The 72,089-nt window shown below is 45.2% G+C and overlaps 8 non-coding genes and 3 pseudogenes across 8 annotated transcripts; 2 read left to right on the top strand and 9 right to left on the bottom strand.

Annotated features, from left to right (window-relative positions):
* Positions 1 to 45,121: 45,121 nt before the first annotated feature.
* LOC134950957 (U1 spliceosomal RNA) lies at positions 45,122 to 45,285 on the top strand. Its single transcript, XR_010183784.1, has one exon. It is a non-coding gene; the product is annotated as a U1 spliceosomal RNA (small nuclear RNA).
* Positions 45,286 to 45,437: 152 nt separating this feature from the next.
* On the top strand, positions 45,438 to 45,600 carry LOC134952021 (U1 spliceosomal RNA). Its single transcript, XR_010184645.1, has one exon. It is a non-coding gene; the product is annotated as a U1 spliceosomal RNA (small nuclear RNA).
* Positions 45,601 to 47,631: 2,031 nt separating this feature from the next.
* LOC134950903 (U1 spliceosomal RNA) lies at positions 47,632 to 47,795 on the bottom strand. Its single transcript, XR_010183739.1, has one exon. It is a non-coding gene; the product is annotated as a U1 spliceosomal RNA (small nuclear RNA).
* Positions 47,796 to 48,466: 671 nt separating this feature from the next.
* On the bottom strand, positions 48,467 to 48,628 carry LOC134952092 (U1 spliceosomal RNA). The gene has a single exon (XR_010184703.1). It is a non-coding gene; the product is annotated as a U1 spliceosomal RNA (small nuclear RNA).
* Positions 48,629 to 48,780: 152 nt separating this feature from the next.
* Positions 48,781 to 48,944, bottom strand: LOC134951376 (U1 spliceosomal RNA). The gene has a single exon (XR_010184127.1). It is a non-coding gene; the product is annotated as a U1 spliceosomal RNA (small nuclear RNA).
* A 695-nt stretch (positions 48,945 to 49,639) lies between these two features.
* On the bottom strand, positions 49,640 to 49,781 carry LOC134953413 (U1 spliceosomal RNA; annotated as a pseudogene).
* Positions 49,782 to 49,926: 145 nt separating this feature from the next.
* Positions 49,927 to 50,081, bottom strand: LOC134952152 (U1 spliceosomal RNA; annotated as a pseudogene).
* A 692-nt stretch (positions 50,082 to 50,773) lies between these two features.
* LOC134952714 (U1 spliceosomal RNA) lies at positions 50,774 to 50,915 on the bottom strand (annotated as a pseudogene).
* A 152-nt stretch (positions 50,916 to 51,067) lies between these two features.
* LOC134951148 (U1 spliceosomal RNA) lies at positions 51,068 to 51,231 on the bottom strand. Its single transcript, XR_010183941.1, has one exon. It is a non-coding gene; the product is annotated as a U1 spliceosomal RNA (small nuclear RNA).
* A 673-nt stretch (positions 51,232 to 51,904) lies between these two features.
* LOC134952215 (U1 spliceosomal RNA) lies at positions 51,905 to 52,067 on the bottom strand. Its single transcript, XR_010184787.1, has one exon. It is a non-coding gene; the product is annotated as a U1 spliceosomal RNA (small nuclear RNA).
* A 152-nt stretch (positions 52,068 to 52,219) lies between these two features.
* On the bottom strand, positions 52,220 to 52,383 carry LOC134950518 (U1 spliceosomal RNA). Its single transcript, XR_010183423.1, has one exon. It is a non-coding gene; the product is annotated as a U1 spliceosomal RNA (small nuclear RNA).
* Between the last annotated feature and the right edge of the window lie 19,706 nt (positions 52,384 to 72,089).

Here is a 72,089-nt window from a genome sequence, read left to right as displayed (position 1 = left end):
TCTTACACTCCAAATACTTTTCTGCATCCACTTTATCTACGCTTTTGACTCATTTCATACTAAATCTACACCCCTTGAGCCTACACTGCTTTTCTCACCTGCATTTCTGCAATTCTTCTGCTCGGATTGCCTTACAGTCTCCTCTCCTACTTCCACTTTCCCTCAACCTATTTACCTACTTAACACTATGTCAATGTTTTCTTATACTCCCCACATCACTCAGTGTTTACCTAATAATGTATCTTTAGCCTTCCCCCCTAGTCTCCTCCACCTCCTCCTCTCTCCCCTCCTCTGTCTCCCCTCCATCCCTCTGTTTCCTTCCCCCACCTTTCCTGTTACCCCACTTTCATTCACCTCTGCCCCATGGTCCTGCTACCCCACAACTCAGCCCTGCTCCCTCTCTCCCTTCCCTGTCACCTCCCCACACTCCCATCCACATCACACTGACCTCCCTCCCTGCCCACCTCCTGCAGTTTCCCCTCCTAGCTCAGGCACCCGTACCATCACTACTCTCTCATCATCCCTGCCCTCAAACTTAATCCCACCTCATCGCTACAGCAACCCTGAAAATCTAATTCACATCTCTCCCACAAACTCATACCCCCTATCCTGTGCCCTCTGGAATGCCAGATCTGTTTATAACAAACTGGTCCCCACTCATGACCTTTTCATTTCCAACTCCCTACACCTACTAGCCATTACTGAAACTTGGATTACGCCCTCTGACACTACTTCTGCTGCTGCTCTCTCTGCTGGGGGCCTTACATTCACACACACACCCCGACCTGGGGGTCGCCATGGGGGTGGTGTTGGGGTCCTTTTACCTTCTAGTTACTCCTACCAACTCATACCACCAGAACCATCCCTTATATTCTCTACAGTTGAGGTCCACGCCATATGCCTCTTCCAACCAGTCCATCTTAGAGTAGCTGTCATTTACCGCCCCCCCTGGCACTGCTTCCAAATTAATCGACAACTTTGCTTCCTGGCTTCCTCACTTCCTCTCTTCTGACATTCCCACCATTATCCTAGGCGATTTCAACATCCCTATTGACATCCCCACACAATCCCCTGCCTCTAAACTCCTTAACCTCACCTCTTCACTTGGTCTCTCCCAGTGGACCTCCTCACCCTCCCATGCGAATGGGAGCTCACTGGATCTGGTCTTCACTCACCGCTGTGATATTTCTGATTTTTCCAACTCCCCATTTCCCCTCTCTGACCACCACCTGCTCTCCTTCAACCTATCTCTCTCGACTTCCCCATCTCTACCTCCTAAGGCTACCATCACTAAGCGTAACATTGAAGCTATTGACACCACATTCCTTTCCTCCCTGTTTGACTCACTTCTCTCTCCTATTCTCTCTCTCTCATGCCCTGAACAAGCCACTTCCACATACAATGCTTCCCTTACTTCTGCTCTTGACTCTGTTGCTCCACCAACCACTATTCACCCTCACAAATTAACACCTCAACCCTGGCACACCAAATGCACCAGATATCTGCAAAAATGCTCACGTACGGCTGAGCGACACTGGAGGAAATCACGCTCTAAGGCAGACTTCCTCCATTTCAAACTTATGCTCTCATCCTTCAGTGCTGCCCTTTCTCTTGCTAAACAGTCATACTTCAAGAACCTCATCTCCTCCCAGTCTTCCAACCCCCGGCGCCTCTTTGCCACTCTCAACTCACTCCTCTGCCCACCTCCACCTCGTCTCCCTTCCTCACTCTCTGCTCTTGACTTTGCCACTTACTTCACATCCAAAATTGACTCCATACGTCAGGACATCACATCACACCAGACTATCAGTAACCAGCCTTCTCCCAACCCTTACCAACCCTCCCCATCCCTCGCACCAACTCTGTCATCTTTCTCCCATGCATCTGGAGAGGAAGTCATGGCCCTCATTCGTTCCTGTCCCCTCACCACCTCCCCACTTGACCCAATCCCCTCCAGCCTCCTTTGCCACCTCTCTTCTTCTGCTTTTTCCCATCTTTCCCACCTTCTCAATCTCTCCCTCTCATCAGGCACTGTCCCCTCTGCCTTCAAGCACGCTCTCATCTCTCCTATTCTTAAAAAACCTACCCTTGATCCAAACACTCTCTCCAACTACCGACCCATCTCTCTCCTCCCTTTTGCCTCCAAACTCCTTGAGCGTATTGTCTACAACCGCCTTACTTCCTTTCTTTCCTCACACTCACTGCTTGACCCATTCCAGTCTGGCTTCCGTCCTCTCCACTCCACTGAAACTGCCCTTACAAAAGTATGCAATGACCTCCATGCTGCTAAATCTAAGGGACACTACTCTCTACTTATTCTACTTGATCTCTCTGCTGCTTTTGACACTGTGGACCATCCTCTCCTACTGCAAATCCTTCACTTCATTGGTCTGCGTAACACAGCCCTCTCTTGGTTGTCGTCCTACCTTTCGGACCGTTCATTCTCTGTCTCCTCTCATGACTCCACCTCCCCCTCACTTCCACTAACTGTAGGGGTACCCCAAGGTTCTGTCCTTGGTCCTCTTCTCTTCTCTCTCTATACGTCCTCACTAAGTAAGCTCATTAGTTCTTTTGGTTTCCAATATCATCTCTATGCTGATGACACTCAAATCTATCTTTCCTCTCCAGACCTCTCCCCTACTCTCCTCACTCGTATCTCCAACTGTCTCTCTGCTATCTCTTCCTGGATGTCCCAGCTCTTTCTTAAACTTAACATGTCTAAGACCAAGCTGATCATCTTCCCTCCCTCCCGCATAACCTCACCTCCTACAATCTCATTATCTATTGATGGCACTACTATCTCCTCTACCCCCCAAGTGCGCTGTCTTGGAGTAATCCTTGACTCCTCCCTCTCCTTCAAACCACACATTCAGCACCTCTCACAAACCTGCCGTTTTCATCTAAAAAATATTTCCAGGATCAGACCCTTTCTGACCCAGGATGCTACTAAGACTCTTATCCACTCACTGGTCATCTCCAGACTGGACTGCTGTAATCTCTTCCTGACTGGCATTCCTGACAAATACCTCTCTCCACTCCAATCTATCCTCAATGCTGCTTCCCGGCTCATTTTCCTCACCAAACGCACTACGTCCACCTCTCCTCTCTTACTAGTCCTTCACTGGCTCCCCTTCCCTTTCAGAATCCATTTCAAGCTTCTCACACTTGCTTACAAAGCCCTCCAAGGTTCTCCAAGTACCAGCAAGCGGGGGAGGCTTGCTGGGCCTTGTAGTTCCACAACAAAAAAAACAATATTCTTTTTTTACACACATGGCTATCAGCCCGGCACCCACCACCCAGGGGTGCTGGGGACAGCCTCGGGCTTCACCTCTGGCCCTTGGGTGCCTCGAGGGGAGGAACCTCTTGATTTAAGGGGTCCCCACTCCTCCAGGGAACCCCGGCCAGGGGTGACTAGTTGGAGGGGTAATGCCAGGGCCGCAGGGACCTACATAAAAGTGTCCCCCGGCTGTGGCATTATCTCTCTGGCTAGTGGAGCCCGGTGCTGGTTTTAAAAATATGGGGGACCCCTACATCTTTTGTCCCACGTATTTTTGGAACCTGGACCGTTCTAAGAGCCCGGTGCTGGTTGTCTAAATACGGGGAACCCCTGTCCAATTTTTCCCCCAGTATTTAAATAACCAGGACCGGCTCAAAGAGCCCGAGGCTGGTTATACTAAGGAGGGGGGACCTCACGCATTTTTTTTTAACCCATTCAGACCCTTCTCCTTTAAGTTAATGGAAGCCCTGGACAACAAAATTGCATTCATGTCCTCCTCCCTCACCCTTCCCAGTCCCAAACACTCATTTTTTTTTCTTTAAAAATGTATAATATATAACAAGAACAATGAGCAGGCAGGCAGCGGGCATTGGCGGCATCGGACTGAGATAGAAATTAGTGGTGGAGGGCTGGGTCAGTTGATTGTGGGAGAGTTTGTAAGCCATTGGCGGTGGCAGCGGGTATCGGCTCAGAGGCAGTAGCGGGCATTGGCTAAGGGTCATCGGCAGGATTCGGCGGAAATTATGGCTGTAGTGCCTCACTAGCCACTGACCTCACCGCACGCCACTGTGGGACAGATGTAACATGCAGAGAGAGGTAGATTTGGGAGGGGGAATGTCCTAGCATAACTGTTAATTGCAGTGTAATACTGTAATTCAGCTGTGCAGCATTTGTGGCTAAATGTCAACGAAGCCAGTATTTACCCTGCATGCAAAACAATAAATGTATTTGAACATACCTCCCAACTATACCAATTTTTGCAGGACAGTCACTTTTTTTGGGAATGTCCAGCTAACCCAAACAACCCCCCCCCCCCTGTGGGGGCCGCAGTGTCCCATAGTCATGGGGAAGGGGGGGGGGGTGGAAGGCTCCCTGTAGCTTGTTGCTCTGCAAATATGCACATTGTGGGTAATTCAGACCTGATCGCTAGGGTGTGTTTTTTGCATCCCTGTAATCAGGTAGTTGCCGCCTACAGCGGAAGGGAAAATTTGCTGTGCAGGTGTGTGATCACATGTGCACAAGAGCTGCACAGCTCAGCACTTACTCAGCCATTGAGGTGACGTCACAAATCCTCCCACAAAACGCCGGGTCCCTCCAGTGTTTTTCCGGACACTCCCTAGAAACATTCAGTTGCCACCCACACAAACACCCTCTTCTTGTCAATCTTCTTGTGATCTCCGGACCGTCGCACTTACGCATTGTGGCGCATACGCATGTGCAGTGCAGACCTGATTGCCCGCTGGGTGAAAATAAATTGAAGCGATCTGGTCTGAATAAGCCTCAATGTCTATTCACGGGAGACAGAGGGGCTGGGGCATGGCCAGCAGCTCACAGAGCACCTATAATGACAAAAATGGGAGACATGGCTCATGATCGCGATATACCTGCGAAGGTACGCCCTCTACTGATTGACAGGCAGAGGCATTCGCATTTTCTGCGGGGCACCCGGAGAAAATGTAGGCACACGCACAGGATGGACCCTGCGTATATGCCCCCATCCTCTTCATAGTTTTTGCGGTTGTAACGCGTATTACGATCCAAACTATGTCTTATATACACGAGCAGTGTGAAAATGGGGGTAATTCGATGGGGTAATTCCAAGTTGATCACAGCAGGAATTTTGTTTGCAGTTGGGCAAAACCATGTGTACTACAGGGGAGGCAGATATAACATGTGCAGAAAGAGTTAGATTTGGGTGAGTTATTTTGTTTCTGTGCAGGGTAAATACTGACTGCTTTATTTTTACACTGCAAATTAGATTGCAGATTGAACACACCACACCCAAATCTAACTCTCTCTGCACATGTTAAATCTGCCTTCCCTGCAGTGCACATAGGTGGTCATTCCGAGTTGTTCGCTCGGTAATTTTCTTCGCATCGCAGCGATTTTCCGCTTAATGCGCATGTGCAATGTTCGCACTGCGACTGCGCCAAGTAAATTTGCTATGCAGTTAGGAATATTACTCACGGTTTTTTCATCGTTCTGGTAAACGTAATGTGATTGACAGGAAGTGGGTGTTTCTGGGCGGAAACAGACCGTTTTAGGGGCGTGTGGGAAAAAATGCTACCGTTTCTGGGAAAAACGCGGTAATGGCTGGAGAAACGGAGGAGTGTCTGGGCGAACGCTGGGTGTGTTTGTGACGTCAAACCAGGAACGACAAGCACTGAACTGATCGCACTGGCAGAGTAAAGGGCCCTACACACTCGGCGATGCGCCGCCGAGGTGCCCGACGGCCGATAAGGCCGACGAGCAACCCGGCGGCGGGGGGGCAGTGACGGGGGGAGTGAAGTTTCTTCACTCCCCCCGTCACCCGGCTGCATTGAAGTGCAGGCAAATATGGACGAGATCGTCCATATTGGCCTGCATGCACAGCCGACGGGAGACCAGCGATGAACGAGCGCGGGGACGCGCATCGTTCATCGCTTAAGTCTCCACACTGAAAGATATGAACGAGTTCTCGTTCATTTATGATCGAGATCGTTCATATCTTTCAGAATATCGCCAAGTGTGTAGGGCCTATAAGTCTCGAGCTACTCAGAAACTGCACAGAGATGTCTTATCGCAATATTGCAAATCTTTCGTTCGCAATTTTAAGATGCTAAGATTCACTCCCAGTAGGCGGCGGCTTAGCGTGTGCAATGCTGCTAAAAGCAGCTTGCGAGCGAACAACTCGGAATGAGGGCCATGGGGGGTAATTCTGAGTTGATCGCAGCAGGATTTTTGTTAGCAGTTGGGCAAAACCATGTGCACTGCATTTACGAACAGATGATTTTTTATATAAATTTTAAAATGTTAGTAAATGTGTGTTTTTTTTTCAACCTGGAAGCCCAACATCGATTAAGATCGATCTTAAATAGACCCCTGAGTTTTAAGGATAACCATGGTTGAGTCCAATGGTTAATTCACATTGACCGAAGTTCTAATTAAGTCACCTGTGCTCAAGCATGATATCCTTAAAATCTGGATTGCAATGACAGCATTTGGGAACTATGCCTAAGGGTTTAATTTTTACATTTATCCACTGACAATAAATCTACCTACAATATCCCTGTAACTGTTATGATTACAGTATTTCACTAAATAATTTAATTTGCTGAACCTTCTGTAAAAAGAAATATTAAGATGCTGTAATTCCCAGATGCAGCAAATTTGTTAGCTAGTGGGCAAAACCATGTGCACTGCATGGATGGGGGGGGGGGGGCAGATATAACATTTGCAGAGAGATTTAGGTGGGTTATATTGTTTGTGTGCAGGGTAAATACTGGCTGTTTTGTTTTTACACTGCAATTTAGATTTCAGTTTGAACACACCGCACCAAAATCTAACTCTCTCTGCACATATTATACACCCCCCCCCCCCCCTGCAGTGTACATGGTTTTAGCTAATAAATTTGCTGCTGTGATCAGATCTGAGTTAAGCCCTATGTATTTGGCACTGGCAAAGGGTTAGAGGCCTTGCTGTAGAGCTCACACCTTTCTTATCATGCATTGTAATATTTCCTATGTCCTGATGTTGTGCTCTCTGCTCCATCCAAGTAAACAGCAATGTAGCGTGGCTATCAAAGAGCGTGAAGATTGCAGATTTCCTGGGATTAATGCTAAAGAATGCTATTATAGAGGCTGCTGCTTTAATTCAAGTGTCACTGGGGTTAAATGGTGTTTTTACCTTAAAAACACAGGTAGAGTATACAGTACAGTGGTAGAGTGGGAGCATGTAGTGCTATTGATTACAGATTTGATGGAGCTTAAACATGGATAAGGTCCATAGCTATAAGAGTTTATCTTGTGTATCCTTTATTCTTAGTCATGGTCAGATAAGATTAGAAAATACCATTTAAGTGGAAATTTCCTGTTAGCTGTTTTAGCTAAATTGTACCAGTTAAAAAAAAAAAAAAAAAAACTAAGCTGCTGTAATTCCTGGATGTTTCCTTACTGCATCAACAGGAAGTGACAAGAAACAATGTAATGTGGAACCGTACAGCAGAAGGGATTGCGGCTACCCCACAATAAGTGCAGCGGAATGTAAGAAGAGGAATTGTTGCTTTGACTGCAGCATTCCCGGGGTTAACTGGTGTTTCTTCAAGTCACAAGGTATGGAGCTGCTGTATAGTTACTCGCAAGTCAGTAGTTGTATGATGCTCACACCTGTTAAGCTGGATACACACACAATGCCCTACACAGGGGGTGAAATGAGCGCCCCCCCACCCCCCGTACGCTCAGTACACATCACGCTGTGCTGAGCGGGGGGAGAGATGTGTGCTGAGCAGTTCGCTCAGCACACATCTCCCCAAAATCGGGCCGTGAATACGGACCTTTAAACTGGATCCACACTTAGATTATCTGTCCAATTTTTTTTTTCTAGTTGAAACAAAATTATGCTAATATGTGGCAGCAAATGACAATTGACCATTTGCTCACAAACACTGGAAAACATCCAAAAATGGTCATTTAGATAAATTGGTTAAATCCATTTCATTTAGCTAATTTATCCAAACTACCTTTATTGTATCTTTGTGGGTGAATGATGTGTGGGTCAGTGTTGAGGGTGGTGGAGGAGATGGGTAATAGGCACAGCAGGGTGTGGACAGTCAAATAGTGTGCTTAGAGGTTCAGAGTCATTGTATGAGACTCTGGCAACAGTGACTTGATGAGTCTGGTGTCCATAGGGTGGGACGCACTAACCTTTTTATGCTATTGAAATAGTTCTCCTCCTGACCGACGCAGTTCCTTGCTCCGAGGTTGGTGTATTGTCCTGTTGCAGCGCCTCTCCACTGTGGTCACAGTGAGCTGTGTGGTGTTGCTGGCGCATGCCAATCTCCCCCCAACCTCCCTCTGGCATTTCAGACCTACGTACGCATGATGGGATCTTGTATGATATGCGCGTGTGCTGTAGAGATGAAAGTGGCGGTGAGGAGGCAGATCGTGAGATGGGGAAACTTTGTGGACTGTTAGCGAAGGGGAGCACTGGGCAATCTGAGTTGCAAAGAGGGCAGCAGAAGAGGTTATTGCATGTGCACTGGTGACAGGTCCATCCTTGGTGGCTAGCCTCAGTGGTAAAGGGGTACATGAGCTAGTGTCCCTTGGTCAGCCATGTACCATGGCCACCTCCCTACCTCCTATATATTCTCCCTAATCTGTCACTTTGTTACGGTCTGCTGCTGGCACTGGTGTATCGTCCTGCAGATGCCGTCTCCGCCCATTGATGTGACTTCCCCCAGAGTTAGCCACACAGAGTGACAGATCTGGGAAAATATATAGGAGATCATTACTTTCACTTGCAGCCTACCTTATTTTTTGCAGCCTAGCATGCTCCTGACCCCTTCTCTCACTAATACTTTTACAACATTCATGAACTCATCTTAAGGTTTCTTTATTATTCAGTCACACTGTCTTGGATCCAAACCATTTCCTGTGGCATTGCAGTCAAACAATTGAGCTATTTACCCTTGCATAGAAAGGTATAATCTAAGCTAGAGAATTCTATTTGGAGCTCACCTTGTACTTTGTGAAGAAATAATCAGCATTGTGGCTGAGCAGATATATGGAGTGTGTGGCTGCACACTGCATTGATCTGCTGAGTTGCAATGCTAATAATATTTTTTTGCAAAGTACCAATAGCTTCATATAATGTTCACAATTTTTATGCAGGATCAAGTAGCTCAATGGGTAGGGTGTTTGATTAGAATTCAACAGGTTATAGGTTTGAATCCTGGGTATGGTAGTTTGAGGTGTTATTTAATAAAGTGTGTTTATATATTAGTCACACATGGCTTACTTGTACAAATGGCATGTCACCAGTTAGTGCTGACTGCTGATATGCCATTTGCACAAGCAAGCCATGTGTGACTGTATATGCATTTAAGGAGGGCCCCCCGGCAATACCACAAACCATTGAGTGTCAAGTATACTAGATATATCTTCATATCTCATGTGCTTTCTCTGAGACCAATCTTGTTATGCCCCTTCCCCACGAGGCATGCGCCTTTTGTCCATATTGCAAAAATAGTGGGGGGGGGGGGCATATAATTCTCTGTCACAGGGCACTAAAAAGTCTAGTTATGGCTCTGGTATGCATTATGTAATCTGGCAGACCATCTCTCCAACACTGGCTGATTGGAATAGAAATCCGGTTATTTATGTGAGCAAATGACCATCAACGATTTACTCTCAAACACTAGAAAATGGACAAAAATGGTCCCCTAAACAAATTGGTTAAATTTTGGGTTTAACCAATTTGTGTAATGACCATTTTTGACCACTTTTCTAGTGTTTGGGAGCAAATGGTTAATCGACATTTGCTCCTATACATTACCAGATTTTTATTCCATCCATCCAGACTGGATAGATAGCCTGACAGATAATTGTGTAGTGTACGCCCAGGATAACTGTCAGTTATGCTTTATTTTATGATGGAACACAAATAGGTGGGCAGATCCAGGGCAAGCACTGCCCACTCATGCATAGTTGTCAACTGATGTGAAGTTCCAGGGGGCAATCTCAGTTATAAATAATAGTATCTGGAAATTGTCCCTAGTTTAATAAAAAAAAAAAAAAATTGATCAACTCCATTTATTTAGTATGATATCCCAGGTGATAGGATGCCGGCAGTCAGAATAACATGCTTTATTAAATAACACATCTCAAACTACAATACCCAGGATTCAAACCTATAACCTGTTGAATTCTAATCAAACACCCTACCCATTGAGCTATTTGATCCTGCATAAAAATTGTGAACATTATATGAAGCTATTGGTACTTTGAAAAAAAAAAGTATCAGCATTGCAACGCAGCAGATCCATGCAGTTTGCAGCCACACACTACATGTATCTGCTCAGCCACAATGCTGATTATTTCTTCACAAAGTACAAGGTGAGCTCCAAATAGAATTCTCTATCTTAGAATTATACCTTTCTATGCCAAACCTAGAAGTCGGGCCCCCCACCCTGGGATCCCCCAGAGGGAGGCCCGCCCCGTCATGCGGCAGGCTTGTCCGTTTTGGAAGCAGGCTGACGGGCAGCACAGGCTTGCTTCAGTCTGGGCTTGGCAGGTCTGGAAGCATGAGCTTGCTTTGGGTATGCCTGACCATGGGTACGCTTTACCTGGAGGATGAAAGGGCCAAGGAAAAGTACTTTTAGCCTTCTGCGTGGTAGGAGTCATACTAGGTAGGCAAGTTGTTTTAGCAGTAGCCAGATCAGCTACAATCTTATTGAGGTCTTCTCCAAAGAGAGTGTCTCCCTTGAAAGGAAGCACCTCCAGGGTTTTCTTGGAATCCATATCCACCGACCAGGATCTCAACCAGCTGTATAAAGTATTACCTTGGAACTGGCTCTCCACTCCCCATTATCTGGTTATCATGACTTCCTCCGCCAGTTTCCAGACTCGCTTGCTGAAGCTCGGCCACTTCTTCCTAGCAGCAGGCTCCTGGATCACTGGGCAGCAGAGGTGCTTGGGAGCCGGATGGGGGAGGAGCAATAAGGCAGGCAGCCTTTGGCACCCACACACACCCACACACACCAAAAAAGAACATATCCCAGTTTAACATAACGCTATGTGGTGCAAGGTATGGAGCTGGTCACTTGTATCAGACCTCTGACATTTGCCTTTTCACCCATATTGCATACTTTTTCTTGCAGGTTGTGTCTTAATTCAAGAAGTGTTCTAAGTACTTCAGCTTAGTATCTTTACTGACCCCTCTTTACCCCACACTACATAACTGACCCCTCTATACCCTACACTACATCACTGACCTTTCTATAACCATCACTGCATTACTGACCCCTCTTTACAGTACACTGACCTCTATATACCTGCTAGTACATCCCTGACGCCTCTATTCCCTACGCCACATCCCTGACGCCTCTATTCCCTACGCCACATCCCTGACGCCTCTATTCCCTACGCCACATCCCTGACGCCTCTATTCCCTACGCCACATCCCTGACGCCTCTATTCCCTACGCCACATCCCTGACGCCTCTATTCCCTACGCCACATCCCTGACGCCTCTATTCCCTACGCCACATCCCTGACGCCTCTATTCCCTACGCCACATCCCTGACGCCTCTATTCCCTACGCCACATCCCTGACGCCTCTATTCCCTACGCCACATCCCTGACGCCTCTATACAGTACAATGCATTACTGATCCCTCTAGACCATACATCCTCATTACATCAGAGAGTTAGTGAAACACTGGAAAAAATAAGGGTATAAGTGGACTACAGAAACTGATGCTCTAAACAAAGGAGAGAGAGAGTAAAGCACAAGGGAAAGTGGGCAATTGGAACACCATAGAGAGAGGAGAGATAGAAATGCCTGAAAAAGTAAAGGGGGTTGGGTATGGCATCCGGCGCTCGGGATTCCAGAGGTCACATGATCCCCAATCCTAATACTAACCCTCTGGGGGGGTGGCGGATAGGGCTAACCCTCAGGGGGTGGCAGCTAGGGCTACCCCCCCCTCCCCTCCTAGTGCCTTCCCTTATACCACCTCCCCTGGTCCGACTCCTAACCCTCCCTCCAATACTCACCTTCGGGATGTTGGCTGTCTGTGTGCCGGCACCAGTCTCCCAAGTGGTGTCAGGATTCCAACATCGGTCAAATGACCGCCGGTATACCGTCTGCCAGGATGGTAAATGTATCCTGAGGACAGGTAGTGAGTGTGGAGGGATAGGTGGTTCAGTAAAATGTAACGGCTCAAACTGCGATCATTCACTGATAAATTGATTTATAGCTCTCCCTTTTTAACCATTGCAATTATAAAAGCAATGTTTTTTTTTAAACTTTTAAATAAAGTTTGTTAGCATCCCCAGCACACTGTATATGCTGGGAGATGTAGTTCTCAATATGAAAACATTTAATTACTGTATGAACTCTAATCCCCCAACTGAAACCTGGATGGTGCTCCTGGCAAGTGACATCCTGGCCAAGGGGTAGATACGCCCCAGAGGGTCAGGGCCAGCAACAGAAATCTTGGGCCCCAGTACACTGATATCTCTGGGGCCCCCTTAAGCCCCCCTTAACTTGGCAGAGGGATCTTTAAAAAAAAAATGGAGCCTTTGACTCGGACCGTCAGTGAGGCCGGCAGGTGGTTTTCATACTGGGCTATCCAGCTCTTCGGTGGCGGTGGCAGGGACATTGAGAAAAGGGCCAGCACAGCAACATGCATAATAATGGCAATACAGTATGGACCACAGGGACTGGACAAAGTGATGGGGTAAAAGGAGGGGGGAGGGTTTAGTTGGCCTGTTGACACTGCAGCATACTTACGACTGCAAGGGATATAGGACTCTTGAGTTCACGGGCCAATTTCATGGCAGTCTCGGATAGGAGGGCATTGTGGATTCACCAAGGGAATGCTGATGCTGACTCCAAGAAGAAAGGGAGTCTCTTCCCTATGAAGGTGAAGCCTTGTTTGGCGACGGCCTAGTTAATTTGATCTCGGCAGCTCCCGCAGGTAAGTCAACCTTCTTGCCCTATGTTCCCTCTCAACGGATGAAGATGCATCATTATCTACCGCAGTCATTTTGGCCCAATAGATATGCAAGAAGTTAAGATTCCCCTTTCTTTGCAGGTAGAGGAAGGAGAAGGAAGAGGTCTGTAGCCTCTTCAAGATCGCAGGAGCAGAGATTGTCCTCTGCTTCTGCCAAATCCACTGCATGACGCTGGGGCTTTCTTGCAGGAGCCCACACCAGTGGGGGCACGTCTAAAACTCTTCAGTCAGTTCTGGATTCATTCGGACCTGGACTCGTGGGTTTTACAAATAGTGTCCCAAGGGTACAAACTGGGTTTTCAAGACGTTCCCCCTCACCGATTGTTCAAATTGGCCTTAGTCAGCAGGGAGAAGGTTTTTATTCAAGCCTCTTCGTGGTCCCGAAGCCGGACGGCTCAGTCAGACCAATCTAAAATCTGAAATCCCTCAATTTCTTCCTAAAGAAATTCAATTTCAAGATGGAATCTCTCAGGGTAGTGATCTCCAGTCCGGAGGAAAGAGATTTCATGGTTTTGGTAGACATAAAGGATGCCTACTTACATGTTCCCATTTAGCCACTGCATCAAGCTACCTAAGGTTTGCAATTCAGGATTGTCATTACCAATTTCAGACATTGCCGTTTGGTCTGTCCACGGCTCCGAGGATTTTTACCAGGGTGATGGCGGAAATGATGGTTCTCCTTCGCAAGCAAGGAGTCACAATTATCCCGTACTTGGATGATCTCCTGATAAAGGCGAGATCCAGGGACCAGTTGGTGCAAAACATTGCACTCTCCCTGACAGTTCTTCAACAACATGGTTGGCTCCTACACTTGCCAAAATCGCAGTTGGTCCCAATGACGCGGTAGTTGTTTTTGGGAGTCATGCTGGACACAGAAGAGGTTTTCTTCCAGGGGAAAGGCTATGGAGATCCAGAGTCTGGTCAAACAAATTCTGAAACCAGCAAGAGTGTTAATCCATCAATGCATTCGGTTGCTGGGGAAGATGGTTGTGGCCTACGAGGCCATTCAGTTTGGCAGGTTCCATGCCAGAGTGTTCCAGTGGGACCTGTTGGACAAGTGGTCCGGATCCCACCTACACATGCACCGGAGGATAATCCTGTCTTCCAAGACCAGAATCTCACTCCATTGGTGGCTGCACAGTTCTCACCTCCTAGAGGGGCGATGGTTTGGGATCCAGCACTGGATTCTAGGGACCACAGATGCAACCCTCCGAGGCTGGGGAGCAGTCACACAGGGGGAAAACGTCCAAGGAAGATGGTCAAGTCAGGAAAGTTGTCTCCACATAAATGTTCTGGAGTTAAGGGCCATTTAATAACTGCAGACACAGTACACACTGGGACGGGTGCCCAGCATCCTCTACAGACTAGGAGAAAAGGATTTACCGGTAGGTATTAAAATCCTAGTTTCTCTAACGTCCTAGAGGATGCTGGGGACTCCGTAAGGACCATGGGGATAGACGGGCTCCGCAGAGTTCATGATCTTCACTGAGGTAACGCACAGCACTGCAGCTGTGCGCCATTGCTCCCATACACCTCACATACTCCGGTCACTGTAAGGGTGCAGGGCGCAGGGGGGGCACCCTGGGCAGCAATATAAACCTCTTTTTGGCAAAAATATAACATATATACAGCTGGGCACTGTATATATGTATGAGCCCCCGCCAATTTTACAGTTTAAGCGGGACAGAAGCCCGCCGCCGAGGGGGCAGGGCTTCTCCCTCAGCACTCACCAGCGCCATTTTTTCTCCACAGCACCGCTGAGAGGAAGCTCCCCGGACTCTCCCCTGCTTATACCACGGTAGAGAAGATGGTTGAAAAGAGGGGGGGGGGGGCACAAAATTCGGCACAAATTACATACAGCAGCGCTACTGGACAAACATTAAGATACTGTGTTATTCCTGGGTTATATAGCGCTGGGGTGTGTGCTGGCATACTCTCTCTCTGTCTCTCCAAAGGGCCTTGTGGGGAAACTGTCTCCAGAAAAAGCATTCCCTGTGTGTGTGGTGTGTCGGTACACGTGTGTCGACATGTCTGAGGAAGAAGGCTATATTAGAGAGGATTGGGAGCAAATGAATGTGGTGTCCTCGCTGACACCTGATTGGATGGATATGTGGAATGCTTTAAATGCTAGTGTAAACTCATTGTACAAAAGATTAGACAAGGCTGAAGCTTTGGGACAGTCATGGTCTCAACCCATGCCTGATCCTATGTTGCAGGGACTGTCAGGGTCTCATAAGCGCCCACTATCCCAGATTGTTGACACAGATACCGACATGGATTCTGACTCCAGTGTCGATTACGATGATGCAAAGTTACAGCCAAAATTGGCAAAATCCATTCGATATATGATTATGGCAATAAAAGATGTTTTGCACATCACAGAGGAACCCCCTGTCCCTGACAAGAGGGTACATATGTACAAGGGAAAGAAGCCTGAGGTAACCTTTGAGGGGGTCACACGAGCTGAACGAGTTATGTGAAAAAGCTTGGGAATCTCCAGATAAAAGACTGCAGATTTCCAAAAGGATTCTTATGGCGTATCCTTTTCCATCAACGGATAGGTTACGATGGAAATCCTCCCCTAGGATGGACAAAGCATTAACACGCACAGCTACAGTTGAAAAACCAAATTTTTACCTTATGTTCCCTCACAGCATAAGAAAGCTCCGCATTATCAAATGCAGTCCTTTCGGTCACAAAGAAACAAGAAAGTGCGAGGTGCGTCCTTTCTTGCCAGAGGTAGGGGCAGAGGAATAAAGCTGCACAACACAGCTAGTTCCCAGGAACAGAAGTCCTCCCCGGCCTCTACAAAATCTACCTCATGACGCTGGGGCTCCACTGGCAGAGTCCGGCCCATGTGATGTCATGCAGCTGCTCTGACCACACCTCCTGTTTCTCCGTTGCCGACCCCATTTTGAAACCGTGCCCCCGCACCGCTCCATCTCCGACTTGGAAATGGAGTGTTGTTGACCCCCCTCCCCCCCCCCCCCCCTTCACCGATTCACAGGCAGAGGCGATCGTATTATCTGCGGGGTGCCGCAGAAAATGCAGGCGGATGCGTATGCTCTTAGCAGTTTTTGCAGTTGGATTGCGATCCAACCTGAATCAGGCCCCATTACCTATCACAATGCACTGTGGGTAGTACAAAATGGGGTTAATATAGGAGAAAAAACCCCAGAGCTGTGCTCCTTAACTGTCCCTGGTGGCTAGTGGAGCGGCTGCCCAGTAATCAGTGTCCATGCCAGTGCGCACACGGCCCGCCCCCATCAGCGGCCTCGTGATCCCGGAGGGTGGTGTGTGTGTGACTGACCTTAGGAAGAAACCGGAGCCTCCGCTGCAGTGACCCAGCAACCGGGGCACGGGAGTATACTGCGCCACTGGGAGTGATGGAGCTGCAGTAAAGAAGTCTATTAGACCTAGCCTGCTGCAGCCCTTGTAGATTCTTATGAAAAAAGTTCTTCTTTTCTTGCCAAAATTAATAGCTTAGAATAGGCTGCCTGAGGCAGCCCCCTGTTAAGTGGCCTGCTACTAAAGGCACCAACTACAAACTGAGCTCCCTGTTCATGGAAGCGAGGTTATAGAGGAGGGGGCGCTGAGCATCTTGGGAACAGTCAAAAGCTTTGAGCCTGTTGGTGCCTCAGATCAAGATCCTACTCTACACCCCAATGTGAATCCTTGTGGAGTCCACTGTACCCCACAGAAGAAATTAATGTGTCACACCCATTGGCAGCAACATTAGAATAGCTGCTGATGGGCACAATTGAGAAAGGAAGGGGGGAAAACATTTGAATCCAGCACATATATGTAATTTGAATATGTAATTTGTACCTTCCTACTTTAAAATGTAATGGATGAACCTCACCCTTTGAGAACTATCTTCATGATCAAAAGATCTCATATGCAAGATAAGTATGTGTTGGGATAGGGCTGTGGAGGGCGGCTGCTCGGGCACACCCCTGTCAAGTTAAGGAGATTCAACTGAGGCAGCACAAGGGAACTCTCATCTGGGGACAACAACTGCAGGGAGAACACATTTTCAGACGAATGTGGGAGGGCAGAAGGCTGCCTAATACTGAAGCACCCCCAAACAACAAACCAAATGCAACAACTAGTGCAAGCATTCCTGGGGGAAGGCCTGCAGCAGATGGATTTGCATATGGTGATGTCATCCAAGCAGTGGACATAGTTGGCTGCAACCCTCGTCTGCATATGAAAAGAGAAAGGGGTCACGCAGGGCATGGCGGCCTTTGTGGGGTTGCGCTTGGATGACACCTAAATCGCTTTATACACCCCCACCCCCCATCAGTGTGGGCTCATGTTGGCCATGCCCCAGCCCCTGAAGCATTCAAGCTGATTTCTTGCAGCAGCTGGACCCAGTAACAGCTCCAGAGTTGCTCTACAAGACAAGTAAAAGGGTGTGAGCCCTGCAGCACCACCTGTAGTTTGCATACACACATATATAGGACAGCATCTCTTATATGCCCCAGGGTCAATAAAATAGTATCCTTATCTATGGTATCCATCCCCTCAGATAAGGTAACCGTCCATGCCGCTACAGCACTACACACCCAGGCCGACGCAATTGCCGGTCTGAGTAAGGTACCTGAATGTGTATAAATGGACTTCAGGGTAATCTCCTGTTTGCGGTCAGCAGACTCTTTGAGGGTAGCCGTATACTGGGACGGGAGGGCTACCTTCTTGGATAAGCGTGTTAATGCTTTGTCCACCCTAGGGGAGGATTCCCCTCGTAACCTATCCATTGATGGGAAAGGATACGCCATAAGAATCCTTTTGGAAATCTGCAGTCTTTTATCTGGAGATTCCCAAGCTTTTTCACATAACTCGTTCAGCTCGTGTGACCCCCTCAAAGGTTACCTCAGGCTTTTTTCCCTTGTACATATGTACCCTCTTGTCAGGGACAGGGGGTTCCTCTCTGATGTGCAAAACATCTTTTATTGCCATAATCCTATATCGAATGGATTTTGCCAATTTTGGCTGTAACTTTGCATCATCGTAATCGACACTGGAGTCAGAATCCGTGTCAGTATCTGTGTCAACAATCTGGGATAGTGGGCACTTATGAGACGCTGACAGTCCCTGCGACATAGGATCAGGCATGGGTTGAGACCCTGACTGTCCCAAAGCTTCAGCCTTGTCTAATCTTTTGTGCAATGAGTTTACACTAGCATTTAAAACATTCCACATATCCATCCAATCAGGTGTCGGCGGAGACACCACATTCATTTGCTCCCGCTCCTCTCTAATATAGCCTTCTTCCTCAGACATGTCGACACACGTGTACCGACACACCACAAACACAGGGAATGCTTTTTCTGAAGACCGTTTCCCCACAAGGCCCATTGGAGAGACAGAGAGAGAGAGTATGCCAGCACACACCCCAGCGCTATATAACCCAGGAATAACACAGTAACTTAATGTTTGTCCAGTAGCGCTGCTGTATGTCATTTGCGCCGAATTATGTGCCCCCCCTCTCTTTTCAACCCTCTTGTCTACCATGGTATAAGCAGGGGAGAGTCCGGGCAGCTTCCTCTCAGCGGTGCTGTGGAGAAAAAATGGCGCTGGTGAGTGCTGAGGGAGAAGCCCCGCCCCCTCGGCGGCGGGCTTCTGTCCCGCTTAAACTGTAAAATTGGCAGAGGCTCATACATATACAGTGCCCAGCTTCACTGAAGTAACGCACAGCACTGCAGCTGTGCGCCATTGCTCCCATACACCTCACATACTCTGGTCACTGTAAGGGTGCAGGGCGCCCTGGGCAGCAATATAAACCTCTTTTTGCCAAAAATATAACATATATATACAGCTGAGCACTGTATATATGTATGAGCCCCCGCCAATTTTACAGTTTAAGCGGGACAGAAGCCCGCCGCCGAGGGTGCGGGGCTTCTCCCTCAGCACTCACCAGCGCCATTTTTTCTTCACAGCACCGCTGAGAGGAAGCTCCCCGGACTCTCCCCTGCTTATACCATAGTAGACAAGAGAGTTGAAAAGAGGGGGGGGGGGGGCACATAATTCGGCGCAAATTACATACAGCAGTACTACTGGGCAAACATTAAGTTACTGTGTATTCCTGGGTTATATAGCGCTGGGGTGTGTGCTGGCATACTCTCTCTCTGTCTCTCCAAAGGGCCTTGTGGGGAAACTATCTTCACACATTCCCTGTGTTTGTGGTGTGTCGGTACACGTGTGTCGACATGTCTGACATGTCTGAGGAAGAAGGCTATATTAGAGAGGAGCAGGAGCAAATGAATGTGGTGTCTCCACCGACAGCTGATTGGATGGATATGTGGAATGTTTTAAATGCTAGTGTAAACTCATTGCACAAAAGATTGGACAAGGCTGAAGCTTTGGGACAGTCAGGGTCTCAACCCATGCCTGATCCTATGTTGCAGGGACTGTCAGGGTCTCATAAGCGCCCACTATCCCAGATTGTTGACACAGATACCGACATGGATTCTGACTCCAGTGTCGATTACGATGATGCAAAGTTACAGCCAAAATTGGCAAAATCCATTCGATATATGATTATGGCAATAAAAGATGTTTTGCACATCACAGAGGAACCCCCTGTCCCTGACAAGAGGGTACATATGTACAAGGGAAAGAAGCCTGAGGTAACCTTTCTCCCCTCACACGAGCTGAACGAGTTATGTGAAAAAGCTTGGAAATCTCCAGATAAAAGACTGCAGATTTCCAAAAGGATTCTTATGGCGTATCCTTTCCCATCAACGGATAGGTTACGATGGGAATCCTCCCCTTGGGTGGACAAAGCATTAACACGCTTATCCAAGAAGGTAGCCCTCCCGTCCCAGTATACGGCTACCCTCAAAGAGTCTGCTGACCGCAAACAGGAGATTACCCTGAAGTCCATTTATACACATTCAGGTACCTTACTCAGACCGGCAATTGCGTCGGCCTGGGTGTGTAGTGCTGTAGCGGCATGGACGGTTACCTTATCTGAGGGGATGGATACCATAGATAAGGATACTATTTTATTGACCCTGGGGCATATAAGAGATGCTGTCCTATATATGTGTGTATGCAAACTACAGGTGGTGCTGCAGGGCTCACACCCTTTTACTTGTCTTGTAGAGCAACTCTGGAGCTGTTACTGGGTCCAGCTGCTGCAAGAAATCAGCTTGAATGCTTCAGGGGCTGGGGCATGGCCAACATGAGCCCACACTGATGGGGGGTGGGGGTGTATAAAGCGATTTAGGTGTCATCCAAGCGCAACCCCACAAAGGCCGCCATGCCCTGCGTGACCCTTTTCTCTTTTCATATGCAGACGAGGGTTGCAGCCAACTATGCCCACTGCTTGGATGACATCACCATATGCAAATCCATCTGCTGCAGGCCTTCCCCCAGGAATGCTTGCACTAGTTGTTGCATTTGGTTTGTTGTTTGGGGGTGCTTCAGTATTAGGCAGCCTTCTGCCCTCCCACATTCGTCTGAAAATGTGTTCTCCCTGCAGTTGTTGTCCCCAGATGAGAGTTCCCTTGTGCTGCCTCAGTTGAATCTCCTTAACTTGACAGGGGTGTGCCCGAGCAGCCGCCCTCCACAGCCCTATCCCAACACATACTTATGTTGCATATGAGATCTCTTGATCATGAAGATAGTTCTCACAGGGTGAGGTTCATCCATTACATTTTAAAGTAGGAAGGTACAAATTACATATATGTGCTGGATTCAAATGTTTTCCCCCCTTCCTTTCTCAATTGTGCCCATCAGCAGCTATTCTAATGTTGCTGCCAATGGGTGTGACACATTAATTTCTTCTGTGGGGTACACTGGACTCCACAAGGATTCACATTGGGGTGTAGAGTAGGATCTTGATCTGAGGCACCAACAGGCTCAAAGCTTTTGACTGTTCCCAAGATGCTCAGCGCCCCCTCCTCTATAACCTCGCTTCCATGAACAGGGAGCTCAGTTTGTAGTTGGTGCCTTCAGTAGCAGGCCACTTAGGTAGCCTATTCTTAGCTATTAATTTTGGCAAGAAAAGAAGAACTTTTTTTATAAGAATCTACAAGGGCTGCAGCAGGCTAGGTCTAATAGACTTCTTTACTGCAGCTCCATCACTCCCAGAGGCGCAGTATAATCCCGTGCCCCGGTTGCTGGGTCACTGCAGCGGAGGCTCCGGTTTCTTCCTAAGGTCAGTCACACACACACCACCCTCCGGGATCACGAGGCCGCTGATGGGGGTGGGCCGTGTGCGCACTGGCGTGGACACTGATTACTGGGCAGCCGCTCCACTAGCCACCAGGGACAGTTAAGGAGCACAGCTCTGGGGTTTTTTCTCCTATATTAACCCCATTTTGTACTACCCGCAGTGCATTGTGATAGGTAATGGGGCCTGATTCAGGTTGGATCGCAATCCAACTGCAAAAACTGCTAAGAGCATACGCATCCGCCTGCATTTTCTGCGGTACCCCGCAGATAATGCGATCGCCTCTGCCTGTGAATCGGTGAAGGGGGGAGGGGGGTCAACAACATTCCATTTCCAAGTCGGAGATGGAGCGGTGCGGGGGCACGGTTTCAAAATGGGGTCGGCAACGGAGAAACAGGAGGTGTGGTCAGAGCAGCTGCATGACATCACATGGGCCGGACTCTGCCAGTGGAGCCCCAGCGTCATGAGGTAGATTTTGTAGAGGCCGGGGAGGACTTCTGTTCCTGGGAACTAGCTGTGTTGTGCAGCTTTATTCCTCTGCCCCTACCTCTGGCAAGAAAGGACGCACCTCGCACTTTCTTGTTTCTTTGTGACCGAAAGGACTGCATTTGATAATGCGGAGCTTTCTTATGCTGTGAGGGAACATAAGGTAAAAATTTGATTTTCCAACTGTAGCTGTGCGTGTTAATGCTTTGTCCATCCTAGGGGAGGATTTCCATCGTAACCTATCCGTTGATGGAAAAGGATACGCCATAAGAATCCTTTTGGAAATCTGCAGTCTTTTATCTGGAGATTCCCAAGCTTTTTCACATAACTCGTTCAGCTCGTGTGACCCCCTCAAAGGTTACCTCAGGCTTCTTTCCCTTGTACATATGTACCCTCTTGTCAGGGACAGGGGGTTCCTCTGTGATGTGCAAAACATCTTTTATTGCCATAATCATATATCGAATGGATTTTGCCAATTTTGGCTGTAACTTTGCATCATCGTAATCGACACTGGAGTCAGAATCCATGTCGGTATCTGTGTCAACAATCTGGGATAGTGGGCGCTTATGAGACCCTGACAGTCCCTGCAACATAGGATCAGGCATGGGTTGAGACCCTGACTGTCCCAAAGCTTCAGCCTTGTCTAATCTTTTGTACAATGAGTTTACACTAGCATTTAAAGCATTCCACATATCCATCCAATCAGGTGTCAGCGAGGACACCACATTCATTTGCTCCCGCTCCTCTCTAATATAGCCTTCTTCCTCAGACATGTCGACACACGTGTACCGACACCACACACACAGGGAATGCTTTTTCTGAAGACAGTTTCCCCACAAGGCCCTTTGGAGAGACAGAGAGAGAGTATGCCAGCACACACCCCAGCGCTATATAACCCAGGAATAACACAGTAACTTAATGTTTGTCCAGTAGCGCTGCTGTATGTAATTTGCGACAAATTTTGTGCCCCCCCCCCCCCTCTTTTCAACCATCTTCTCTACCGTGGTATAAGCAGGGGAGAGTCCGGGGAGCTTCCTCTCAGCGGTGCTGTGGAGAAAAAATGGCGCTGGTGAGTGCTGAGGGAGAAGCCCCGCCCCCTCGGCGGCGGGCTTCTGTCCCGCTTAAACTGTAAAATTGGCGGGGGCTCATACATATATACAGTGCCCAGCTGTATATATGTTATATTTTTGCCAATAAGAGGTTTATATTGCAGCCCAGGGTGCCCCCCCTGCGCCCTGCACCCTTACAGTGACCGGAGTATGTGAGGTGTATGGGAGCAATGGCGCACAGCTGCAGTGCTGTGCGTTACCTCAGTGAAGATCATGAACTCTGCGGAGCCCGTCTATCCCCATGGTCCTTACGGAGTCCCCAGCATCCTCTAGGACGTTAGAGAAACTAGGATTTTAATACCTACCGGTAAATCCTTTTCTCTTAGTCTGTAGAGGATGCTGGGCACCCGTCCCAGTGTGTACTGTGTCTGCAGTTATTAAATGGCCCTTAACTCCAGAACATTTATGTGGAGACAACTTTCCTGACTTGACCATCTTCCTTGGACGTTTTCCCCCTGTGTGACTGCTCCCCAGCCTCGGAGGGTTGCATCTGTGGTCCCTAGGATCCAGTGCTGGATCCCGAACCATCGCCCCTCTAGGAGGTGAGAACTGTGCAGCCACCAATGGAGTGAGATTCTGGTCTTGGAAGACAGGATTATCCTCCGGTGCATGTGTAGGTGGGATCCGGACCACTTGTCCAACAGGTCCCACTGGAACACTCTGGCATGGAACCTGCCAAACTGAATGGCCTCGTAGGCCACAACCATCTTCCCCAGCAACCGAATGCATTGATGGATTAACACTCTTGCTGGTTTCAGAATTTGTTTGACCAGACTCTGGATCTCCATAGCCTTTCCCCTGGAAGAAAACCTCTTCTGTGTCCAGTATGACTCCCAAAAACAACTACCGCGTCATTGGGACCAACTGCGATTTTGGCAAGTGTAGGAGCCAACCATGTTGTTGAAGAACTGTCAGGGAGAGTGCAATGTTTTGCACCAACTGGTCCCTGGATCTCGCCTTTATCAGGAGATCATCCAAGTACGGGATAATTGTGACTCCTTGCTTGCGAAGGAGAACCATCATTTCCGCCATCACCCTGGTGAAAATCCTCGGAGCCGTGGACAGACCAAACGGCAATGTCTGAAATTGGTAATGACGATCCTGAATTGCAAACCTTAGGTAGCTTGATGCAGTGGCTAAATGGGAACATGTAAGTAGGCATCCTTTATGTCTACCAAAACCATGTAATCTCTTTCCTCCGGACTGGAGATCACTACCCTGAGAGATTCCATCTTGAAATTGAATTTTTTTAGGAAGAAATTGAGGGATTTCAGATTTTAGATTGGTCTGACTGAGCCGTCTTGCTTCGGGACCACGAAGAGGCTTGAATAAAAACCTTCTCCCTGCTGACTAAGGCCAATTTGAACAATCGGTGAGGGGGAACGTCCTGAAAACCCAGTTTGTACCCTTGGGACACTATTTGTAAAACCCACGAGTCCAGGTCCGAATGAATCCAGAACTGACTGAAGAGTTTTAGACGTGCCCCCACTGGTGTGGGCTCCTGCAAGAAAGCCCCAGCGTCATGCAGTGGATTTGGCAGAAGCAGAGGACAATCTCTGCTCCTGCGATCTTGAAGAGGCTACAGACCTCTTCCTTCTCCTTCCTTCTCCTTCCTCTACCTGCAAAGAAAGGGGAATCTTAACTTCTTGCATATCTATTGGGCCAAAATGACTGCGGTAGATAATGATGCATCTTCATCCGTTGAGAGGGAACATAGGGCAAGAAGGTTGACTTACCTGCGGGAGCTGCCGAGATCAAATTAACTAGGCCGTCGCCAAACAAGGCTTCACCTTCATAGGGAAGAGACTCCCTTTCTTCTTGGAGTCAGTATCAGCATTCCCTTGGTGAATCCACAATGCCCTCCTATCCGAGACTGCCATGAAATTGGCCCGTGAACTCAAGAGTCCTATATCCCTTGCAGTCGTAAGTATGCTGCAGTGTCAACAGGCCAACTAAACCCTCCCCCCTCCTTTTACCCCATCACTTTGTCCAGTCCCTGTGGTCCATACTGTATTGCCATTATTATGCATGTTGCTGTGCTGGCCCTTTTCTGAATGTCCCTGCCACCGCCACCGAAGAGCTGGATAGCCCAGTATGAAAACCACCTGCCGGCCTCACTGACGGTCCGAGTCAAAGGCTCCATTTTTTTTTTAAAGATCCCTCTGCCAAGTTAAGGGGGGCTTAAGGGGGCCCCAGAGATATCAGTGTACTGGGGCCCAAGATTTCTGTTGCTGGCCCTGACCCTCAGGGGCGTATCTACCCCTTGGCCAGGATGTCACTTGCCAGGAGCACCATCCAGGTTTCAGTTGGGGGATTAGAGTTCATACAGTAATTAAATGTTTTCATATTGAGAACTACATCTCCCAGCATATACAGTGTGCTGGGGATGCTAACAAGCTTTATTTAAAAGTTTAAAAAACATTGCTTTTATAATTGCAATGGTTAAATTGATTTATAGCTCTCCCTTTTTATCAGTGAATGATCGCAGTTTGAGCCGTTACATTTTACTGAACCACCTATCCCTCCACACTCCCTACCTGTCCTCAGGATACATTTACCATCCTGGCAGACTGTATACCGGCGGTCATTTGACCGATGTTGGAATCCTGACACCACTTGGGAGACTGGTGCCGGCACACAGACAGCCAACATCCCGAAGGTGAATATTGGAGGGAGGGTTAGGAGTCGGACCAGGGGATGTGGTGTAAGGGAAGGCACTAGGAGGGGGAAGGGGGTAGCCCTAGCTGCCACCCCCTGAGGGTTAGCCCTATCCGCCACCCCCCCAGAGGGTTAGTATTAGGATTGGGGATCATGTGACCTCTGGAATCCCGAGCGCCGATGCCATACCCAACCCCCTCTACTTTTTCAGGCATTTCTATCTCTCCTCTCTCTATGGTGTTCTAATTGCCCACTTTCCCTTGTGCTTTACTCTCTCTCTCCTTTGTTTAGAGCATCAGTTTCTGTAGTCCACTTATACCCTTATTTTTTCCAGTGTTTCACTAACTCTCTGATGTAATGAGGATGTATGGTCTAGAGGGATCAGTAATGCATTGTACTGTATAGAGGCGTCAGGGATGTAGCGTAAGGAATAGAGGCGTCAGGGATGTGGCGTAGGGAATAGAGGCGTCAGGGATGTGGCGTAGGGAATAGAGGCGTCAGGGATGTGGCGTAGGGAATAGAGGCGTCATGGATGTGGCGTAGGAAATAAAGGCATCAGGGATGTGGCGTAGGGAATAGAGGCGTCAGGGATGTGGCGTAGGGAATAGAGGCGTCAGGGATGTGGCGTAGGGAATAGAGGCGTCAGGGATGTGGCGTAGGGAATAGAGGCGTCAGGGATGTGGCGTAGGGAATAGAGGCGTCAGGGATGTGGCGTAGGGAATATAGGCATCAGGGATGTACTAGCAGGTATATAGAGGTCAGTGTACTGTAAAGAGGGGTCAGTAATGCAGTGATGGTTATAGAAAGGTCAGTGATGTAGTGTAGGGTATAGAGGGGTCAGTTATGTAGTGTGGGGTAAAGAGGGGTCAGTAAAGATACTAAGCTGAAGTACTTAGAACACTTCTTGAATTAAGACACAACCTGCAAGAAAAAGTATGCAATATGGGTGAAAAGGCAAATGTCAGAGGTCTGATACAAGTGACCAGCTCCATACCTTGCACCACATAGCGTTATGTTAAACTGGGATATGTTCTTTTTTGGTGTGTGTGTGTGTGTGTGTGTGTGTGTGTGTGTGTGTGTGTGTGTGTGTGTGTGTGTGTGTGTGTGTGCCAAAGGCTGCCTGCCTTATTGCTCCTCCCCCATCCGGCTCCCAAGCACCTCTGCTGCCCAGTGATCCAGGAGCCTGCTGCTAGGAAGAAGTGGCCGAGCTTCAGCAAGCGAGTCTGGAAACTGGCGGAGGAAGTCATGATAACCAGATAATGGGGAGTGGAGAGCCAGTTCCAAGGTAATACTTTATACAGCTGGTTGAGATCCTGGTCGGTGGATATGGATTCCAAGATAACCCTGGAGGTGCTTCCTTTCAAGGGAGACACTCTCTTTGGAGAAGACCTCAATAAGATTGTAGCTGATCTGGCTACTGCTAAAACAACTTGCCTACCTAGTATGACTCCTACCACGCAGAAGGCTAAAAGTACTTTTCCTGGGCCCTTTCATCCTCCAGGTAAAGCGTACCCATGGTCAGGCATACCCAAAGCAAGCTCATGCTTCCAGACCTGCCAAGCCCAGACTGAAGCAAGCCTGGGCTGCCCGTCAGCCTGCTTCCAAAACGGACAAGCCTGCCGCATGACGGGGCGGGCCTCCCTCTGGGGGATCCCAGGGTGGGGGGCCCGACTTCTAGGTTTGGCATAGAAAGGTATAATTCTAAGATAGAGAATTCTATTTGGAGCTCACCTTGTACTTTGTGAAGAAATAATCAGCATTGTGGCTGAGCAGATACATGTAGTGTGTGGCTGCAAACTGCATGGATCTGCTGCGTTGCAATGCTGATACTTTTTTTTTTCAAAGTACCAATAGCTTCATATAATGTTCACAATTTTTATGCAGGATCAAATAGCTCAATGGGTAGGGTGTTTGATTAGAATTCAACAGGTTATAGGTTTGAATCCTGGGTATTGTAGTTTGAGATGTGTTATTTAATAAAGCATGTTATTCTGACTGCCGGCATCCTATCACCTGGGATATCATACTAAATAAATGGAGTTGATCAATTTTTTTTTTTTTTTTTATTAAACTAGGGACAATTTCCAGATACTTTTATTTATAACTGAGATTGCCCCCTGGAACTTCACATCAGTTGACAACTATGCATGAGTGGGCAGTGCTTGCCCTGGATCTGCCCACCCATTTGTGTGCCATCATAAAAAAGCATAACTGACAGTTATCCTGGGCGTACACTACACAATTATCTGTCAGGCTATCTATCCAGTCTGGATGGATGGAATAAAAATCTGGTAATGTATAGGAGCAAATGTCGATTAACCATTTGCTCCCAAACACTAGAAAAGTGGTCAAAAATGGTCATTACACAAATTGGTTAAACCCAAAATTTAACCAATTTGTTTAGGGGACCATTTTTGTCCATTTTCTAGTGTTTGAGAGTAAATCGTTGATGGTCATTAGCTCACATAGATAACCGGATTTCTATTCCAATCAGCCAGTGTTGGAGAGATGGTCTGCCAGATTACATAATGCATACCAGAGCCATAACTAGACTTTTTAGTGCCCTGTGACAGAGAATTATATGCCCCCCCCCCCCCCACTATTTTTGCAATATGGACAAAAGGCGCATGCCTCGTGGGGAAGGGGCATAACAAGATTGGTCTCAGAGAAAGCACATGAGATATGAAGATATATCTAGTATACTTGACACTCAATGGTTTGTGGTATTGCCGGGGGGCCCTCCTTAAATGCATATACAGTCACACATGGCTTGCTTGTGCAAATGGCATATCAGCAGTCAGCACTAACTGGTGACATGCCATTTGTACAAGTAAGCCATGTGTGACTAATATATAAACACACTTTATTAAATAACACCTCAAACTACCATACCCAGGATTCAAACCTATAACCTGTTGAATTCTAATCAAACACCCTACCCATTGAGCTACTTGATCCTGCATAAAAATTGTGAACATTATATGAAGCTATTGGTACTTTGCAAAAAAATATTATTAGCATTACAACTGACTACAACCACCAATATATTCTGCTGCACTATATCTATATTTGCAAAGCTAATTCTGCTGGGTAATTACAATTGACTACAACCACCAATATATTCTGCTGCACTATATCTATATATGCAAAGCTAATTCTGCTGAGTAATTACAATTGACTACAACCACCAATATATTCTGCTGCACTATATCTATATATGCAAAGCTAATTCTGCTGGGTTATGCAAATTGAAACATTATTGCATAGTATGTGATTTTGAAGTACTTTTTTTAAAGTTTTGAATGATATAGACCCAGTTTAATCTTTGTGGAATGCCTGGTTGTTGTTTTTACGGTAATTTATTGCCTGGCATTTGAGGGGGTGGGGTGTGGTTACAGATTTCAATTATTGGTTTCACTTGTAATAGTCTTCTACTTAAGTCCAATGGTGTAGGCTGTGCAAAGCCATTTGGCTGTGCATTTATTGATCTAAGCGTGCAGTTTTATCAAAGCGTGATAAAATTGACACATAACAGCAGTGTTCAATTAGCGTTCAATCGAAGTGAAAAAGAAGGAAAACAGAAGCACACCAATCTAACAAAACAAAGAAAACTGAAGAACTAATAACAAATGTGAGTCACTTACTCCTCAGATCACTCACCTCCTGATTGTTGCATCTGATTACATAGCACAGAACTACCTTACTTGGACATTTCATAAACCATCCATTTCACCTACAAATGCCTGTATCTGTATTATTGTAATTTTGTTTTTTAAGCACAGCTGCACCAATGCAATTTTACCTGCAAACACTTAAAACATCTAACATAATTACCATTGCTTCTTAAACCTCTCACAATCCTTTCATTTCTTACACTCCAAATACTTTTCTGCACCCACTTTATCTACGCTTTTGACTCATTTCATACTAAATCTACACCCCTTGAGCCTACACTGCTTTTCTCACCTGCATTTCTGCAATTCTTCTGCTCGGATTGCCTTACAGTCTCCTCTCCTACTTCCACTTTCCCTCAACCTATTTACCTACTTAACACTATGTCAAGGTTTTCTTATACTCCCCACATCACTCAGTGTCTACCTAATAATGTATCTTTAGCCTTCCCCCCTAGTCTCCTCCACCTCCTCCTCTCTCCCCTCCTCTGTCTCCCCTCCATCCCTCTGTTTCCTTCCCCCACCTTTCCTGTTACCCCACTTTCATTCACCTCTGCCCCATGGTCCTGCTACCCCACAACTCAGCCCTGCTCCCTCTCTCCCTTCCCTGTCACCTCCCCACACCCCCATCCACATCACACTGACCTCCCTCCCTGCCCACCTCCTGCAGTTTCCCATCCTAGCTCAGGCACCCGTACCATCACTACTCTCTCATCATCCCTGCCCTCAAAGTTAATCCCACCTCATCGCTACAGCAACCCTGAAAATCTAATTCACATCTCTCCCACAAACTCATACCCCCTATCCTGTGCCCTCTGGAATGCCAGATCTGTTTATAACAAACTGGTCCCCACTCATGACCTTTTCATTTCCAACTCCCTACACCTACTAGCCATTACTGAAACTTGGATTACGCCCTCTGACACTACTTCTGCTGCTGCTCTCTCTGCTGGGGGCCTTACATTCACACACACACCCCGACCTGGGGGTCGCCATGGGGGTGGTGTTGGGGTCCTTTTACCTTCTAGTTACTCCTACCAACTCATACCACCAGAACCATCCCTTATATTCTCTACATTTGAGGTCCACGCCATATGCCTCTTCCAACCAGTCCATCTTAGAGTAGCTGTCATTTACCGCCCCCCCTGGCACTGCTTCCAAATTCATCGACAACTTTGCTTCCTGGCTTCCTCACTTCCTCTCTTCTGACATTCCCACCATTATCCTAGGCGATTTCAACATCCCTATTGACATCCCCACACAATCCCCTGCCTCTAAACTCCTTAACCTCACCTCTTCACTTGGTCTCTCCCAGTGGACCTCCTCACCCTCCCATGTGAATGGGAGCTCACTGGATCTGGTCTTCACTCACCGCTGTGATATTTCTGATTTTTCCAACTCCCCATTTCCCCTCTCTGACCACCACCTGCTCTCCTTCAACCTATCTCTCTCGACTTCCCCATCTCTACCTCCTAAGGCTACCATCACTAAGCGTAACATTGAAGCTATTGACACCACATTCCTTTCCTCCCTGTTTGACTCACTTCTCTCTCCTAGTCTCTCTCTCTCATGCCCTGAACAAGCCACTTCCACATACAATGCTTCCCTTACTTCTGCTCTTGACTCTGTTGCTCCACCAACCACTATTCACCCTCACAAATTAACACCTCAACCCTGGCACACCAAATGCACCAGATATCTGCAAAAATGCTCACGTACGGCTGAGCGACACTGGAGGAAATCACGCTCTAATGCAGACTTCCTCCATTTCAAACTTATGCTCTCATCCTTCAGTGCTGCCCTTTCTCTTGCTAAACAGTCATACTTCAAGAACCTCATCTCCTCCCAGTCTTCCAACCCCCGGCGCCTCTTTGCCACTCTCAACTCACTCCTCTGCCCACCTCCACCTCGTCTCCCTTCCTCACTCTCTGCTCTTGACTTTGCCACTTACTTCACATCCAAAATTGACTCCATACGTCAGGACATCACATCACACCAGACTATCAGTAACCAGCCTTCTCCCAACCCTTACGAACCCTCCCCATCCCTCGCACCAACTCTGTCATCTTTCTCCCATGCATCTGGAGAGGAAGTCATGGCCCTCATTCGTTCCTGTCCCCTCACCACCTCCCCACTTGACCCAATCCCCTCCTGCCTCCTTTGCCACCTCTCTTCTTCTGCTTTTTCCCATCTTTCCCACCTTCTCAATCTCTCCCTCTCATCAGGCACTGTCCCCTCTGCCTTCAAGCACGCTCTCATCTCTCCTATTCTTAAAAAACCTACCCTTGATCCAAACACTCTCTCCAACTACCGACCCATCTCTCTCCTCCCTTTTGCCTCCAAACTCCTTGAGCGTATTGTCTACAACCGCCTTACTTCCTTTCTTTCCTCACACTCACTGCTTGACCCATTCCAGTCTGGCTTCCGTCCTCTCCACTCCACTGAAACTGCCCTTACAAAAGTATGCAATGACCTCCATGCTGCTAAATCTAAGGGACACTACTCTCTACTTATTCTACTTGATCTCTCTGCTGCTTTTGACACTGTGGACCATCCTCTCCTACTGCAAATCCTTCACTCCATTGGTCTGCGTAACACAGCCCTCTCTTGGTTGTCGTCCTACCTTTCTGACCGTTCATTCTCTGTCTCCTCTCATGACTCCACCTCCCCCTCACTTCCACTAACTGTAGGGGTACCCCAAGGTTCTGTCCTTGGTCCTCTTCTCTTCTCTCTCTAAACGTCCTCACTAAGTAAGCTCATTAGTTCTTTTGGTTTCCAATATCATCTCTGTGCTGATGACACTCAAATCTATCTTTCCTCTCCAGACCTCTCCCCTACTCTCCTCACTCGTATCTCCAACTGTCTCTCTGCTATCTCTTCCTGGATGTCCCAGCTCTTTCTTAAACTTAACATGTCTAAGACCGATCTGATCATCTTCCCTCCCTCCCGCATAACCTCACCTCCTACAATCTCATTATCTATTGATGGCACTACTATCTCCTCTACCCCCCCAAGTGCGCTGTCTTGGAGTAATCCTTGACTCCTCCCTCTCCTTCAAACCACACATTCAGCACCTCTCACAAACCTGCCGTTTTCATCTAAAAAATATTTCCAGGATCAGACCCTTTCTGACCCAGGATGCTACTAAGACTCTTATCCACTCACTGGTCATCTCCAGACTGGACTGCTGTAATCTCTTCCTGACTGGCATTCCTGACAAATACCTCTCTCCACTCCAATCTATCCTCAATGCTGCTTCCCGGCTCATTTTCCTCACCAAACGCACTACGTCCACCTCTCCTCTCTTACTAGTCCTTCACTGGCTCCCCTTCCCTTTCAGAATCCATTTCAAGCTTCTCACACTTGCTTACAAAGCCCTCACCCACTCCTCTCCCATCTACATCTCTGATCTTATCTCGCTTTACACTCCCATCCGTCCTCTTCGCTCTGCTAATGCACACCGACTCCTGCCTACGGATTACTTCCTCCCACTCCTACCTCCAAGATTTTTCACGTGCTGCACCACTTCTCTGGAATTCCCTACCTCTCCCCCTCAGACTCTCCACCTCTCTACAAAACTTCAAACGGGCTCTCAAGACCCACTTCTTCACCAAACCCAGCCAAATCTCATCCTAAACCTCTGTTCCACGCTCTCTATGTACCCCATCTGTCTCACCCCTGTCTGTCTACCCCTCCCTTTTAGAATGTAAGCTCTCACGAGCAGGGCCCTCTTCCCTCATGTGCTTACTCTTTTCTTACTTTAATAATCTTCAGCTGCACCAAATCCAGCAGTCTTCTGCCACCTGATACTTATTCCAGTGTCATCTGCTGATGTAGCTATGTTTATTTACCCTGTACTTGTCCTATATTGTCGTCAACTGTAAGTTGCTGTTTTCCTGTTTGATTATTTGTTTATGTACTCTGTAGTTGGGCACTGCGGAACCCTTGTGGCGCCATATAAATAAAGGATAATAATAATAATAAATAATATAATATATAGCAGTACGGTACAGTAGGCCACTGCTCTACCTACCTCTGTGTCGTCAAGTATACTATCCATCCATACCTGTGGTGCATTTTAGAAAAAAACATGTCTCGGCAGAGCAATCTATAAATCCATAATTTTTCAGACAGCAACAGTGGGTATTGTAATAGTCACCCAATCCATCACTTTTATAGGGTTACATGCACCAACATGCTACAGCCTGTCTCAATAATTTTACTGTCACGCTATGTGTGTTTGCGTTTTTATTTGGGTATTTTTTGTTGTTGTAGAACTACAGGTACCAGCAAGCCTGTTATTTCCCCGCCTGCTGGTACTTGAGGTTCTCCAAGTACCAGCAAGCGGGGGAGGCTTGCTGGGCCTTGTAGTTCCACAACAAAAAAAACAATATTCTTTTTTTACACACATGGCTATCAGCCCGGCACCCACCACCCAGGGGTGCTGGGGACAGCCTCGGGCTTCACCTCTGGCCCTTGGGTGCCTCGAGGGGAGGAACCTCTTGATTTAAGGGGTCCCCACTCCTCCAGGGAACCCCGGCCAGGGGTGACTAGTTGGAGGGGTAATGCCAGGGCCGCAGGGACCTACATAAAAGTGTCCCCCGGCTGTGGCATTATCTCTCTGGCTAGTGGAGCCCGGTGCTGGTTTTAAAAATATGGGGGACCCCTACATCTTTTGTCCCACGTATTTTTGGAACCTGGACCGTTCTAAGAGCCCGGTGCTGGTTGTCTAAATACGGGGAACCCCTGTCCAATTTTTCCCCCAGTATTTAAATAACCAGGACCGGCTCAAAGAGCCCGAGGCTGGTTATACTAAGGAGGGGGGACCTCACGCATTTTTTTTTAACCCATTCAGACCCTTCTCCTTTAAGTTAATGGAAGCCCTGGACAACAAAATTGCATTCATGTCCTCCTCCCTCACCCTTCCCAGTCCCAAACACTCATTTTTTTTTTCTTTAAAAATGTATAATATATAACAAGAACAATGAGCAGGCAGGCAGCGGGCATTGGCGGCATCGGACTGAGATAGAAATTAGTGGTGGAGGGCTGGGTCAGTTGATTGTGGGAGAGTTTGTAAGCCATTGGCGGTGGCAGCGGGTATCGGCTCAGAGGCAGTAGTGGGCATTGGCTAAGGGTCATCGGCAGGATTCGGCGGAAATTATGGCTGTAGTGCCTCACTAGCCACTGACCTCACCGCACGCCACTGTGGGACAGATGTAACATGCAGAGAGAGGTAGATTTGGGAGGGGGAATGTCCTAGCATAACTGTTAATTGCAGTGTAATACTGTAATTCAGCTGTGCAGCATTTGTGGCTAAATGTCAAAGAAGCCAGTATTTACCCTGCATGCAAAACAATAAATGTATTTGAACATACCTCCCAACTATACCAATTTTTGCAGGACAGTCACTTTTTTTGGGAATGTCCAGCTAACCCAAACAACCCCCCCCCCCCCCTGTGGGAGCCGCAGTGTCCCATAGTCATGGGGAAGGGGGGGGTGGAAGGCTCCCTGTAGCTTGTTGCTCTGCAAATATGCACATTGTGACGTCACAAATCCTCCCACAAAACGCCGGGTCCCTCCAGTGTTTTTCCGGACACTCCCTAGAAACATTCAGTTGCCACCCACACAAACACCCTCTTCTTGTCAATCTTCTTGTGATCTCCGGACCGTCGCACTTACGCATTGTGGCGCATACGCATGTGCAGTGCAGACCTGATTGCCCGCTGGGTGAAAATAAATTGAAGCGATCTGGTCTGAATAAGCCTCAATGTCTATTCACGGGAGACAGAGGGGCTGGGGCATGGCCAGCAGCTCACAGAGCACCTATAATGACAAAAATGGGAGACATGGCTCATGATCGCGATATACCTGCGAAGGTACGCCCTCTACTGATTGACAGGCAGAGGCATTCGCATTTTCTGCGGGGCACCCGGAGAAAATGTAGGCACACGCACAGGATGGACCCTGCGTATATGCCCCCATCCTCTTCATAGTTTTTGCGGTTGGAACGCGTATTACGATCCAAACTGAATTAGGCCCTATGTCTTATATACACGAGCAGTGTGAAAATGGGGGTAATTCGATGGGGGTAATTCCAAGTTGATCACAGCAGGAATTTTGTTTGCAGTTGGGCAAAACCATGTGTATTGCAGGGGAGGCAGATATAACATGTGCAGAAAGAGTTAGATTTGGGTGAGTTATTTTGTTTCTGTGCAGGGTAAATACTGACTGCTTTATTTTTACACTGCAAATTAGATTGCAGATTGAACACACCACACCCAAATCTAACTCTCTCTGCACATGTTAAATCTGCCTTCCCTGCAGTGCACATAGGTGGTCATTCCGAGTTGTTCGCTCTGTAATTTTCTTCGCATCGCAGCGATTTTCCGCTTAATGCGCATGCGCAATGTTCGCACTGCGACTGCGCCAAGTAAATTTGCTATGCAGTTAGGAATATTACTCACGGTTTTTTCATCGTTCTGGTGATCGTAATGTGATTGACAGGAAGTGGGTGTTTCTGGGCGGAAACAGACCGTTTTAGGGGCGTGTGGGAAAAAATGCTACCGTTTCTGGGAAAAACGCGGTAATGGCTGGAGAAACGGAGGAGTGTCTGGGCGAACGCTGGGTGTGTTTGTGACGTCAAACCAGGAACGACAAGCACTGAACTGATCGCACTGGCAGAGTAAGTCTCGAGCTACTCAGAAACTGCACAGAGATGTCTTATCGCAATATTGCAAATCTTTCGTTCGCAATTTTAAGATGCTAAGATTCACTCCCAGTAGGCGGCGGCTTAGCGTGTGCAATGCTGCTAAAAGCAGCTTGCGAGCGAACAACTCGGAATGAGGGCCATGGGGGGTAATTCTGAGTTGATCGCAGCAGGATTTTTGTTAGCAGTTGGGCAAAACCATGTGCACTGCATTTACGAACAGATGATTTTTTATATAAATTTTAAAATGTTAGTAAATGTTGGGCTTCCAGGTTGAAAAAAAAACACACATCGATTAAGATCGATCTTAAATAGACCCCTGGGTTTTAAGGATAACCATGGTTGAGTCCAATGGTTAATTCACATTGACCGAAGTTCTAATTAAGTCACCTGTGCTCAAGCATGTTATCCTTAAAATCTGGATTGCAATGACAGCATTTGGGAACTATGCCTAAGGGTTTATTTTTTACATTTATCCACTGACCATAAATCTACCTACAATATCCCTGTAACTGTTATGATTACAGTATTTCACTAAATAATTTAATTTGCTGAACCTTCTGTAAAAAGAAATATTAAGATGCTGTAATTCCCAGATGCAGCAAATTTGTTAGCTAGTGGGCAAAACCATGTGCACTGCAGGGATGGGGGGGGGGGGCAGATATAACATTTGCAGAGAGATTTAGGTGGGTTATATTGTTTGTGTGCAGGGTAAATACTGGCTGTTTTGTTTTTACACTGCAATTTAGATTTCAGTTTGAACACACCGCACCAAAATCTAACTCTCTCTGCACATATTATACACCCCCCCCCCCCCCCCCCTGCAGTGTACATGGTTTTAGCTAATAAATTTGCTGCTGTGATCAGATCTGAGTTAAGCCCTATGTATTTGGCACTGGCAATGGGTTAGAGGCCTTGCTGTAGAGCTCACACCTTTCTTGTCATGCATTGTAATATTTCCTATGTCCTGATGTTGTGCTCTCTGCTCCATCCAAGTAAACGGCAATGTAGCGTGGCTATCAAAGAGCGTGAAGATTGCAGATTTCCTGGGATTAATGCTAAAGAATGCTATTATAGAGGCTGCTGCTTTAATTCAAGTGTCACTGGGGTTAAATGGTGTTTTTACCTTAAAAACACAGGTAGAGTATACAGTACAGTGGTAGAGTGGGAGCATGTAGTGCTATTGATTACAGATTTGATGGAGCTTAAACATGGATAAGGTCCATAGCTATAAGAGTTTATCTTGTGTATCCTTTATTCTTAGTCATGGTCAGATAAGATTAGAAAATACCATTTAAGTGGAAATTTCCTGTTAGCTGTTTTAGCTAAATTGCACCAGTTAAAAAAAAAAAAAAAAAAAACTAAGCTGCTGTAATTCCTGGATGTTTCCTTACTGCATCAACAGGAAGTGACAAGAAACAATGTAATGTGGAACCGTACAGCAGAAGGGATTGCGGCTACCCCACAATAAGTGCAGCGGAATGTAAGAAGAGGAATTGTTGCTTTGACTGCAGCATTCCCGGGGTTAACTGGTGTTTCTTCAAGTCACAAGGTATGGAGCTGCTGTATTGTTACTCGCAAGTCAGTAGTTGTATGATGCTCACACCTGTTAAGCTGGATACACACAGAATGCCCTACACAGGGGGTGAAATGAGCGCCCCCCCACCCCCCGTACGCTCAGTACACATCACGCTGTGCTGAGCGGGGGGAGAGATGTGTGCTGAGCAGTTCGCTCAGCACACATCTCTCCCCAAAATTGGGCCGTGAATACGGACCTTTAAACTGGATCCATACTTAGATTATCTGTCCAATTTTTTTTTTCTAGTTGAAACAAAATTATGCTAATATGTGGCAGCAAATGACAATTGACCATTTGCTCACAAACACTGGAAAACATCCAAAAATGGTCATTTAGATAAATTGGTTAAATCCATTTCATTTAGCTAATTTATCCAAACTACCTTTATTGTATCTTTGTGGGTGAATGATGTGTGGGTCAGTGTTGAGGGTGGTGGAGGAGATGGGTAATAGGCACAGCAGGGTGTGGACAGTCAAATAGTGTGCTTAGAGGTTCAGAGTCATTGTATGAGACTCTGGCAACAGTGACTTGATGAGTCTGGTGTCCATAGGGTGAGACGCACTAACCTTTTTATGCTATTGAAATAGTTCTCCTCCTGACCGACGCAGTTCCTTGCTCCGAGGTTGGTGTATTGTCCTGTTGCAGCGCCTCTCCACTGTGGTCACAGTGAGCTGTGTGGTGTTGCTGGCGCATGCCAATCTCCCCCCAACCTCCCTCTGGCATTTCAGACCTACGTACGCATGATGGGATCTTGTATGATATGCGCGTGTGCTGTAGAGATGAAAGTGGCGGTGAGGAGGCAGATCGTGAGATGGGGAAACTTTGTTGACTGTTAGCGAAGGGGAGCACTGGGCAATCCGAGTTGCAAAGAGGGCAGCAGAAGAGGTTATTGCATGTGCACTGGTGACGGGTCCATCCTTGGTGGCTAGCCTCAGTGGTAAAGGGGTACATGAGCTAGTGTCCCTTGGTCAGCCATGTACCATGGCCACCTCCCTACCTCCTATATATTCTCCCTAATCTGTCACTTTGTTACGGTCTGCTGCTGGCACTGGTGTATCGTCCTGCAGATGCCGTCTCCGCCCATTGCTGTGACTTCCCCCAGAGTTAGCCACACAGAGTGACAGATCTGGGAAAATATATAGGAGATCATTACTTTCACTTGCAGCCTACCTTATTTTTTTGCAGCCTAGCATGCTCCTGACCCCTTCTCTCACTAATACTTATACAACATTCATGAACTCATCTTAAGGTTTCTTTATTATTCAGTCACACTGTCTTGGATCCAAACCATTTCCTGTGGCATTGCAGTCAAACAATTGAGCTATTTACCCTTGCATAGAAAGGTATAATCTAAGCTAGAGAATTCTATTTGGAGCTCACCTTGTACTTTGTGAAGAAATAATCAGCATTGTGGCTGAGCAGATATATGGAGTGTGTGGCTGCACACTGCATTGATCTGCTGAGTTGCAATGTTGTGACTCATTGTAATGCCGGCGGCTGTGGGCCCTTGAGTGCGGCGGGGCCCCAGTGCAATGCACTGCCTGCCCTGCCAGTAGTTCCGCCCCTGGTGCCCCCCACTGGTGTGGGCTCCTGCAAGAGAGCCCCAGCGTCATGCAGTGGATTTGGCAGAAGCAGAGGACTCTGCTCCTGCGATCTTGAAGAGGCTTCTTGGAGTCAGCATCAGCATTCCCTTGGTGAATCCACAATGCCCTCCTATCCGAGACTGCCATGAAATTGGCCCGTGAGCACTTGTGCCCGGTGTAGGATTTTTAAATATGTGTAGTTTACTGTATGCAAGGGTTTAAAACCTTTTAGGAACTGATATCTAAGGTGTATTACATGTAGTTTAAAAAAAACAAAAAAGGTTTATTTTATGGCAGTAGTTTCCAAACTGGGGTTCTTGCACTGGTAGCATAGTTTGGTGGTCCAGGACCAATTAAAATTATTTATACTTTATTAAATTGGCAAAACCATTCCCTCACAACATAACTGAACCTGAGGATGACATGCTATAAACACAATTTACTTAATTTTATATTTTTTTCTGAATTTCTCAATAAAAAAAACTTTGGCCTAGGGGTGCCGTGAAACAAATTTTGATACTATTTATTTATATAGTGCTCTTTCTCCAACAGGACTCAAGGCGCTTGAGATATGGCTTCTGGAACTGAACACAGGATTCTAAATGTGGCTGTACCAAGGACCTATACAGTGGCATTACAGGTTGAGTATCCCTTATCCAAAATGCTTGGGACCAGAGGAATTTTGGATATCGGATTTTTCTGTATTTTGGAATAATTGCATACCATAACGAGATATTATGGTGATGGGACCTAAATCTAAGCACAGAATGCATTTATGTTTCATATATACCATATACACACAGCCTGAAGGTCATTTTAGCCAATATTTTTTATAACTTTGTGCATTAAACAAAGTGTGTGTACATTCACAGAATTCATTTATGTGTCATATACACCTTATACACACAGTCTGAAGTTCATTTAATACAATATTTTTAATAACTTTGAGTATTAAACAAAGTTTGTGTACACTGAGCCATCAAAAAACAAAGGTTTCACTATCTCAGTCTCACTCAAAAAAGTCCGTATTTCGGAATATTCCGTATTTCGGAATATTTGGATATGGGATACTCAACCTGTATTACTTTTTTCTGCTACTGGTTCTTTACCTATGCAAACAAGCATCTGACTTGCCTTTCCTATTGCTTTGTTACATTGCTCACCTGAAATAGTAATACTTAGATAGCTTTCCTCTTGCCATTATAATGCCCTTAATATTATAGTTAGCCTTTGTATTTTTGAGACGTGTATGATTTTGCATTTTTTGGCATTAAATGTTGCCATGTTCTTGACCATTCCTCTAGTCCAGGGGCGGAACTGCCAGAGACAACGGAGTCAGTTGCCGCCGGGCTCCAGCCCTAAAGGGGCTTCCTCCATTGCCCTCCGGCTGTTACGTGCCCTTCCTACTAAATAGACAAAGGCGCTACCAGCAGGGTCTCGCAGTTTGTACATTCCATGCCGTAACACCCTTCTTTCCACCTTTTTAAAGACCCAGCCCAGCAGCCTCGCCGATGCCACCACCGCTAGCTGCAGCACTGCCAGCGGTGGGGTGCCCCTGCTTCTTCTCACACCACAGATAGCTGGGCAGCACTGCAACTGCCTGCCTGATTGCTCCGCCCCCTTCCGGCTCCCAAGCACCTCTGCTGCCCAGTGATCCAGGAGCCTGCTGCTAGGAAGAAGTGGCCGAGCTTCAGCAAGCGAGTCTGGACACTGGCGGAGGAAGCCATGATAACCAGATAATGGGGAGTGGAGAGCCAGTTCCAAGGTAATACTTTATACAGCTGGTTGAGATCCTGGTCGGTGGATATGGATTCCAAGAAAACCCTGGAGGTGCTTCCTTTCAAGGGAGACACTCTCTTTGGAGAAGACCTCAATAAGATTGTAGCTGATCTGGCTACCGCTAAAACAGCTTGCCTACCTAGTATGACTTCTACCACGCAGAAGGCTAAAAGTACTTTCCCTTGGCCCTTTCATCCTCAAGGTAAAGCGTACCCAAGGTCAGGCATACCCAAAGCAAGCTCATGCTTCCAGACCTGCCAAGCCCAGACTGAAGCAAGCCTGGGCTGCCCATCAGCCTGCTTCCAAAACGGACAAGCCTGCCGCATGACGGTGCAGGCCTCCCTCTGGGGGATCCCAGGGTGGGGGGCCCGACTTCTAGGTTTGGCATAATTCTAAGCTAGAGAATTCTGTTTGGAGCTCACCTTGTACTTTGTGAAGAAATAATCAGCATTGTGGCTGAGCAGATACATGTAGTGTGTGGCTGCAAACTGCATGGATCTGCTGCGTTGTAATGCTGATACTTTTTTTTTCAAAGTACCAATAGCTTCATATAATGTTCACAATTTTTATGCAGGATCAAATAGCTCAATAGGTAGGGTGTTTGATTAGAATTCAACAGGTTATAGGTTTGAATCCTGGGTATGGTAGTTTGAGATGTGTTATTTAATAAAGTATGTTGTTCTGACTGCCGGCATCCTATCACCTGGGATATCATACTAAATAAATGGATTTGATTTTTTTTTTTATTTTTTTTTTAAACTAGGGACAATTTCCAGATACTTTTCTTTATAACTGAGATTGCCCCCTGGAACTTCACATCAGTTGACAACTATGCATGAGTGGGCAGTGCTTGCTCTGGATCTGCCCACCCATTTATGTGCCGTCATAAAAGAAAGCACAACTGACAGTTATCCTGGGCGTACACTACACAATTATCTGTCAGGCTATCTATCCAGTCTGGATGGAATGAAAATCTGGTAATGTATAGGAGCAAATGTCAATTAACCATTTGCTCCCAAACACTAGAAAAGTGGTCAAAAATGGTCATTACACAAATTGGTTAAACCCAAAATTTAACCAATTTGTTTAGGGGACCATTTTTGTCCATTTTCTAGTGTTTGAGAGTAAATTGTTGATGGTCATTTGCTCACATAGATAACCGGATTTTTATTCCAACCAGCCAGTGTTGGAGATATGGTCTGCCAGATTACATAATGCATACCAGAGCCATAACTAGACTTTTTGGTGCCCTGTGACAGATAATTATATGCCCCCCCCCCTCCCCATTTTTGCAATATGGACAAAAGGCGCATGCCTTGTGGGGAAGGGGCATAACAAGATTGGTCTCAGAGAAAGCACATGAGATATGAAGATATATCTAGTATACTTGACACTCAATGGTTTGTGGTATTGCCGGGGTGCCCTCCTTAAATGCATATACAGTCACACATGGCGTGTTTGTGCAAATGGCATATCAGCAGTCAGCACTAACTGGTGACATGCCATTTGTACAAGTAAGCCATGTGTGACTAGTATATAAACATACTTTATTAAATAACACCTCAAACTATCATACCCAGGATTCAAACCTATAACCTGTTGAATTCTAATCAAATACCCTACCCATTGAGCTACTTGATCCTGCATCTATTCTAACCTCCAAAAACAGATTCAGTTGCATTTTCCAGCGTGTTTTGTTTGCGCCTTTGCAAATGTCTTACATCGACAAACTTATTTAGTACTATTTTGCAAATAGGGTTACATTGTCGCAACATTGTGTTCCCAAATTGCTTGATTTTTTTAAATGCAACAATTGATAAAGACACCTGATAATTGCTCTGTGGAGTCTTATTTTGTGTCTACTTCTTATCTACATTTAATTCCCTACCTCTAATCAAGGCATTTTTAAATGCTGGGGGCTGCCAGGACGTGAGGCCTACCTAGACTTTAGATCTGAATTTGAATGTACTTGTGAACTAACTTAATTTCCTACTTCTAAATTCATTCCTAAATTCACTACTTACATTAATCCTGTAGTTGGGCATTTTGAGCCTTCAATTGTGGGCATTGTTTTGTGTCCAAACCAGCAGCTGGTGGTGTGCATTTGCTGGAAAGGCATCGAAGACCTCCGATATGCTGCATCTCCTGATGTGTGTCTCCCTCAAGTGGCTGTCAGCAAATGCATGCTAGACACCCCATGCCAAGCTGATTGTGACATCACGGAACATGCATCATAGAACAGGCATGCTAGAATATGGGTCTTCAACCTGCGACCCTCCAGCTGCTGTGGAACTACATATACCAGGCCAGCATGCCCTGCCTCAGTTTTAGCATACCTTAATAGCAAAACTGTGGCAGGGCATGCTGGGATGTGTAGTTTCACAGCAGCTGGAGGGCCACAGGATGAAGACCCATGTGCTAGAGCCAAGCCGCAGGTACATTGAATGCTAGCAAGCTGAATGTTTAAATCATTTTTGTTCCGCAGCATTCCAATGCGGAAGATTCCATGGAACCAGAGATTATTCCATTGAGAAGGACATGCTGCCTGGATGACTGCACTGTGCAAATTAAATCACGGAGCCAGTTGGCTTGTGGGTGGCTCTGGTGACTGGGTGGTTGGGTGGGCGGTGTGTCGGAGGTGGAGCACATGCAAATGAATGTGTATCATCCAGCTAGTGAGAGTGAAAACTCATGCAGGAGTGTGCCTGCTTGTCAGTGGGTTATGCACCTTGCCAGGCGTCAAATCTACATGGAGCAGCTGGAGGGGACAAGAGCAGGTTTGCAAAATATAGATAGAAGAGCATATATGCTGGCGCATTCTCCATGATTGTGTCAGCTTATGTTTTGGTGCACTGCACTTTCCTTCACTAAGTTTTAGCCATTTTTGTTAAATGCAAGTGTAGTTGCTTCTCGCCCTTTTGGCTGTGATCTTGTATCGTGGTTGAAGAGTCTGCTGGAGGGATTGTTTTCTTCATTGGCGAGAGACTGAAGATATTCCAGGATGGAAGGCTTGGGAACACTATCCGTTTTTCAGTTGTGGAAGAGTTGAAAGACCGGATTGGACTACATTCTATAGTAAAGGATATCTTTGTATTTATTAATCCTCCCTTTATATGTGTCTGTCTTTCAGTAAAGCTTCGGGCTTGTGATTCCCTCACCCTCTTACACTCCACACACATAGCCTTAATAACTGTTGTATTATTGTATTGTTTAAATGTATAGTGCAGTTCATGATTTATAGTGTAGGCTGGCCTGTGCTGTAGTTCTTGAACTGTACAATACCGACAGCATTTGTATTGTGTTTTGGCTGTGCTGCAAAACGGTACTTATGTGTGTAATGTTTATGTATGTTTTTTTGCTTCTTTATGTCAATAAAGACTGCTTTTTCAATCCAATATCTGAAAACAATCAATGTTTATCTTTGATGGCAATAGAAGTGGTATGATATTTGCTGCTTTTGAAAGGCAATATCTGATATGTCCCCTATCTGGGAACCATATATTAAATGGCTTTTCAGAAAAGGGAGATGGGAGAAGAGCTTTCAGTACTTGTAGGACCGATGCTCATTTCCTATTCTAGCCTCCAAAAACAGATTCAGTTGCATTTTCCAGCGTGTTTTGGATGCGCCTTTGCAAATGTCTTACATCGACAAACTTATTTAGTACTATTTTGCAAATAGGGTTACATTGTTTGCAACATTGTGTTCCCTAATTGCTTGATTTTTTAAATGCAACAATTGATAAAGACACCTGATAACTGCTCTGTGGAGTCTTATTTTGCGTCTACTTCTTATCTCCACTATTCTGACTTCTCCTGTCTGCTTACTTTGTGCCTTCCAACGCACAATGCGAACTACAGGTAGTGCTGCAGGGCCCACACCCTTTTAGTTGCCTTACAGAGCAGCTCTGGAGCTATTACAGTGCCCAGCTGCTGCAAGTAATCAGCTTGAATGCTTCAGGGGCTGGGGCATAGCCAACATGAGCCCCACACCGAAGTAGGGTGGAGGTGTTTAATGCGAACTAGGGGTCATCCAAGCGCCGCAAAAGGCCGCCATGCCCTGCACGCCCCTTTTCTCTTTTCATATGCAGACGAGGGTTGAAGCCAACTTTGACCCACTGCTTGGATGACATCACCATAAGCAAATCCATCTGCTGCAGGCCTTCCCCCAGGAATGCTTGCACTAGTTGTTGCATTTTGTTTGTTGTTTGGGGGTGCTTCAGTATTAGGTAGCCTTCTGCCCTCCCATGTTCATCTGAAAATATGTGTTCTCCCTGCAGTTGTTGTCCCCAGATGAGAGTTCCCTTGTGCTGCCTCAGTTGAATCTCCTTTACTTGACAGAGATGTGCCTGAGCAGCGGCCCTCCCCAGCCCTATCCCAAATCATACTTATTTTGCATAGGAGATACCATGGTCATGAAGATTGTTCTCCCAGGGTGAGGTTCATTCATTGCATTCTGGGTATGCTGACCCCTGTGATTTCCCCAAATGTGGGAAACTTGACAGCATTATTTGTGGTAGTGGGGGACTGTGTTTGTGCTTTCCTCTGGTCAGCTCTGGTAAAAGTCAGATTTCTTTGTCTCAGATCTTCCTCTAGCCTTGTTCTTCTTTCGAGAGTTTCCTTGTGCTGCCTCAGTTGGATCTCCTTCACTTGACAGGGGGGTGCCCGAGCAACGACCCTCCCCAGCTCTAGCCCAACTCCTACTTACCTGCCAGGTGAGATACTATGATCATGAAGGTGCTTCTCCCAGGGCAAGGCTCACCCATTGCACTCTGGGTGTGCTGCTCCTGCGATTTCCCCAAATGTGGGAAACTTGACTGCATAATTTGTGTTTCCCCTGGTCGGCTCTCGTATAATTCAGATCTCTTTGTCTCAGGTCTCTCTCCAGCCTAGTTTGCTGTCTGTTTCCACTTCTCTTTTCTTGAGCCGCTCCCTTCTATGCCCTTGCGCACTATCCCAGGATAATTATTGTAGCTGGTCTGCGGGTAACAGCTCTCAGATCCACTTCTAGAAAAAATGCAACAATGTAATTTGAGTGACAAACTGCAGAGATGAACGCTTTCTGTGACTGCTGCACAGGGATCACACAAACTCTATTCATAGGGCTGACTTCACTTAGGGGAGATGTTCTCGCCCCGCAAAGAAGTGCGAGTATATACCGCACTTACGGTACCATTGGATTTACAGATATTTTTTTGCAATACACTATGGGGGTCATTCTGAGTTGATTGCTCGCTATTTAAAACGGTGGAGTTAACATATCTCACGTGGAAGGTGATCATGTTATTAGCCTTGGCTTCGGCTAGGCGAGTGTCGGAATTAGCGGCTTTGTCACATAAAAGCCCATATTTGGTGTTCCATGTGGATAGAGCGGAATTGCGGACCCATCCTCAATTCCTACCAAAAGTGGTCTCATCTTTTCATATGAACCAACCTATTGTGGTGCCTTTGGCTACGCGTGACTTGGAGGATTCCGAGTTACTTGATGTGGTCAGGGCTTTGAAAATTTACGTGGCCAGGACGGCTAGAGTCAGGAAAACTGAAGCGCTGTTTGTCCTGTATGCAACCAACAAGATTGGTGCCCCTGCTTCAAAGCAGGCTATTGCTCGCTGGATTTGTAACACGATTCAGCAAGCGCATTCTATGGCTGGATTGCAGTTACCGAAATCGGTCTAGGCCCATTCCACGAGGAAAGTGGGCTCTTCTTGGGCGGCTGCCCGAGGGGTCTCGGCACTACAGCTGTGTCGAGCTGCTACTTGGTCAGGTTCAAACACCTTTTCAAAATACTATAAGTTTGATACCCTGGCTGAGGAGGAACTCATGTTTGCTCAATCGGTGCTGCAGAGTCATCCGCACTCTCCCGCCCGTTTTGGAGCTTTGGTATAATCCCCATGGTCCTTACGGAGTCCCCAGCATCCTCTAGGACGTTAGAGAAAATAAGATTTTAAACCTACCGGTAAATCTTTTTCTCGAAGTCCGTAGAGGATGCTGGGCGCCCGTCCCAAGTGCGGACTACTTCTGCAATACTTGTATATAGTTATTGCTTCAATAAGGGTTATGTTAGAGTTGCATCGGTCCTGCACTGATGCTACAGTATGTTGTTTTTTCGTACTCATAACTGGGTAGTTTATCACAAGTTATACGGTGTGATTGGTGTGGCTGGTATGAATCTTGCCCTGGATTAACAAAATCCTTTCCTCATACTGTCAGTCTCCTCTGGCGCATAGAGGGAGGAGCCAGTGCACACCCAGAACTAAAGTCTTTCTTAAAGTGCCCATGTCTCCTGCGGAGCCCGTCTATCCCCATGGTCCTTTCGGAGTCCCCAACACCCTCTACGGACTACGAGAAAAAGATTTACCGGTAGGTTTAAAATCTTATTTTCTACTTTATTCTTTTCTATCCTAGTTTATTACGACCAACTCTCATCCAAGGAGTTTGATATTCTACTACCTGCATGCAATTTAAATTGCTTAAATTGTTTATATGGTTGATTTGTCCTTCACAACCCATAATCTGCAACTTGGATGTACTTGTGTCATTGAAAATCTTATAATAAAAATGTTTATATATTGAAAAAAAAAGTTATAAGACATATGCATTCAATATTTGAAGAAACAAAATAAAATAAAGCTATGTATTGGGTTTCACTAACAAGCACATTGGAAGACTTGACTACTGTTAAAAGACATGCATTACATGGTATAGAGCCACAAACCACAATGTAGTAAAATAAAAACAAACTTACATGTGCTAGAGCTGGGGAGGGTCGCTGCTCGGGCAGCCCCCTGTCAAGTGAAGGAGATCCAACTGAGGCAGCACAAGGGAACTCTCGAAAGAAGAACAAGGCTAGAGGAAAATCTGAGACAAAGAAATCTGACTTTTACCAGAGCTGGCCAGAGGAAAGCACAAACACAGCCCCCCACTACCACAAATAATGCAGTCGAGTTTCCCACATTTGTGGAAATCACAGGGGTCAGCATACCCAGAATGCAATGAATGAACCTCACCCTGGGAGAACAATCTTCATGACCATGGTATCTCCTATGCAAAATAAGTATGATTTGGGATAGGGCTGGGGAGGGCCGCTGCTCAGGCACATCTCTGTCAAGTAAAGGAGATTCAACTGAGGCAGCACAAGGGAACTCTCATCTGGGGACAACAACTGCAGGGAGAACACATATTTTCAGATGAACATGGGAGGGCAGAAGGCTACCTAATACTGAAGCACCCCCAAACAACAAACAAAATGCAACAACTAGTGCAAGCATTCCTGGGGGAAGGCCTGCAGCAGATGGATTTGCATATGGTGATGTCATCCAAGCAGTGGGTCAAAGTTGGCTTCAACCCTCGTCTGCATATGAAAAGAGAAAAGGGGCGTGCAGGGCATGGCAGCCTTTTGCGGCGCTTGGATGACCCCTAGCTCGCATTAAACACCTCCACCCTCCTTCGGTGTGGGGCTCATGTTGGCTATGCCCCAGCCCCTGAAGCATTCAAGCTGATTTCTTGCAGCAGCTGGGCACTGTAACAGCTCCAGAGCTGCTCTGTAAGGCAAATAAAAGGGTGTGGGACCTGCAGCACTACCTGTAGTTCGCATTGTGCGTTGGAAGGCAAAAAGTAAGCAGACGGGAGAAGTCAGGATAGTGCGCAAGGGCATAGAAGGGAGGGGCTCAAGAAAAGAGAAGTGGAAACAGACAGCAAACTAGGCTGGAGAGAGACCTGAGACAAAGAGACCTGAATTATACGAGAGCCGACCAGGGGAACACAAATTATGCAGTCAAGTTTCCCACATTTGGGGAAATCGCAGGAGCAGCACACCCAGAGTGCAATGGGTGAGCCTTGCCCTGGGAGAAGCACCTTCATGATCATAGTATCTCACCTGGCAGGTAAGTAGGAGTTGGGCTAGAGCTGGGGAGGGTCGCTGCTCGGGCACCCCCTTCTCAAGTGAAGGAGATCCAACTGAGGCAGCACAAGGAAACTCTCGAAAGAAGAACAAGGCTAGAGGAAGATCTGAGACAAAGAAATCTGACTTTTACCAGAGCTGACCAGAGGAAAGCACAAACACAGTCACTCACTACCACAAATAATGCAGTCAAGTTTCCCACATTTGGGGAAATCACAGGGGTCAGCATACCCAGAATGCAATGAATGAACCTCACCCTGGGAGAACAATCTTCATGACCATGGTATCTCCTATGCAAAATAAGTATGATTTGGGATAGGGCTGGGGAGGGCCGCTGCTCAGGCACATCTCTGTCAAGTAAAGGAGATTCAACTGAGGCAGCACAAGGGAACTCTCATCTGGGGACAACAACTGCAGGGAGAACACATATTTTCAGATGAACATGGGAGGGCAGAAGGCTGCCTAATACTGAAGCACCCCCAAACAACAAACCAAATGCAACAACTAGTACAAGCATTCCTGGGGGAAGGTCTGCAGAAGACGGATTTGCATACGGTGATGTCATCCAAGCAGTGGGCCAAAGTTGGCTGGAACCCTCATCTGCATATGAAAAGAGAAAAGGGGTATGCAGGGCATGGCGGCCTTTTGCGGCGCTTGGATGACCCCTAGTTCGCATTAAATACCCCCACCCTCCTTCTGTGTGGGGCTCATGTTGGCCATGCCCCAGCCCCTGAAGCATTCAAGCTGATTTCTTGCAGCAGCTGGGCACTGTAACAGCTCCAGAGCTGCTCTGTAAGGCAAGTAAAAGGGTGTAGGCCCTGCAGCACTACCTGTAGTTTGCATTGTGCATTGTAAGGCACAAAGTAAGCAGACGGGAGGAGAAGTCAGAATAGTGCACAAGGGTATAGAAGGGAGGGGCTCAAGAAAAAAGAAGTGGAAACAGACAGTAAACTAGGCTGGAGAGAGACCTGAGACAAAGAGATCTGAATTATATGAGAGCCGACCAGGGGAAACACAAATTACGCAGTCAAGTTTCCCACATTTGGAGAAATCACAGGGGCAGCACACCCAAAGTGCAATGGGTGATCCTTGCCCAGGGAGAAGCAACTTCATGATCATAGTATCTCACCTGGCAGGTAAGTAGGAGTTGGGCTAGAGCTGGGGAGGGTCGCTGCTCGGGCACCCCCCTGTCAAGTGAAGGAGATCCAACTGAGGCAGCACAAGGGAACTCTCGAAAGAAGAACAAGGCTAGAGGAAAATCTGAGACAAAGAAATCTGACTTTTACCAGAGCTGACCAGAGGAAAGCACTACCACAAATAATGCAGTCGAGTTTCCCACATTTAGGGAAATCACAGGGGTCAGCATACCCAGAATGCAATGAATGAACCTCACCCTGGGAGAACAATCTTCATGACCATGGTATCTCCTATGCAAAATAAGTATGATTTGGGATAGAGCTGGGGAGGGCCGCTGCTCAGGCACATCTCTGTCAAGTAAAGGAGATTCAACTGAGGCAGCACAAGGGAACTCTCATCTGGGGACAACAACTGCAGGGAGAACACATATTTTCAGATGAACATGGGAGGGCAGAAGGCTGCCTAATACTGAAGCACCCCCAAACAACAAACCAAATGCAACAACTAGTGCAAGCATTCCTGGGGGAAGGCCTGCAGTAGATGGATTTGCATATGGTGATGTCATCCAAGCAGTGGGTCAAAGTTGGCTTCTACACTCATCTGCATATGAATAGAGAAGAGGGGCGTGCAGGGCATGGCGGCCTTTTGCGGCGCTTGGATGACCCCTAATTCGCATTAAACATCTCCACCCTCCTTCGGTGTGGGGCTCATGTTGGCTATGCCCCAGCCCCTGAAGCATTCAAGCTGATTTCTTGCAGCAGCTGGGCACTGTAACAGCTCCAGAGCTGCTCTGTAAAGCATGTAAAAGGGTGTGGGCCCTGCAGCACTACCTGTAGTTTGCATTGTGCGTTGGAAGGCACAAAGTAAGCAGACAGGAGAGGTCAGAATAGTGCGCAAGGGCATAGAAGGGAGCGGCTCAAGAAAAGAGAAGTGGAAACAGACAGCAAACTAGGCTGGAGAGAGACCTGAGACAAAGAGATCTGAATTATATGAGAGCCGACCAGGGGAAACACAAATTATGCAGTCAAGTTTCCCACATTTGGGGAAATCACAGGGGCAGCACACCCAGAGTGCAATGGGTGAGCCTTGCCCTGGGAGAAGCACCTACATGATCATAGTATCTCACCTGGCAGGTAAGTAGGAGTTGGGCTAGAGCTGGGGAGGGTCGCAGCTCGGGCACCCCCCTGTCAAGTGAAGGAGATCCAACTGAGGCAGCACAAGGGAACTCTCGAAAGAAGAACAAGGCTAGAGGAAGATCTGAGACAAAGAAATCTGACTTTTACCAGAGCTGACCAGAGGAAAGCACAAATACAGTCCCCCACTACCACAAATAATGCAGTCAAGTTTCCCACATTTGGGGAAATCACAGGGGTCAGCATACCCAGAATGCAATGAATGATCCTCAACCTGGGAGAACAATCTTCATGACCATGGTATCTCCTATGCAAAATAAGTATGATTTGGGATAGAGCTGGGGAGGGCCGCTGCTCAGGCACATCTCTGTCAAGTAAAGGAGATTCAACTGAGGCAGCACAAGGGAACTCTCATCTGGGGACAACAACTGCAGGGAGAACACATATTTTCAGATGAACATGGGAGGGCAGAAGGCTGCCTAATACTGAAGCACCCCCAAACAACAAACCAAATGCAACAACTAGTGCAAGCATTCCTGGGGGAAGGTCTGCAGAAGACGGATTTGCATACAGTGATGTCATCCAAGCAGTGGGCCAAAGATGGCTGGAACCCTCATCTGCATATGAAAAGAGAAAAGGGGTATGCAGGGAATGGCGGCCTTTTGCGGCGCTTGGATGACCCTTAGTTCGCATTAAACACCCCACCCTCCTTCGGTGTGGGGCTCATGTTGGCAATGCCCCAGCCCCTGAAGCATTCAAGCTGATTTCTTGCAGCAGCTTGGCACTGTAACAGCTCCAGAGCTGCTCTGTAATGCAAGTAAAAGTTTGTGGGCCCTGCAGCACTACCTGTAGTTTGCATTGTGCATTGGAAGGCACAAAGTAAGCAGACAGGAGGAGAAATCAGGATAGTGCACAAGGGTATAGAAGGGAGGGGCTCAAAAAAAAAGAAGTGGAAACAGACTGCAAACTAGGCTGGAGAGAGACCTGAGACAAAGAGATCTGAATTATATGAAAGCCGACCAGTGGAAACACAAATTATGCAGTCAAGTTTCCCACATTTGGGGAAATCACAGGGGCAGCACACCCAGAGTGCAATGGGTGAGCCTTGCCCTGGGAGAAGCACCTTCATGATCATAGTATCTCACCTGGCAGGTAAGTAGGAGTTGGGCTAGAGCTGGGGAGGGTCGCTGCTTGGGCACCCCCCTGTCAAGTGAAGGAGATCCAACTGAGGCAGCACAAGGGAACTCTCGAAAGAAGAACAAGGCTAGAGGAAGATCTGAGACAAAGAAATCTGACTTTTACCAGAGCTGACCAGAGGAAAGCACAAACACAGTCCCCCACTACCACAAATAATGCAGTCAAGTTTCCCACATTTGGGGAAATCACAGGGGTCAGCATACCCAGAATGCAATGAATGAACCTCACCCTGGGAGAACAATCTTCATGACCATGGTATCTCCTATGCAAAATAAGTATGATTTGGGATAGGGCTGGGGAGGGCCGCTGCTCAGGCACATCTCTGTCAAGTTAAGAAGATTCAACTGAGGCAGCACAAGGGAACTCTCATCTGGGGACAACAACTGCAGGGAGAACACATATTTTCAGATGAACATGGGAGGGCAGAAGGCTGCCTAATACTGAAGCACCCCCAAACAACAAACCAAATGCAACAACTAGTGCAAGCATTCCTGGGGGAAGGCCTGCAGCAGATGGATTTGCATATGGTGATGTCATCCAAGCAGTGGGTCAAAGTTGGCTTCAACCCTCGTCTGCATATGAAAAGAGAAAAGGGGCGTGCAGGGCATGGCGGCCTTTTGCGGCGCTTGGATGACCCCTAGTTCGCATTAAACACCTCCACCCTCCTTCGGTGTGGGGCTCATGTTGGCTATGCCCCAGCCCCTGAAGCATTCAAGCTGATTTCTTGCAGAAGCTGGGCACTGTAACAGCTCCAGAGCTGCTCTGTATGGCAAGTAAAAGGGTGTGGGCCCTGCAGCACTACCTGTAGTTTGCATTGTGCGTTGGAAGGCACAAAGTAAGCAGATGGGAGAAGTCAGGATAGTGCGCAAGGGCATAGAAGGGAGCGGCTCAAGAAAAGAGAAGTGGAAACAGACAGCAAACTAGGCTGGAGAGCTCTTCTGTCTATATTTTGCAAACCTGCTCTTGTCCTCTCCAGCTGCTCCATGTAGATTTGACGTCTGGAAAGGTGCATAACCCACTGACAAGCAGGCACACTCCTGCATGAGTTTTCTCTCTCACTAGCTGGATGATACACAATCATTTGCATGTGCTCCACCTCTGACACACCACCCACCCAACCACCCAGTGACCAGAGCCACCCACAAGCCAACTGGCTCCGTGATTTAATTTGCACAGTGTAGTCATCCAGGCAGCATGTCCTTCTCAATGGAAGGATCTCTGGTTCCATGGAATCTTCCACATTGGAATGCTGCGGAATAAAAAGGATTTAAATATTCAGCTTGCTAGCATTCAATGTACCTGCGGCTTGGCTTTAGCACATGGGTCTTCATCCTGTGGCCCTCCAGCTGCTGTGAAACTACACATCCCAGCATGCCCTGCCACAGTTTTGCTATTAAGGTATGCTAAAACTGAGGCAGGGCATGCTGGGATGTGTAGTTCCACAGCAGCTGGAGGGTCGCAGGTTGAAGACCCATGTTCTAGCATGCCTGTTCTATGATGCATGTACCGTGATGTCACAATCAGCTTGGAATGGGGTGTCTAGCAGGCATTTGCTGACAGCCACTTGAGGGAGACACACATCAGGAGATGCAGCATATCGGAGGTCTTCGATGCCTTTCCAGCAAATGCACACCACCTGCTGCTGGTCTGGACACAAAACAATGCCCACAATTGAAGTCCCAAAATGCCCAACTACAGGATTCATGTAAGTAGTGAATTTAGGAATGAATTTAGAAGTAGGAAATTAAGTTAGTTCACAAGTACATTCAAATTCAGATCTAAAGTCTAGGTAGGCCTCACATCCTGGCAGCCCCCAGCACTTAAAAATGCCTTGATTAGAGGTAGAGAATTAAATGTAGATAAAAAGTAGACACAAAATAAGACTCCACAGAGCAGTTATCAGGTGTCTTTATCAATTGTTGCATTTAAAAAATCAAGCAATTAGGGAACACAATGTTGCAACAATGTAACCCTATTTGCAAAATAGTACTAAATAAGTTTGTCGATGTAAGACATTTGCAAAGGCGCATCCAAAACACGCTGGAAAATGCAACTGAATCTGTTTTTGGAGGCTAGAATAGGAAATGAGCATTGGTCCTACAAGTACTGAAAGCTCTTCTCCCATCTCCCTTTTCTGAAAAGCCATTTAATATATGGTTCCCAGATAGGGGACATATCAGATATTGCCTTTCAAAAGCAGCAAATATCATACCACTTCTATTGCCATCAAAGATAAACATTGATTGTTTTCAGATATTGGATTGAAAAAGCAGTCTTTATTGACATAAAGAAGCAAAAAAACATACATAAACATTACACACATAAGTACCGTGTTGCAGCACAGCCAAAACACAATACAAATGCTGTCGGTATAGTACAGTTCAAGAACTACAGCACAGGCCAGCCTACACTATAAATCATGAACTGCACTATACATTTAAACAATACAATAATACAACAGTTAATAAGGTTATGGGTGTGGAGTGTAAGAGGGTGAAGGAATCACAAGCCCGAAGCTTTATTGAAAGACAGACACATATAAAGGGAGGATTAATAAATACAAAGATATCCTTTACTATAGAATGTAGTCCAATCCGGTCTTTCAACTCTTCCACAACTGAAAAACGGATAGTGTTCCCAAGCCTTCCATCCTGGAATATCTTCAGTCTCTCGCCAATGAAGAAAACAATCCCTCCAGCAGACTCTTCAACCACGATACAAGATCACAGCCAAAAGGGCGAGAAGCAACTACACTTGCGTTTAACCAAAATGGCTAAAACTTAGTGAAGGAAAGTGCAGTGCACCAAAACATAAGCTGACACAATCATGGAGAATGCGCCAGCATATATGCTCTTCTATCTATATTTTGCAAACCTGCTCTTGTCCCCTCCAGCTGCTCCATGTAGATTTGACGCCTGGCAAGGTGCATAACCCACTGACAAGCAGGCACACTCCTGCATGAGTTTTCACTCTCACTAGCTGGATGATACACATTCATTTGCATGTTGTCACAAACTGAGGGCTGGTGCTGACCAGGGGGAAGCCTCAGTTGTAGGGGCTGAGGTATATGTGTACCTGGGAGGCAGTACAGGGTTCTTAGACAAGCAGGGAACCTTTAGAACAAATGCCCGAAGGCGTGACCAAGACAACGAAGGAAAGTTCAAAGGTTTATTAAACACAGTTCAGAGGAATACGGATGACTTGGTACAGGTAACAGGAATCACAGTTCAGAGAAATACTTGGGATCGATGGCGGAGCACCGATGGAGACTTGGGATCGATGGCGGAGCACCGATGGAGACTTGGGATCGATGGCGGAGCACCGATGGAGACTTGGGATCGATGGCGGAGCACCGATGGAGACTTGGGATCGATGGCGGAGCACCGATGGAGACTTGGGATCGATGGCGGAGCACCGATGGAGACTTGGGATCGATGGCGGAGCACCGATGGAGACTGGGGATCGATGGCGGGACACCGATGGTGACTGGGGATCGATGGCGGAACACCGATGGCTACTGGGGATCGATGGCGGAACACCGATGGTGACTTGGGATCGATGGCGGAACACCGATGGTGACTGGGTATCGATGGCGGAACACCGATGGTTACTGGGGATCGATGGCGGAACACCGATGGTTGCTGGCAGGGCAGAGCACCGCTGGAAGCTAGAAGCTGGAAGCCGGTCTCAGGTAACTGCCAGTCACAGGGAGCAATGTAGACACTGCAGAGTCAGGCTGTACAGCAGAGAAAGTCCATGGAAGGACTGCACACTGGAATCACTGAAGACAATTGAAGCACTGACAAATCTTTCCAGCCCAGGAACAAGATATTTATACCAGCTGGGAAACAGGGATTGGCTGGCTGATTAAGCAGAGTCCAGAGTGCAGCTGCTGGGTAATCAGGCCGAGAGCAGAGTACAGCTGATAGGCTGAAAAGTAACATGTGATGAAAACAAACATGGCTGCGCCCATGTTTGAACTTGGAGGGAAAGACTGTTTGTAACTTGCATGTGAAACTTAACCCTGATGCTGCCAGAATCACAGTAAAGAGATTAGAAACAATGAGATGCAGCGTGCTGCACACAGACAGTGCAGATGGAATCCAGGCTTGGAACACTGGGACAGTCTCAGGAGACATTTGGAAGGTAAATACTGATAAGGAATTACCTGGATCGTGACAGCACCCCCTCCTTTAGGAGTGGCCCCAGGACACTTCTTATAAATTCTTTACCTGAACAAACGGAAGGATCTAGATTGAATCCTGATGAACTTGAACTGGCTGGAACCAGATGAGACTGTACTGGACCTATGGACGAGACCAGATTGAGTCCAGACAAACTTGAACCAGCTGAGACCGGCGGAGACTTTGGGCCGACGGATAGGACAGGATTGAGTTTGGAGACCGTTGAATCAGCTGGAACTGAAGGAGTCTTTGGACCTACGGATGGAACCGGATTGGGTCCACAGATATCGGAATCGGCTGGAACTGAAGGAGTCAGAATCCGGTTAGAACCGGAATGAGTTGTATCAGAGTGTTCAGTTAGACCATCCTGGACATGGTCCATGCTGGATGCCAACAGGGTGGTGCTCTCTGAAGACGGCAAACTGGAGTTCATAACTGCATCTGTAGCACAAAAATTTCCATCTGGGAACTTGGCTCTGGATACTTCCCTTGGGGCTGAAACTTTGGTGACCCCTCCTGGGGTTGACGAATCAGACACCTCTCTCAGGGTTGTTTTCTCCAGCACCCCTCCTGGGGTTGACAGATCATAAACTCCTTTTTGAGAAGACTCATATGCCCCTACTAGAGATTGAACATTGGATACCCCTCCTGGGGTTGTAGACACAGACGCCCCTTCTTGGGCTGTAGACACAGACGCCCCTGAACCACGGAGGGTTACTTGTATTCCATCCAGCCGAGAGGAGAGGTCCTGGAGACAGCGGATCACATGGCCCTGTGCAGTCTCCTGACGTTCAAGGCAGGCTGCAAGTTCTTGCATCGGCCTGGTCGCTTGGACCTGGTCTCCGGCCGGATCCATTGGGTCAGTGCTTACTGTCACAAACTGAGGGCTGGTGCTGACCAGGGGGAAGCCTCAGTTGTAGGGGCTGAGGTATATGTGTACCTGGGAGGCAGTACAGGGTTCTTAGACAAGCAGGGAACCTTTAGAACAAATGCCCGAAGGCGTGACCAAGACAACGAAGGAAAGTTCAAAGGTTTATTAAACACAGTTCAGAGGAATACGGATGACTTGGTACAGGTAACAGGAATCACAGTTCAGAGAAATACTTGGGATCGATGGCGGAGCACCGATGGAGACTTGGGATCGATGGCGGAGCACCGATGGAGACTTGGGATCGATGGCGGAGCACCGATGGAGACTTGGGATCGATGGCGGAGCACCGATGGAGACTTGGGATCGATGGCGGAGCACCGATGGAGACTTGGGATCGATGGCGGAGCACCGATGGAGACTTGGGATCGATGGCGGAGCACCGATGGAGACTGGGGATCGATGGCGGGACACCGATGGTGACTGGGGATCGATGGCGGAACACCGATGGCTACTGGGGATCGATGGCGGAACACCGATGGTGACTTGGGATCGATGGCGGAACACCGATGGTGACTGGGTATCGATGGCGGAACACCGATGGTTACTGGGGATCGATGGCGGAACACCGATGGTTGCTGGCAGGGCAGAGCACCGCTGGAAGCTAGAAGCTGGAAGCCGGTCTCAGGTAACTGCCAGTCACAGGGAGCAATGTAGACACTGCAGAGTCAGGCTGTACAGCAGAGAAAGTCCATGGAAGGACTGCACACTGGAATCACTGAAGACAATTGAAGCACTGACAAATCTTTCCAGCCCAGGAACCCAGGAACAAGATATTTATACCAGCTGGGAAACAGGGATTGGCTGGCTGATTAAGCAGAGTCCAGAGTGCAGCTGCTGGGTAATCAGGCCGAGAGCAGAGTACAGCTGATAGGCTGAAAAGTAACATGTGATGAAAACAAACATGGCTGCGCCCATGTTTGAACTTGGAGGGAAAGACTGTTTGTAACTTGCATGTGAAACTTAACCCTGATGCTGCCAGAATCACAGTAAAGAGATTAGAAACAATGAGATGCAGCGTGCTGCACACAGACAGTGCAGATGGAATCCAGGCTTGGAACACTGGGACAGTCTCAGGAGACATTTGGAAGGTAAATACTGATAAGGAATTACCTGGATCGTGACACATGTGCTCCACCTCCGACACACCGCCCACCCAACCACCCAGTCACCAGAGCCACCCACAAGCCAACTGGCTCCGTGATTTAATTTGCACAGTGCAGTCATCCAGGCAGCATGTCCTTCTCAATGGAATAATCTCTGGTTCCATGGAATCTTCCGCATTGGAATGCTGCGGAACAAAAATGATTTAAACATTCAGCTTGCTAGCATTCAATGTACCTGCGGCTTGGCTCTAGCACATGGGTCTTCATCCTGTGGCCCTCCAGCTGCTGTGAAACTACACATCCCAGCATGCCCTGCCACAGTTTTGCTATTAAGGTATGCTAAAACTGAGGCAGGGCATGCTGGTATATGTAGTTCCACAGCAGCTGGAGGGTCGCAGGTTGAAGACCCATATTCTAGCATGCCTGTTCTATGATGCATGTTCCGTGATGTCACAATCAGCTTGGAATGGGGTGTCTAGCATGCATTTGCTGACAGCCACTTGAGGGAGACACACATCAGGAGATGCAGCATATCGGAGGTCTTCGATGCCTTTCCAGCAAAATGCACACCACCAGCTGCTGGTCTGGACACAAAACAATGCCCACAATTGAAGGCTCAAAATGCCCAACTACAGGATTAATATAAGTAGTGAATTTAGGAATGAATTTAGAAGTAGGAAATTAAGTTAGTTCACAAGTACATTCAAATTCAGATCTAAAGTCTAGGTAGGCCTCACGTCCTGGCAGCCCCCAGCATTTAAAAATGCCTTGATTAGAGGTAGGGAATTAAATGTAGATAAGAAGTAGACACAAAATAAGACTCCACAGAGCAATTATCAGGTGTCTTTATCAATTGTTGCATTTAAAAAAATCAAGCAATTAGGGAACACAATGTTGCGACAATGTAACCCTATTTGCAAAATAGTACTAAATAAGTTTGTCGATGTAAGACATTTGCAAAGGCGCAAACAAAACACGCTGGAAAATGCAACTGAATCTGTTTTTGGAGGTTAGAATAGATGCAGGATCAAGTAGCTCAATGGGTAGGGTATTTGATTAGAATTCAACAGGTTATAGGTTTGAATCCTGGGTATGATAGTTTGAGGTGTTATTTAATAAAGTATGTTTATATATTAGTCACACATGGTTTACTTGTACAAATGGCATGTCACCAGTTAGTGCTGACTGCTGATATGCCATTTGCACAAACACGCCATGTGTGACTGTATATGCATTTAAGGAGGGCACCCCGGCAATACCACAAACCATTGAGTGTCAAGTATACTAGATATATCTTCATATCTCATGTGCTTTCTCTGAGACCAATCTTGTTATGCCCCTTCCCCACAAGGCATGCGCCTTTTGTCCATATTGCAAAAATGGGGAGGGGGGAGGGGGGCATATAATTATCTGTCACAGGGCACCAAAAAGTCTAGTTATGGCTCTGGTATGCATTATGCATTCTGGCTGACCATATCTCCAACACTGGCTGGTTGGAATAGAAATCCGGTTATCTATGTGAGCAAATGACCATCAACGATTTACTCTCAAACACTAGAAAATGGACAAAAATGGTCCCCTAAACAAATTGGTTAAATTTTGGGTTTAACCAATTTGTGTAATGACCATTTTTGACCACTTTTCTAGTGTTTGGGAGCAAATGGTTAATTGACATTTGCTCCTATACATTACCAGATTTTCATTCCATCCATCCAGACTGGATAGATAGCCTGACAGATAATTGTGTAGTGTACGCCCAGGATAACTGTCAGTTGTGCTTTCTTTTATGACGGCACATAAATGGGTGGGCAGATCCAGAGCAAGCACTGCCCACTCATGCATAGTTGTCAACTGATGTGAAGTTCCAGTGGGCAATCTCAGTTATAAAGAAAAGTATCTGGAAATTGTCCCTAGTTTAAAAAAAAAATAAAAAAAAATTGATCAACTCCATTTATTTAGTATGATATCCCAGGTGATAGGATGCCGGCAGTTAGAACAACATACTTTATTAAATAACACATCTCAAACTACCATACCCAGGATTCAAACCTATAACCTGTTGAATTCTAATCAAACACCCTACCTATTGAGCTATTTGATCCTGCATAAAAATTGTGAACATTATATGAAGCTATTGGTACTTTGAAAAAAAAAGTATCAGCATTACAACGCAGCAGATCCATGCAGTTTGCAGCCACACACTACATGTATCTGCTCAGCCACAATGCTGATTATTTCTTCACAAAGTACAAGGTGAGCTCCAAACAGAATTCTCTAGCTTAGAATTATGCCAAACCTAGAAGTCGGGCCCCCCACCCTGGGATCCCCCAGAGGGAGGCCTGCACCGTCATGCGGCAGGCTTGTCCGTTTTGGAAGCAGGCTGATGGGCAGCCCAGGCTTGCTTCAGTCTGGGCTTGGCAGGTCTGGAAGCATGAGCTTGCTTTGGGTATGCCTGACAGTAGTATAGTGAACCACTTTCCGTCAAACTCATTTTTGACAGGTGGGAACGCCTCTAATTATGCAAACCACACCCAGATCCTCCCCTAACCCCGCCCAGATACACCCTTAACCACGCCCCTAACCACGCATCCTGATACGCCCACTTTTCATTCCCTTCTGCTGGTATTTTATATGAAATAAGCCTACAAAATCAGTTATAAGCGCTTTTTATACATTGTGTATTATCACTGATGATGCAACGATGTATATTATTTCAAAATGATTTATAAAATAAGTATTAACTCTTAATATTAATAATATTATATGAAGAAATCATTGTGTGTTTAAAGTATTTTTTTCTTCATACATTCACTGTGGTTCTGGGATCCTCTTACACGCTGAAAGTCCGGAGGGGGGATGATGAGTGGCCTGTTGTTTAAGATAAATGCTAATAATGAGGGCTACCAGCACCCAACATGACTTGTGTAATTAGATAAGAAATTGCTAACTTTAAAAAAAAAAAAAATGCATATTACAAATACTCAGCAAAACACAGTACACATTTTTTTTTTGATCAGAGTGCTGATGCTAATAATAAAAATACAATGTTTTACATGTCTATTTATAATATGCTGGTGCTTCATCTTTTTGACTTCGCCCTTGATATTTTAGGAACAATAGTATATATTGTATATGAATCAATGTTTTGGCTCATAGGACCGTTATCATGAGGTATACTGCAAATATGGCTTGTTTATAATCATTCTGATGTATAAGTGTATACTATTCCCAATTGATTTATCACTGATGATGGAGCGTTGTATATTATTACCAATTGATTTATAAAATAAACGTGCTGATTCGATCATGATATAATTTTGCATTTTAAAATGATTTTTAAAATGAGTCATTGCTGGAGGACGTATTTTTTTTTCTTCATACAGTCACTGATCTAAATATCTCACAGAAAATGGGGTGTATGATCTAACCATCATTTCAAAAAATATATACTTTATTCATGCTGGACATGCTCAGACATGTATATACATGTATTATTTTAAAAAAATATTTGCGTTATTTTTGCAAACATATGTAGAAACAGCATATTTGTGCTTAAGTCGTGGAATTTTTTTTTAAATATGTGCATTTTTGTTACATCAATAAGGTAAGTTTATTAAATATTAATTATATATTAAAGAAGCCTTGTTATCCATCACAAGAAGCAAATCAAAAGAAAATTCACTGATTCCGTAATTTTAACCAATTTAAATAAAGGTTGTATTTTATTTTAACTCAGTGTTTAAAATACCTTTTTTTCCCACCAAGTAATTGCTGGTGGGTTGCTCTAATGAAAGACCCTTACAAGACATGTACTGTGCCAGATAAGACTTTACTTACAATTCTGTTACAGGACATCTCTATTCTACAAAGTGATAACAACTGTTTAATATCACATTCATATCTTTCCTTGAAATGTAAGTGTACATTGTACTTATTGTATCCTCTTTTCATTTTCTGAACATGCTCTGCAAAATGATCTTTCACAGATTGCTGCAAGTACTGTTCACTAATTGTATACTGCAACTCTAGTAGTAGTATGACATCTTGTTCACTGGTGGTTAATACAGTATGTGCATTTTCGTAATAAAAAAAGTATATTTGCATTTTTGTTACATCAACAATACAAGTTTATTAAAGGTTTATGATATATTAAAGAAGCCTCCTTGTTATTCATCACAAGAAGCAAATCAAATAAATTATTTACACATATATTATATTACATTTTTCTTATGCCAGCACTGCTATTATATATTTGGTGCCACAGTAACTAAACAGGAAGGGAGAACAGTGTTATTGTGAGGCTGGACATGACAGGACAGGAAGCAGGCAGTGGTGATACAGTATGAAGTAGAGATGGTTCAATCTGCTGAAAAGCTTTTTGAGGTATGAATTTCAGAAGGCTGTGTATTTGGAATGGATGCATGTTTTTATGTAAAATGTGTGGTGTTATTGAGTGTAGATTGTGTTAGAAAGTGTTCAGTGAATGTACATGAACATTAATGTATCCACAGCAAGAAATCCACAGTTTCTAACATGTTGCTGCTTTGATGTAGCATATGGATAATCATTGATATATTTTTGTTACAGTACATATGATATAAAAAAATACTAAAAAAAATTCTAAAGTAAAAAATTAGGCTCCATTCAGAAATAGTAAAATGTAAAAATAAACAGTATGTAGGTTTGGTGCTTCCATTTTTGTAGATGTTGAATTGCCAGAAATAGGTGAACTTTTCTCAGTTGTCTGTTCATTGTAACATGTTTAACTTTTTTGAGTGGAGTCTATTTTATAAATATAGTACAATATTCTTGTATTAGAAAATAGCAGAACAGTGAACAAGGAGCAGCTAAGTTGTAAAAACAAAAGATTTCACTTTTGCATCTTTAAATGCTGCAAAAACAATTAGTATAATTCCACTTAATTCAGGAACAAATCATATTTTGCAGTTCTCTTTAAGGATACGTAAAAAAGACCAAAGCACATGCAACAGGACAACACCGTGTGACCAAGTATACGGAAACCTACTCACATGTATTAAATCCATTTAAAACATAATATAATAAGCCACCATACAGCAAGTTACCCCCCTTTTTGTGTAAGATTTCTACTTGATGTAAAGATGGCAATGAGCACTTCAAACCTACAATGCCCCAATCAAATTAGGTGCAGCTGGAAAATCCTACAGTCAGCAAAAATGACAAATACTTCTGATCCAAGGGAGCTGGTGCCGGTAGTAAACGTGATGTGTAAACAACTCTGCTAATTATCTAAAATATATGTGGAGTTTTCAGAAAACCAGAAGTAACATGGCCGCCAAACCAGTACTGCAAGTATTCCAGTAAGCGTTCCAAGTGCTCCAAACAGAAAGTAATGTGCCCATTCTTACACTGTATTCTAAAGACTTAAACAGGAAGTATATGCGTCCATTCATGCGGTCCACACCATCACTAGTGCAGGAGTTGCAGAGCACACGATATGATAATCATTAGGTATCTTCATTTTAAAGCTTTGAGTTCCATTGGCATCATAAGTTTTTCAAAGGATATTTGTTGCATTCAAAAAAAGATTTAAAAATATACAGTACATTAAAATAAACATAATACATAAATAGGTTTTTTTTCTCCAAGTCATAGGGCGATCACAAAAGTCTCTTACACGACATGTGTTGTTTTAGATAAGAGCTTAGATACAACACCACACCTTTGTGCAAAATTAACCCTTAGATGGTGCAACTTAGAGGAAGATTGATAAAGTCTCCATTTACATTATCCCAATATGGTATATTACTACTCTATACCAATATTCTTTACAAGCCAGCATACAACTAATATGGAATGGATCATGTTGTGCAGTAACTTAGAGGAAGAATTATGTATTTTATACCCAGAGAGGCACTGGTTACAGATACTCAATGCAGAGGAATGGCACATTAGGTGTAAAATGTCATATTTGTTTCTACACAGGGCAGTGGTATCTACAGCTCCCACACACCGCTGTGATTTAGTCTTCCGGGATATTACATGTTGATAGACCCATTTGAATTTGCTACCAGTATTAGCATTGGAAGACCTGAAAAAATACCAATTGTCACAGTAACAGGCTTATCTATAAATCTGGCATTGGAAAGGTATAGCGGATGAAATGTAGTTCAAAGGGGTTGTATTCTAATTCTACCTTTTCAGATTTTATACAGCATTAGTGGTTTATCTGAATGGGCATAACAATTTTTCTCCTTGTTATACAAGGCCTTGGGACTGTATAAGAGTTAAAATGACTCCAAGAAAAAATGGATTGATACTGCGTCCCACTGAGTGCCATCAGAAACAGCATTGCTGTAACAATTCCTGTCATTTGTAATAGTGGTTAAATAGACTTTAATCTGTGTTACCCATGGATATTTACATATGTATACATATGTATGGTTAATATTATTTATAGCACATTAATTGCCAGTTATTGATTTATAATTATTTGTATCTCTACATCTACTGTAATTTATATATGATAAATCCATGTTATCCATCTGGAAATAGTAAACTTTTCTTACAGTTGTTATCAAAGGATATATAATGTAAACTTCCTATCAAAATTTCCCTTAATATTTGCTTTTAGTAATAATACTGGACTTTGCTGTGGCAGTTTGCTAATATATCACCCCTAGACTATGAAAGCGGTGTTGAAACATTTATAAAATTAGATTACTTACATTTAAGAAGAAATAATTTGTGAATTAATCCTCTCAATCATGGACATATTGTGTTTAATTTTTGCATAATGTTATTTTACAGATTTTTCCAGTGAAACTTAATGTTAGTATTGTAAACGTGTGCTGTCCAATAGGCACACAGACATTTGCCCTCAAGGTTTACAGTCCCTGAGGCCCTCCACAGAGGGTTGTATGACTTTTTTTCATTATGCTGTGTGTATTTAGTACTTATTTTGTGCTTGTATAAATGAAATCCACATATGGAAATCCCTAAAACCTGGACTGTAGGGTGCCTTGAGGCCCGCGTTTGGGTACCACTTTACTAGTGAGTACAATTCAGACAAAACCAACTACAGAGGAGCAATGAAATTGTGCATGCAATCATCATTTCCAGGGATCTGCCAGTTTTTAATACAGAGTCACATGTGACAGTCATGCTCATTCTAATGGAAGCTGGAATCCAAGGGCGTAGCTACCATAGGTGCAGGCAGTGCAGCTGCTATGGGGACCAGAGCTGAGAGGGGCTCAACTTCCCTGTCACAGTTACATGTGTTATAACCATTTTTCGCCATTGGATGATACATAGGGGCTTTACAAACTTTTGCCTTGGGGCCTACAATATATCTAGTTATGCCCCAGTACCTGCTCATCATAATGTTGCTTAAAATAAACTGGAGGGCATTGGAATGTTACATAACATGAACCAGGGAACTGCAATGTGGCACAATATGAAGTGAAGGCACTATAATGTAGCATAATAGGTAGTATGTGCACTGTAATGTGGCATAATATGAACTGGGGACTCTATATGTCATAATGTGAATTGGGGATACTGTGTTATATAATATGAATTGGCAGCCCTACAAAGTGACATAATATGAACCACCAGAGCACTACTAATCATAAAATAAACTATTACACTTCCATAGGGAATACATTAACTAAGGCACTACTATGGATTAGATAATCAACTACTGTAGGGCACTATAATGGGGCATAAAATGAACAACTTCTGTGGTGAGGTGTCTCTCTAAAACCATTGGGACAGTGGCCTCTTCAAAATGTTGTTATGGGGCCCACAAAGTTCTGGCTACGCCCCTGCTGGAAGCCATGTGATTCACAGGTAATAGTATAAATGTCTGATAGGAGTTTCTGTGTGAACTTTGTGGGCCCCATAACAACATTTTGAAGAGGCCACTGTCCCAATGGTTTTAGAGAGACACCTCACCACAGAAGTTGTTCATTTTATGCCCCATTATAGTGCCCTACAGTAGTTGATTATCTAATCCATAGTAGTGCCTTAGTTAATGTATTCCCTATGGAAGTGTAATAGTTTATTTTATGATTAGTAGTGCTCTGGTGGTTCATATTATGTCACTTTGTAGGGCTGCCAATTCATATTATATAACACAGTATCCCCAATTCACATTATGACATATAGAGTCCCCAGTTCATATTATGCCACATTACAGTGCACATACTACCTATTATGCTACATTATAGTGCCTTCACTTCATATTGTGCCACATTGCAGTTCCCTGGTTCATGTTATGTAACATTCTAATGCCCTCCAGTTTATTTTAAGCAACATTATGATGAGCAGGTACTGGGGCATAACTAGATATATTGTAGGCCCCAAGGCAAAAGTTTGTAAAGCCCCTATGTATCATCCAATGGCGAAAAATGGTTATAACACATGTAACTGTGACAGGGAAGTTGAGCCCCTCTCAGCTCTGGTCCCCATAGCAGCTGCACTGCCTGCACCTATGGTAGCTACGCCCTTGGATTCCAGCTTCCATTAGAATGAGCATGACTGTCACATGTGACTCTGTATTAAAAACTGGCAGATCCCTGGAAACGATGATTGCATGCACAATTTCATTGCTCCTCTGTAGTTGGTTTTGTCTGAATTGTACTCACTAGTAAAGTGGTACCCAAACGCGGGCCTCAAGGCACCCTACAGTCCAGGTTTTAGGGATTTCCATATGTGGATTTCATTTATACAAGCACAAAATAAGTACTAAATACACACAGCATAATGAAAAAAAGTCATACAACCCTCTGTGGAGGGCCTCAGGGACTGTAAACCTTGAGGGCAAATGTCTGTGTGCCTATTGGACAGCACACGTTTACAATACTAACATTAAGTTTCACTGGAAAAATCTGTAAAATAACATTATGCAAAAATTAAACACAATATGTCCATGATTGAGAGGATTAATTCACAAATTATTTCTTCTTAAATGTAAGTAATCTAATTTTATAAATGTTTCAACACCGCTTTCATAGTCTAGGGGTGATATATTAGCAAACTGCCACAGCAAAGTCCAGTATTATTACTAAAAGCAAATATTAAGGGAAAATTTGATAGGAAGTTTACATTATATATCCTTTGATAACAACTGTAAGAAAAGTTTACTATTTCCAGATGGATAACATGGATTTATCATATATAAATTACAGTAGATGTAGAGATACAAATAATTATAAATCAATAACTGGCAATTAATGTGCTATAAATAATATTAACCATACATATGTATACATATGTAAATATCCATGGGTAGCACAGATTAAAGTCTATTTAACCACTATTACAAATGACAGGAATTGTTACAGCAATGCTGTTTCTGATGGCACTCAGTGGGACGCAGTATCAATCCATTTTTTCTTGGAGTCATTTTAACTCTTATACAGTCCCAAGGCCTTGTATAACAAGGAGAAAAATTGTTATGCCCATTCAGATAAACCACTAATGCTGTATAAAATCTGAAAAGGTAGAATTAGAATACAACCCCTTTGAACTACATTTCATCCGCTATACCTTTCCAATGCCAGATTTATAGATAAGCCTGTTACTGTGACAATTGGTATTTTTTCAGGTCTTCCAATGCTAATACTGGTAGCAAATTCAAATGGGTCTATCAACATGTAATATCCCAGAAGACTAAATCACAGCGGTGTGTGGGAGCTGTAGATACCACTGCCCTGTGTAGAAACAAATATGACATTTTACACCTAATGTGCCATTCCTCTGCATTGAGTATCTGTAACCAGTGCCTCTCTGGGTATAAAATACATAATTCTTCCTCTAAGTTACTGCACAACATGATCCATTCCATATTAGTTGTATGCTGGCTTGTAAAGAATATTGGTATAGAGTAGTAATAAACCATATTGGGATAATGTAAATGGAGACTTTATCAATCTTCCTCTAAGTTGCACCATCTAAGGGTTAATTTTGCACAAAGGTGTGGTGTTGTATCTAAGCTCTTATCTAAAACAACACATGTCGTGTAAGAGACTTTTGTGATCGCCCTATGACTTGGAGAAAAAAAACCTATTTATGTATTATGTTTATTTTAATGTACTGTATATTTTTAAATCTTTTTTTGAATGCAACAAATATCCTTTGAAAAACTTATGATGCCAATGGAACTCAAAGCTTTAAAATGAAGATACCTAATGATTATCATATCGTGTGCTCTGCAACTCCTGCACTAGTGATGGTGTGGACCGCATGAATGGACGCATATACTTCCTGTTTAAGTCTTTAGAATACAGTGTAAGAATGGGCACATTACTTTCTGTTTGGAGCACTTGGAACGCTTACTGGAATACTTGCAGTACTGGTTTGGCGGCCATGTTACTTCTGGTTTTCTGAAAACTCCACATATATTTTAGATAATTAGCAGAGTTGTTTACACATCACGTTTACTACCGGCACCAGCTCCCTTGGATCTGAAGTATTTGTCATTTTTGCTGACTGTAGGATTTTCCAGCTGCACCTAATTTGATTGGGGCATTGTAGGTTTGAAGTGCTCATTGCCATCTTTACATCAAGTAGAAATCTTACACAAAAAGGGGGGTAACTTGCTGTATGGTGGCTTATTATATTATGTTTTAAATGGATTTAATACATGTGAGTAGGTTTCCGTATACTTGGTCACACGGTGTTGTCCTGTTGCTTGTGCTTTGGTCTTTTTTACGTATCCTTAAAGAGAACTGCAAAATATGATTTGTTCCTGAATTAAGTGGAATTATACTAATTGTTTTTGCAGCATTTAAAGATGCAAAAGTGAAATCTTTTGTTTTTACAACTTAGCTGCTCCTTGTTCACTGTTCTGCTATTTTCTAATACAAGAATATTGTACTATATTTATAAAATAGACTCCACTCAAAAAAGTTAAACATGTTACAATGAACAGACAACTGAGAAAAGTTCACCTATTTCTGGCAATTCAACATCTACAAAAATGGAAGCACCAAACCTACATACTGTTTATTTTTACATTTTACTATTTCTGAATGGAGCCTAATTTTTTACTTTAGAATTTTTTTTAGTATTTTTTTATATCATATGTACTGTAACAAAAATATATCAATGATTATCCATATGCTACATCAAAGCAGCAACATGTTAGAAACTGTGGATTTCTTGCTGTGGATACATTAATGTTCATGTACATTCACTGAACACTTTCTAACACAATCTACACTCAATAACACCACACATTTTACATAAAAACATGCATCCATTCCAAATACACAGCCTTCCGAAATTCATACCTCAAAGAGCTTTTCAGCAGATTGAACCATCTCTACTTCATACTGTATCACCACTGCCTGCTTCCTGTCCTGTCATGTCCAGCCTCACAATAACACTGTTCTCCCTTCCTGTTTAGTTACTGTGGCACCAAATATATAATAGCAGTGCTGGCATAAGAAAAATGTAATATAATATATGTGTAAATAACTTATTTGATTTGCTTCTTGTGATGAATAACAAGGAGGCTTCTTTAATATATCATAAACCTTTAATAAACTTGTATTGTTGATGTAACAAAAATGCAAATATACTTTTTTTATTACGAAAATGCACATACTGTATTAACCACCAGTGAACAAGATGTCATACTACTACTAGAGTTGCAGTATACAATTAGTGAACAGTACTTGCAGCAATCTGTGAAAGATCATTTTGCAGAGCATGTTCAGAAAATGAAAAGAGGATACAATAAGTACAATGTACACTTACATTTCAAGGAAAGATATGAATGTGATATTAAACAGTTGTTATCACTTTGTAGAATAGAGATGTCCTGTAACAGAATTGTAAGTAAAGTCTTATCTGGCACAGTACATGTCTTGTAAGGGTCTTTCATTAGAGCAACCCACCAGCAATTACTTGGTGGGAAAAAAAGGTATTTTAAACACTGAGTTAAAATAAAATACAACCTTTATTTAAATTGGTTAAAATTACGGAATCAGTGAATTTTCTTTTGATTTGCTTCTTGTGATGGATAACAAGGCTTCTTTAATATATAATTAACATTTAATAAACTTACCTTATTGATGTAACAAAAATGCACATATTTAAAAAAAAATTCTACGACTTAAGCACAAATATGCTGTTTCTACATATGTTTGCAAAAATAACGCAAATATTTTTTTAAAATAATACATGTATATACATGTCTGAGCATGTCCAGCATGAATAAAGTATATATATTTTTGAAATGATGGTTAGATCATACACCCCATTTTCTGTGAGATATTTAGATCAGTGACTGTATGAAGAAAAAAAAATACGTCCTCCAGCAATGACTCATTTTAAAAATCATTTTAAAATGCAAAATTATATCATGATCGAATCAGCACGTTTATTTTATAAATCAATTGGTAATAATATACAACGCTCCATCATCAGTGATAAATCAATTGGGAATAGTATACACTTATACATCAGAATGATTATAAACAAGCCATATTTGCAGTATACCTCATGATAACGGTCCTATGAGCCAAAACATTGATTCATATACAATATATACTATTGTTCCTAAAATATCAAGGGCGAAGTCAAAAAGATGAAGCACCAGCATATTATAAATAGACATGTAAAACATTGTATTTTTATTATTAGCATCAGCACTCTGATCAAAAAAAAAATGTGTACTGTGTTTTGCTGAGTATTTGTAATATGCATTTTTTTTTTTTTAAAGTTAGCAATTTCTTATCTAATTACACAAGTCATGTTGGGTGCTGGTAGCCCTCATTATTAGCATTTATCTTAAACAACAGGCCACTCATCATCCCCCCTCCGGACTTTCAGCGTGTAAGAGGATCCCAGAACCACAGTGAATGTATGAAGAAAAAAATACTTTAAACACACAATGATTTCTTCATATAATATTATTAATATTAAGAGTTAATACTTATTTTATAAATCATTTTGAAATAATATACATCGTTGCATCATCAGTGATAATACACAATGTATAAAAAGCGCTTATAACTGATTTTGTAGGCTTATTTCATATAAAATACCAGCAGAAGGGAATGAAAAGTGGGCGTATCAGGAGGCGTGGTTAGGGGCGTGGTTAAGGGTGTATCTGGGCGGGGTTAGGGGAGGATCTGGGTGTGGTTTGCATAATTAGAGGCGTTCCCACCTGTCAAAAATGAGTTTGACGGAAAGTGGTTCACTATACTACTCCTGACCTTGGGTACGCTTTACCTTGAGGATGAAAGGGCCAAGGGAAAGTACTTTTAGCCTTCTGCGTGGTAGGAGTCATACTAGGTAGGCAAGCTGTTTTAGCAGTAGCCAGATCAGCTACAATCTTATTGAGGTCTTCTCCAAAGAGAGTGTCTCCCTTGAAAGGAAGCACCTCCAGGGTTTTCTTGGAATCCATATCCACCGACCAGGATCTCAACCAGCTGTATAAAGTATTACCTTGGAACTGGCTCTCCACTCCCCATTATCTGGTTATCATGGCTTCCTCCGCCAGTGTCCAGACTCGCTTGCTGAAGCTCGGCCACTTCTTCCTAGCAGCAGGCTCCTGGATCACTGGGCAGCAGAGGTGCTTGGGAGCCAGAAGGGGGCGGAGCAATCAGGCAGGCAGTTGCAGTGCTGCCCAGCTATCTGTGGTGTGAGAAGAAGCAGGGGCACCCCACCGCTTGCAGTGCTGCAGCTAGCGGTGGTGGCAGCGGCGAGGCTGCTGGGCTGGGTCTTGAAAAAGGTGGAAAGAAGGGTGTTACGGCATGGAATGTACAAACTGCG

The sequence above is a fragment of the Pseudophryne corroboree genome, chromosome 8, assembly GCF_028390025.1.
Source record: "Pseudophryne corroboree isolate aPseCor3 chromosome 8, aPseCor3.hap2, whole genome shotgun sequence".
NCBI classification, from domain to species: Eukaryota; Metazoa; Chordata; class Amphibia; order Anura; family Myobatrachidae; genus Pseudophryne; species Pseudophryne corroboree.
The sequence above is the reverse complement of the archived record's forward strand: the minus strand, read 5'-3'. Positions and strand labels throughout refer to the sequence as shown.